Below are 71,166 nucleotides of genomic sequence, written 5' to 3' on the forward strand. Positions count from 1 at the left end.
GAATAAATATCTGTTTCTTGTACTGTGATTCATTTAATATATTGCACAGCACAGGACACCAAATTATCTCAACACATTCACAGAATCACAGAATCAATAAGGTTGGAAAAGACCTCAAGGATCATCAAGTCCAACCTGTCACCCAAGACCTAATGACTACTAAACCACGGCACCAAGTGCCACGTCCAATCCCCTCACGTACGCCTCCAGGGATGGTGACTCCACCACCTCCCTGGGCAGCACATTCCAACCTCTAACAACTCTTTCTGTGAAGAACTTTCTCCTCACCTCCAGCCTAAACCTCCCCTGGTGCAGCTTGAGACTGTGTCCTCTTGTTCTGGTGCTGGTTGCCTGGGAGAAGAGACCAAACCCCTCCTGGCTACAACCTCCCTTCAGGTAGTTGTAGAGAGCAATGAGGTCTCCCCTGAGCCTCCTCTTCTCCAGGCTAAACACCCCCAGCTCCCTCAGCCTCTCCTCATAGGGCTTGTGCTCAAGGCCTCTCCCCAGCCTCATTGCCCTTCTCTGGACACATTCAAGTATCTCAGCATCCTTCTGAAATTGAGGGGCCCAGAACTGGACACAGTAGTCGAGGTGCAGCCTAACCAGTACTGAGTACAGGGCACAATGAGTTCCCTGCTCCTGCTGGCCACACTGTTCTTGATGCAGGCCAGGATGCCATTGGCCACCTTGGCCACCTGGGCACACTGCTGGCTCATGTTCAGCCATTCAGGCTGAAAGGATTTCTCAGCAGTTGAGTGGGCCTCACTCACAATGGCAGTGACTTTGGGTGCGAACTGGGGCTTGTAAAATGTAACCTTTATATATATATATATTTACAAATAAATTTCAACTACATTTCAAACATTAATTAGAAACAAAATCCATGTCTGGTCCCTCACCAGCAATCCCAGATGCCAGAGACTCAGGTTAGTGTTGCTTGGAGGAGACATGCAACTAACCCAAGCCCTGGCAGGAGCTCACAGGGGAACTTTTGCTTGTCCCCTGAGCAGACAGGGAGAGGAGTGGGACCCAGCAGTGTTCCAGAAGGCAAAGACACCTGCTTCATTAGTTTTATTGCCAGAGTAGATAAGGAAACCTTGTGCAATAAAAACGTTTCCCAGGTGTTGGGCCAAAATACAGGCAGGTCACTGCACCCTGTTAATGTTTTTGCTTGTGAAAACTTTGAGAAAGAATGGCATCATATGAGCTGAATAAAAGTCTTTGTTGTGCAGTAAGCACCATTTTCATGTTTAAATATGGAATATATCCATAAATATATGCAGTTCATCAGGATATACTTCCTTAGCAGCGTGTAGTTTCACGCAAGCTGAATAAATAATCTCCCAAAGCACTTAACAGTGCACCAGTGACCACCATGGTCCCTTTTGCATGCATTAGATCTAGCTTCCCCCACCATTTTTCCTTCTAGAATAGACAAGGGAAAACTAAAGTCCTGGAAATGGCCACAAGGCTCACATTTCACTTGCAAACAGGCGAGTGCAGGTGAGCAGAGATGTGAGTGCATTTTGGTGTTGAAAGAGAGCCAGGCAGAGAACTTAGCAAACATTTCATTTTCATCCTTGTCGTTAAAGGTTTACAAGTGAAGTCCTAACATCTGGTATTTGACTGAAAAGAGCAGACGTGGAAGTACTCAGATATCTACCTGGCCTGCTGCTGCCTCCCTTTCCTTTCCAAATGCAGCTGCTGGGAACCACCCAACCATGATCAACTTCCAGTACTGGCTGGATAAATTGTCCTTCCGAGAAAAACTAAGATAAGATCTCAAGATAGGCTTGTTTCTTCTCTCCTTGCTATCATTTCCCCCAAACACGCCATTTGTTGTTGCCGTTTCTAGTTTCACTGTTTCCAAACATACAAAATTTATTTTAAACATGATCCGAAAGAACTCATGCCACATGTTTGAAACTTCCATTTAACTCAGAGCTGAGAGCTTAAAATACAAACAACTTTCTGTTACACCATTCTCAGGCCCTTGCCTTGGCACATTACAGCACTGTTGTTATATGCAACCAAAACACTGGCATTAATTGCTGTTAGGTAATTTTCTAGGGTGTAAATAGGAAGAAAAATGAGGTTAAAAATCCTTGCTGTCTCCCACATGGACTGAGCTGTGCCTCTGGGCTGGGAGGATGTGACCTTGTTGAGCCAGTAGAGAGGCATGAATGCAACCAAACTCATGGCAGGGCTTTTGGGAGTAAAACAACTTTCACGTAAAGGTTTGCAGGACAGCCCCTACAAAACGTGACCACAAGTGGTCAGTTATTGTCTGGGCAATCCCAGTGCTGTCAGGGCGAAAGAAGCTCTTCAGTCACATGTGCAACCTTGTAAAGGCGTGTTTTGGACCCATGTTGGACCTCCTGTGGGTCTCCCAAGATGTTTCATGGCTTAGAAGCAGTGCCAAGGCTGTGGCACTGTGAGACCATGGCCACAGGAGAGCCATGAGGTGCTGGTGACTCCAGATCCTGGGGTGGGAATGCAGGGCTGGAAGCCCTTTTCTCCTGTCCAGTGTCTAGATGTCCCAAGCTAGTAGGACATTGTGGCCTAAAATCCAGGTTCAGCATGAGCTGAGCTGTAGCATCCCCTGCCCACGGTAAGAGCTATAGATGCTCAGTCCCTTGATACAATTCATTCTTTCCTGTTGCTGTCTCCCACAGCATCTTGATTGTTACTTTCAGGGGAAAAGTAGTGTGTTGCAGTTGCAGACTGCTTACTGGATTGGCCTCCGGCACCACAGTCTCACCAAGGTGCCAGACAGCTCCCATTGTGAAAAAGCTGTGGGCTCGCAATAGGTGGGCAGGGGTCATGTCAGGAGTCTAAATTTCACAGGTGCCCAATAGGAGAAGGTCAATGAAATGAAAGTTACAACCACAATAAAGGTATCACGGATACAGGAGGGTTGATAAGATAAAAGGAGTTCTTTTACGGCTTATTTCCTGGTCTTGATCGCTTGATACAGATCAAGATTACAATGGAGCTAATGGCTGCGTCACTTAGTGGAGTTGGTCTCAGGCAATTTTGGTTGCTACTTGTCAGGCCTTTCTACCTTGCCCCTCTCTTTTGTGATCTGATGCAAACACAGCTTTATAAGAATATAAGAGATAGCACAATTAGGACAATTTAATTAAAGCAAGGTAGGTTGAAGTGCTGTCTTAAAATACCTTTCCCAACAGAACTTGCACCATTTTAGTTGAGATCAAACAGCCCCTGAGAAAGGACAGTTTCATCTAACCATTTCAGATTATATATCATAGACAGTGCTGCCTGATAAATTAATTATTAAAGCATTTTACATTATCTACATTGGCAAGTTCATTAAGGCCACTTCAAAGCTTCCTAGAGACCCAAAATGCCCAGGAAAGAAGTATAAAACATTTTGGCTTAACTGGAAAGCTCATTCCACTTTCTCTTATTTAACTTATTAGTCATGTATTATTCAAATGAAATAAATTGTGCTGCCTCCTCTGTTCATCTGGGCAAAGCCTTTAGCAGAAATCCATTGCCTTGTTCAGCCAGGGCACCCACCAGCTTCCACACACCCAGGCCATGTCTCCACACCAGTCCCCCATCCACCTCAGACTCCCCCCCAGGGCTCATCCATGGGCTTAACAATGGTCCTGCTGAGTCAGGCCATTGGTGGTAATGGGATGCACACAGTGTTAGATCTAGATCTCTGCAGACAGGCAGGACACCAGCCCATGTGGCACAGTCACGCCTCCACCTGTAAAATGTCTGTTTACTGCAGAGAACTTGTCACAAGCATAATCAGATGCCTGCAAAATGCTTTCTGGCCTGAATACATCTTTTTTTACAAGACTACACTTCTGAAATGAGGTTCTTATGCAGAATACTCATCAGTTTGTCATTATTAATTCAACCAGGAAGGGAAAGAAATTAGTCTAAATTGTGGTGCTCAATGAATCAGAACTAGTTAGGAGTCACCTTTGGGCACGGAAGGCTTCACAACATGGCTCTGCAATACCAGACATTCAGTAGAAACTAAAAAGATCTTGCAATGTTTTCCCTTCTATTTTCTGCTTCCTTTAGCACATTTTTATGAGATGGGAATGCAGACTTTTTTTTAAAGCGTTATTAAATCAAGATCTTCATCAGGAAGACAGAATGGGGACATATCTTGGTCACCAAACAATGCAGTAAGATGTTTTCAGTGGTGGCTTAAATTATTTCACTTTAAATTACAGAGAGACATCAATATAACGTTGATAGTCTGTCCACAGTGGCACTTGTTATTTCTGCCCTGAGCTGGGAACAAAGTAGAGAAAATTAATCAAATAAATTCTGCTAGTTTGCTCCCTTCTCACTCTGGGATTGTAGGGGAACTACAGGAGGCAGGACAGATCTGCTCTCATGTTGTACCTGCTGTCCTCAGACTGTTTGTGGACAGGCAGTCAGACGTGGAGGAGTTAAGGAGGCAGGTTCAAGGGAAATGCTGAGCTTTCCCTGATCTGTCCTTTTCCTGGTATCATGGGCTCTCTGAGCAGCCTGATTATTACATGCTGTGGACACTCCACTCCCTAAGTTGCACTCCCACATAGGAGATGTATTTTCTTTCCTAACTGTATTTGATTTCCACTGCTCCCACGGTCCGTTAGCTCGCCCAAACTGATTTAATAGTGATTCACTGGCAAAAAATACTCAAACAACTACACTGGCACAGGCGTTAAGATTACCTTGCATTTAGCCACTGTCCTGAATTCAGCCAAACCACCAAGTCTGCAAAGCAGGAAGGGAAGAGGCCAGACACCCTTAGCTCTGCCCGTGGGAAGTCAGTGTGGAGCATGTGGACCATTCCAAGGTCTCCTGTCCGCTTGGGTACAATGTGCACAAGCCAAGAAGCACAGGGGAGTAAAAGGCATCCCTGTGGTACAGCATGATTTTGTGAGCTGGAAAGACATGAGATGAACATTTGAATGTTTTGGACTGATCCATCCCTCCTTGGGCCAGTGCAGAGCTCCAGCAGGTGCAGCTCTCCACAAGCTTCTATTAAATACTGCAGCCAAATGCAAAATCTGACCCCAAAAATTATTACGAAAGGACCATTTTACAACCCTGATTGGATTCAGCTGCAGAGTTCACCATCAGCAAGCAATCCCCATGGTCATCATGCCAATGTTACGGTGCTTTTTAAAAGTCCTGGCATGTATGAGCCTTGCTGGATTCTGGCTAGTTTCCAAGAAATCCATCTTCTCAGCAAATATTCTGCAGTGTGAGCATAATGTGGTCTGTAATACAAATGCAAAACATGGCTGCAATTTACCCTGAGGGGGACAGTGATGTGATGACTTAAATGGACCTTTCTGTCCCACACTGCTGGGATTGTATAAATACTTTGTGAGCAAGGCTGGAAGATGGGGTAAGAATAATTGTGAAATGGCAATTAACTTCACCCAAAGAGATGAATGAGGAAGAAAAACTCTTCCTGCTCTAACAGTGGTGATCACTAGTGCTCCAGGCCTCTCCTACTGAGTGCCCATGATGCATGGAAGGCACTGATGGGTCCCATCGAGCACCACATTTTTTTCCTATCTTCATCCTCTGCAGTCATAGTTACACTGGGTACACTGATGAACCCCATAGAAGAGGGGTGGCTGCAGCATTGTCACAATGTGTGGGTTGGAGGGTCCCCAGGATACCAACTGCTGCAAAGTGAACCCCTTCAGCTGGACACAGTTGCAAAGCAGATTATTTGCTTTTGTTTCAACCTTTCTTGGCGGTGATATCCTGGTTTCTGTAACAGCCTCCTAGTTCTGTCAATGGGGCTGACTCATAGTCCACCTGTAAAAACGCTGCCAGGGGCAGAGGAGAGTAGCAGAAGGGATTTGTTTACCTCCGGAAGCACCCATTGCACATGGCCAGATTTCACAACAGTTGCACTCAGTCTTGTTACAAACATGACCCTTCTCCCTTACAGAGGTGGCAATTTATCTTGAAAAGCAGAAGGTACATTTTCTGCTGAGGCTTTAAGCAAAGTCATAGGAGGCCGACATTTTCCTGGAGCTGTGCTTGGCACCAGACAGCGAGCTGTGGGTTACCTCAAGTCCGTCAGTTTGGTGCCAGTGTGAGCCCCAGCACCTCCGGCCCTGCCCCGTCTCCTTCTCCCCCGTCTCACGCAGCTCCGAAACACCAGCAAGGCCGGAGGCCGGCCGAGCTGTGCGGGGTGAGAAGGGAGCAGAGCCGGAAGGCTCAAATCCCCGCTCCAGATGGTCTGTTTAGAAGTTTAAGAGGGAAGTGGATCAAAGAGACGAATGTACACCGAGGCTTTGGGACCCGGCGATTCGCTCCGCTCCGTTTTTTCCCGGGGGGAGGCACCGGCAGCCGTCAAACGCCTACGCTTCCCGGTCGGTTGCAACACACTCGGCATGCCCTACGTTTCACCCCGTCTTTGTCCCACTTCCCCCGGAAGACGGAGTCCTCCTCCCTTAGATCCTCGTCCGAGCTCGTCCGGCGGGGAGTGCGCCGAGCACCGGGCTGCGGGCGGCCGAGGCGGGAGAATGGGAAGGGACAGGGAGGGCGCCCCCGCTGGGCTCAGGAAAATCGACCGCGCTGGGCAGCGCGGCTGTAGCGGCGTGCCCGTGCACACCCGGCGGGAGCACTGCGGGCAGTGCCAGTCCGAAAGCCCGTCCGAATGCCAGGCCGGTCCCGGTCCCGGTGCTGCTGCACACCCCTCGCGCCGCCGGCTTCCCCGTGACGTCAGCCGCGACGTCAACGGCGGGTGGCTGCGCAAGCCCACGTGAGCGCTGACATCGCCGCGGCGGACGCGGGCGGGCCGGCGGCAGGTGAGGAGCGGCGGGGCGGGGGCAAGCCCCGGTGGGTGCTGCCGGGTTAGTGGTAGAGAAGGTTCAGTCTACGTGGGGGCGCGGCCGCGGGTGCCTCGGCACGACCTAGGCCCGGCCTTCCCTTCCGGCTCTGTCAGCTGGGTCCTGGCGGGGAGTCCAGGCCCAGTCGGGGTCTCCAGGCCCGAGTGGCTCTGTCACCCCGGGGCATTTGGCTGAGGGGGAGCAGGCTGGGCTGGAGGGTTTCGGTGAGTTTGAGATGCAGGTGGTACTGAGAGGCAAGCGGTGGGGCTCGTGATTCAATAGACGTTGCCAGCCTAGGCCAGAGAGGCCTGGCTGTGAGGTTCTTAAAATGGAAGCTTACGTGCTTATTGAACAAGTTCATTCATAAAAGAGAAAACGAAGAGGAAAGCAGCAAGAGAATGAGTGTGTGTGAAGCAAACAGGACACAAACGCGCAGGGTGGTCTAACACAGCAGCCAAAGGCAGACCCAGATGTAGCCTGACCTCCTGTCCTCGCTTCCCACCCCCGCCGTGGCACTGACGCACACACTGACACAAGGGGACTGGTGTCCCCCACCCTCGCCGTTGCTGGTGCCTGGGGTTGCAGCATCCCATCACTCTCTGTTCATGTGGGAGGCAGAAGGAGGTGTCTAGTTCCTCTGGCAGCGTTTTCGTGGTCACTCTTTGCCCCACGTGTGTGATGGAGATGCTATCAAGGCAGGATCTGACATGGGCTCTTGGAGGACTTACTCCTTAAGTCCGAATGAAGTATCGATAATACATGTGTAGAGGTTGACAGATTTTGGGGTCCAGTTGCCATCATGCTGCAGTGCACATTATTTCTGTTTTGCCTTAGTTTCCCCCATCTGTGAAATGGGGAGTGGCCTCTGGACAGAATGAAAACAAATGGGTGTAAAACAGCAGACCCTTGCAAGATTTAATCGTCAGTCTTGACAAGCAAATGACAAGCCCTTGTGACATTGCTTTCCCCCCTATGGTTCACCCTTAGTGCATCTCTAATCTTTCCAGTGGAATGCAGAGTCAATGCATTTTCAGCTCCTTGCTGGGGAGTGAGAATGTTTTATGGGGGACAAAGTTTGTTGTATCTTTTTTGCCCTTTGCTTTTTCAGGCACAGTACAGCTTTATGAAGGCCAAGCCAAGAGCTGAATGGTATCTTGTGTGAACCGAGGCAAGAGACATCCACACCTGGGGATCTACAGAGGCAGGTAACAAACCAGCAGTTTGATACCTTTGAAAAAACTAGGGCAGGTAATGGGACTGCTTAGTGCATTGCTAAAGCTACTGCCTTGATTTCAGCTGTGTTTGGTTTTAATCATTGGAGTGATTAAGTAATGATAGAGGAGCTGGTTTAACTTTATAGAGGCTTATAATTATGGCCAAGAAATGAAAGGTCACCTGTTAAAAATTATAGGGGGACCAGAGTAAATGACTACCAAAGATCTGTGAGAAAATAGCTCTATTTTTCTGGAAGCTGAAGAAGAATTTTATTGGAAAAATTGTGGAGGATTTTTTTAAACTGATTTCTTATGCTACAGGGGTTAACTAAAATAGATGTCTTCCTTAGTATGGGTTTTGTTGTTTATCTAGCTTAGGTGTGTTTGTAGTATCACAAGCAAATCTTTCAACAGTGAGAGTACATTTTAAATTTTTTTTTTTTGTCCTTGAAATTCTTGCTTACTAAGAAAACTGTAGCTTTTCAGCAAGGAGCTTTATTAAAAGGCAAAGCCTTGTCATTTCTTGCCTGTTTAAGTGAGTCTTCCAAGCTCCTGAAGACAAAGCACAGGTCAAGAAAGGAAGCTGTGTACTTCTGAGTTTGTAGAAGGAGATTCTTTTCTGCTGGCTAGTCACTATGTTGTTGCTCTCTCTCCTTTGTGCTTTTTTTCCTCTTTGAACATAAATCAGCATCAATGTTACAGAAGGTTACAGCAGAATGTTACCAAGGACAGACAGAAACAATCACCATATAATAAAGTTCAGTGTAGCCTGCAAGCACTGTATAAAACTATGAAATTTGTCATGGAAATGAATCTGAGGTGTAGTCTAATCCCAGCAAAGGCACTGCAGTCAAGATACCAATTCGAGGATATAGTGCGTGGTGGTTTTTGAGCTTGATTTGCTTCTTGTGGTCTGTGTTTTAAACAAGTGTACTTGTGGGCAGACAGTCACATGCAGGTCTGGATGTGTGAATGGTGATCTTGGGTTGAGTTGAGATATTTACACCCAAATTAATCAGATCTTGATTAATTTCTTGACTCAGTCATGGTGCTGCTGTTTGACCTGGGTCAAATCATGTCTTCCTATGGCTTGTGAAATGGAGACAGCTTTTCTGTCTTCCTATTTAGATGGCAAACATCACAGGGCAGGGACTGTGTCTTAATTGTGTTTTGGCATAAGACCGTAATGGCACTTGGGGCTCCTGGTAGTTACTAAGGTGTAAATCAAATAAGTGCCTGGATAAGCAAAATATGTTTGAGACTTGAGTGCAGTGTGCTTCTCCCATCTCTGATCTGTTTGTGAAATGAGCCATGAAATGAACTGGTCAAAATAAAATACTGCATAGCATGGCATACAAGCAGCACAGAGCCTATACACCTTGCCCTGGATAGTGGCAGCATTGAAATTGTGAGATCCCAGCATGTTCTTGAAAATGTGAAAGGGAAAGGTAGAAAGCTGGGAAGGGAATTACCCTGCTTTGGACACCCTTTGGAGATGTAAGTGAACTAAAAATGAGGAACCTTTGAAGAGGTTCAGGTTGCTTGATTTTCCTGGACTTTCATGCCTGACCTCCCTCACAGCTTGAACCTCCCCAGCAGTCAGTGCTTTCCACTGCAGCCTTCACTCTTGCCAGCACAGCAGCCTGGCCTGGTGCATCACTGTACACAGTGCTCACAGTGGGCCCTGGCTGTTGATGGTTTCTGAGTGGCAAATTGAGAGCCTGGTGTTCACTGCAATGCCAGAGACAAGTTCATTACAAAAACATAGCAAGGGAAGATGATTGGCCTGTGCCCTTATGTTCCCCTCTGATCTGCTGGCTTCCATTCACACTGTGCCCCACCACTGCCTGCCTGACATAGTTGAGATCTGCAGAGCATTTGCCAAAGGTCTTTAGAGAAGTCTCCCTTAAGCCTTCCTACCAGTGCCCTGCCAGTCACTTGAGAGCTCAGTGGGCTTTTCCTCCTGTTCTACTTTTGTGTAGGTGAACTAACATGGAGGTAAATATGGCCAGTGGGTGCATCACTGTGTATGTCCTTGACAGCAGATTTCTGTTGTCTGAGTTAATCTGGTCACCAATTCACTCTGAAACCCTGGGCTATACTGAAGCATCTAATTGCATTTCTCACTGTTCCATTTCTGAGTCACTGACATGCATGGCTTGCTGTCCCAGCAGCCTGTGTTCCTTTGCACACAAGCCACAGTATCTCTACCCCCAGAGTAATGAAGGTTTCTCTCTGTCCACGTGCTAGAGGGGGCTACATCTGATTTGTGGGTTCTTGGAACTATCAGCATCACATGCTGAGACCTTTCTTGGCTGTCAGAGAACAGGTCTGAGGTGGTCTGGTTCTGGTGTTCTCCACATGTAAGAAAGGTTGTCAAGTGTGTTAAGCTTGTGTGTGTGACCCCTGGGCATGCCAGTCCTTCACCAGTGGGAAAAGTCCTTTACTGAACAGACCACCTTTGACTTGCTGGCCTCAAGCTGATGTCTCATTCTCAAGGAACATAAGTGAAGTGACAAGACAGGAAGAATTCTGGGCTCAAAGGGATGGTGTTAACACAGTTGTCTGCAAGGGGAGTTTCCAGTGTTGATGTCCCCCAACTTGTGCATGTGAGTGGCCTGGGATGACTGGACAGTCTCTAGAGGTTTTATTTTGCTTTAGTTGCAGGTAGGAAGATGAGTCCAAAAATTACAACAGAGCTGCTGAAGCAACTGCGGCAGGTGATGAAGAGTCCCAAGTATGTCCAGGAGCCTATCCAAGCCTACATAGTGCCCTCTGGAGATGCCCACCAGGTATGTATGTATGTCTGGAGTATAGGAATGATTGTACTTTCCTTTCTTGCAAAAAAAAAAAAAAGAGAGGGATGACTAAAGTCATCCTTAATTCACTTGCTTTAATGGTTCTAGCATAAAAAGCTGGGTAACCTGAGAAGTATCAAGTTGGAAAAAGTTTCTGGAGTCTGTTCAGGAGACTGAGGTTTTTATATTCTTGTAACAAATCAGTGTGGATCTTCCACCAGCAGCTTCTCATCAGATTGTCTCCAGGGAGCTCATGCTGCAGAAAAGGAAGCTTGCCAGAGCACTTGCTGTCCCCATCCTGGCTGTTGGAAAGAATGGATTTACTGGGGGAGGAAAAGACATTATCTGGGTTTTAGTTTCCCCATTAGCACCTCCCGATCAACACATATTCTTTAGCTAGATGGTGAAAGAATCATTGCAGAGCTTCCCTTTGCTAGATCCAGTTCTTGCTGGAATTTTCTGCCTTATGCTAAAGCCCTTCAGATGCCATGCAGAGGGGCCTTTAGAGAAAGCAGGGAAGAAACAGGCCACAGCGGCGCTTCCCTTTCAAAGCTGCTGTGCATCAGCTTTTTCTGTGCAGTCAAGAGAGAAGTCTGGGTACGGGGTGGTAACCTGTGGTGGTAACTGTGTTGTGTGCTGCTGCTTCCACTGTTCAAACTTTTGTAGTCCATGACATTAATTTTAAATTGCTAAGCTGCCTTTTACCTCCCCTGCCTGCTCGTATGCTAGTTTCACTCTTCATTGTCTTAGGGGACCCAAGAACTGCCAAGGGTTTTTCCCTCCTCAGCCGTTTTTAGGAAACAAAAGACCTGAAGCTTTCCTGGCTCACATCCAAAGCTCCCTTTTACCTCAGGGTGCACTAGAGCAAAATGCAACTGAATCGGAACCTTTGCCCTTGACTTGGCACTGGGGTGAACCACGTCCAGGCTTGCCTGTGCCCTGGGACTGTATGTGCAGCATCATGTTTCCTCATAGGGAGATCCAAACTTGGGCAGGTAGAGGGAAGGCGTTTTCTGCAGCAGCTATTGTCTGCTGCATTCCTGCCTTGAGCTGCCTCTGTCCATATATAACTCTGGTTTCATTTCACTAGACATTAAATGCTGTCATGTGAGTTGAAGAATGTGACCCTCAGGACTTCTGGGTTTTTCTGTTGCTTTCTTTTCCTTGACAGAGTGCAGTTAAGCAGAGAACCCCATGTAGCTATTTCCTGCTGGGCAAGTCGGTCAGGTTTCTCTGCAGAGTGAATCTATCTGAATGGAAATGATTACTAAAAGCTGCTGGTTCTGGCGCCTCCTGACTAGCTAATGCAGGATTTTGTCTGTGAAATTTGGAAATTGGTGCAATTTTAGGGATTGGCAGAAACCTGTTGATCCCAGAACTGGATTACTGATTGCAGGTAAATTGTGATCAGCTGAGATTTGTTTGCAGCTTCCTCATGTTCCAAGCAAGGGTTTGTTTCCTCTATGCAAGTAAGAACTTTACTGCCCCACAGTCAGGTTTTGCTCCTGGGCAGCTCCCTCTGTGATTGTGGTTTATTGGTACCCAAGCTTTTGGTGACTCAAGCCATTTCCTCCCCACAACCCAAGCTACTTACTGCTGCTCTGCCTCTCAGCAATTCCTGAGGGCTGTCCTGGGATCCACATCAGAGAACTTGTCAACAAAGAGGGCTTTCCCTCTTGTGTTATTGACACAGGGTTTAGATTGGGGGAAATTTTATCATCTGGGTTGCAAAGGAGTGTCCCTGGATTGGTCTGATGCTGATACAGCCTCAATGCTGCAACTTACTGACTAATTTCTCTTTGTAACACTAGGAATGTTTGAGCTTTGAACTCTGTGATGCTTTTAATACTGGTTTTCCTGCCAAGGCTAGAAGGCTTAGGTTATAATACTGCCAGGAAGCTTGCCATCAGTTGTATCCCTTGCTTTCCATGTTTAGTTGTATAAGGAGCTGAAAGACTCACAGACTCTCAGACACAGCTGGCTCTGGCTTAACCAAGGCTGCTAATGCCTTGGATTTGTGGCTCTTGCAGCCAGGCCTGGATGTTTGCTGCTTTGATTTTTGAAACTTTTGATGCTGGTGATAACAAGTCAGAAGAAAAAGACCTTGGGGACCTGGGTGATCCAAAGGCTGGTGAGAAAGGAGGGCACTCCCAGCCAAAAGTGGGCTGAAAGCCATACAAAGAGCCTTACTTCTTTCAGGAGTTCTAGGCAGATCTTGGGCTGGAAGCGTCAAAGGATCATTGTGGGGTGAAATGCACCTAATTCCTTGTGGTTCAGCTGAAAACTCCTGTCTGAGCTTTTGGGATGTTGCAGTAGCAAATGCAGGATCCAGTTTTATGTTGTGTCACCCAGTTTACATTGATTCTGGAGTCTGCCCATATGGGAATGTTCAGAGACTGGAGAAGCTTTCTTCTTAATGGGAGGGAATGATGTTTGGATTAGAGCTTGGGTTTGGAACCAGTCACAGCTTAAGTGGGGCTGGCTTCCACCCCTAGGCCTTGACTCAGTGAAAACAAATTTGGTCAGATCTGGCTGGTCTTTCACATCAAGGAAGCACCTGCCCAGCTCAGGGCCCTGTGTTTGGGTTGGCAGGGATGCTGTTTCTGCTCAGGGCTGTCTTCTCTGACACATGCTTGTTCTGAGCTAGGAATCAGCAGAGTTATAAAGCAAGAGGCATCTTGTACACAGGTGGCACTGACCTGTTCCAGATCTTACCAATGTGGTTAGGTTTTTGGCAGTGAATACTGACCTCCTCCCAGTACACAGCAGTGTTTGTTCTTTAATGGCATCAGTGTCCTAGCTCTAAGGACAGTGAGCTGCACTTTTCATTGCTGATCTTGGTTGACATTACTGTAGAATAAGCTTTAACTTGTTAATGGCCCAACCATGCAGGCTCTGGTGAGAAGCACCACTGATTTTGGGGGGTTCATCCTGGTTTAGCTGAGGGTTTTTTGTGATGCAGGCCCCAGTTTTGTCTGTGTGTCAAGGACTGACAGGTGTGGTGGAAAGCAGACATGAAAAGCTGGGTTGAAGGCCATCAGAGCTGCGAGACAAGCCCCAGGGACATACCTTGTTCTGACTGTGCTGTGTCCTGTACTTTGTGTGGCGTACGCAGGTGTTTCCCTGTAATTTTAGCTCGTGCAGAGCACGGGCTCATCTTTGCACAGGGGGGGTTGCTGCATGGGACAGAACAGGTGGGTGTGCAAGAGTTCAGACTGACAGATGAATGAACTATCTTCCCCTTCAGATCCCGCATACTCCCTTTTAAATCTCATCTGTATCATGGTAAACTCTTAAAATACTGCCTGGATTTGTCTGTGAATGGGACAGCATGAGCTATTTCCCACATAATCAAGGTCTTAGTTAATTTAGGTCAGCCCTTTTACCAGATCTAGAACTGATAGGCTTCTTTTCTTCCTTTTAGATTAAAAAAATAAAATAATTTGTTTTAATCCATTTCTTTGTTCTGTGCTGTAAATGCAGTAGCTCAGTGCTAACCCTTCCTATAAACTGCCAGTCTGCATGAGCAGATTAGGCTACAGTCTCTGCTGTGTTGGTCAAGGAAAGGGAAGCAAAACCATTGGTCTGATTTGAGGTGTGCTTAGTGACACCCATACTGGGAAATTTCCAACATCTCCTTTAGGTGTTGGACCCTCGGAGGTCATGTCCCAGCTTTGAGCTGAGAAGTGTAGGATATGGGGAGCAGTAGCAGTCAACAGGCTGAAGAGTTGTTTGGAGATGTGGAAATAGGGAAGGTTTGGCATCACTCTGCCTTTACTGTTCTCTCTTGCTGCTTTGAGATGGGCAGCCAGGGAAATGGGCGCTTGATTCTGTTCCCCAAAACAACTTTGTCCTCTCTATCTGCTAATGTCACTCTCATTATTTTAAAGGAAATTAGAGGTGATGGCAGTGCTGTGGTGGGCCAAGGCAGATCCACCCCAGCAGCTAGAGATGTGCAGAGGACTCCTAAGGTCTCCTGACCTTTCTCCTCCCCACAGCTGCTGAGCATATGCCACAGTCCTGTCAGGTCTGTGGGGCTGGACAGGAAGAGGCACGGGGAACTGGACTGGCTGAGCTAAAGGCACCCATAATCTCAGTATCCACTCTATTTCTGCCAACTTACATTAGTGTTTGGATAAAATAGGGGATTTCTTGGAAGCATATCCCAGGAATCTTCCCCTGGCAATCAGGAGAAAAGCTACTTAGCCAAATCCTCTCTTTGACCATGGGTTTTACTGTCCCAAGGCTCACTTTCAGAATGTTAGTGCTGAGTGGTTGGTAGTTGCTGCTTAGGGTGGCTCCCCAGGAGGGGAGAGACATACCTGTTCTGGAGGGGTTTTGACTATGGGGTGATTGGAAATAGAGTTGTTCCTAGGTGCTGCAATTTGTACTTCTCATTCACTCCATTGCTTTCAGTCCTCTGCCTTCTTTAGAGCAGTGAAGAGTAACAGATTTGAAGGGAGTGTTTTCTAACAGTCAGATGATTTAAAAATAGCCTTGACCAAAGACAAGAAAATGCAGTGTGTATCACAGTAAGAACTAAAACTGACCAAGAACTGGGCTGTGATTTCTCAGCTCAGTCCATAAAATGTTTCTTTTGCCATAGCACAGCTTGATGCAGCAAAACTTTATGGGCAGAAAAAGAGACTTTGGCTTCAGATCATTCGAAGGTACAAATCCAGGGGATCAAACATCAACACTGTCAGCCTGGATTAAGCTGATTTGCTGAGTTGTACTAATTAATCAACAGGCCTACTGAGCAGTTCTGACCTCTGAACTTGCCAGGATGGAATCCCATAAAAATGTTGTGTGGGCCATTTCAAGGTACAGTTTTTCTTTTTAGTTTTGGCAGCTCCCATGGATGTCAGATATCTGTGCATTCCCAGGCTCTTCTGTAATGCTGCCAGCAGTTGTGTCCATGAACACAAGTTGTGATGGGTTTGGGTTGAGGATGGACTAGTGGTCTTTGATTCCCTATCACCCATCAAAACATGGTCTGGTGGTTTCTGGGGTAGTTGGGTTTTGAGTAGACAGGGAAGAAGTGAGAGGATCAGCACCTAATTAAGCATGATCCTAAGAGTCAAAGTTCTAACAGTTTTACCAGCTTGATGATTTCCTTATAATGTCATTGTTGTGGGAAAGAAGGTCTTAAAGGAATTCTTACAACAGCCAGTGAATGGACTCCACTGGAGATAGTGAGTTTTACAGATTTTATGCACTGATTACTCTCCTCTCCGAGATCAAGGGGTGCTTCTAGTTTCTCTTCCTTTCACATTGCAGCTTCAAAGGCAGCATTTGTTTGTTGCCCAAAGGGGAGGCTGAGTGTGAAATAAACATCTGCAAACTCTGAAGCACTTCACTGTTTACAGACGTTTGTGGGAGAAAAGTGCTGCAGCTTAAAGAAAAAAAAAAAAAGAACCCAGTTGGACATAAATGCAATATAATCACAGATGATTAAATGTTCCAGCGAAGTAGAGCTTAGGATTTTTTAACTCATTTTGTTCTCTCTGTGGTGTCCTTTAGGAGAAAAAGCTTATCTCATCAAGTATTTCTCATCAGCTGATCTTTTTTTTTTTTTCCCCTGCTGATATAAATAATTGCTGCCTTTTGTTTTCTAGAGTGAGTACATGGCACCCTGTGATTGCAGACGGGCGTTCATCTCTGGATTTGATGGCTCTGCAGGTACCTTTCCAGAACTTGGGTTCTTGCTAATGTATTAATTCCCCAGTAGAGAAACAGTCTTATTCATGGTGTAGAAGCAAAAAGGAAAAGGAGCCCTATCCAGCCTGTTTGAACTGTTTTCTTCCCATTTCAGTGTCTGCAGTATTCTGTCTTGGCTACCCACTGGAATTATGTAATGACAGAGCAACAACAAGTTTTCAGAAAATGTATGACCCCTGAATGAACCTCTCATAAAGTAAAATCCTGTTAACTCTTTACTGTGGTGCTTGTAATCTGTGGTACTGCCATTTCATGTGCAGCCAGTAGGAACAGATCTTTACATTGCCTGTTTGGGCTGGGTGAAGAGTAGGTGGACTTCAGCTAGCCTTTCTGTTTAAACAGAGCCAGGGCCAGAAACGCTCCATTTGGAAACTGAACACTGTGGAAAAGTTTGCTTATCTTGCCGAGACAGGATGTTTTCTTGGCTGTAGGATAGGTCTGTGTTTCAGGAGACCTAGTTTTTACCCTAACTGTGCCCTAAGCTCTGCAACTTACTCTGCTATGTGATTACTGGAGAGTCACTTTAGTCTTCTGAGGTCTTTCCCCTCGCCCCAGTTGTAAACTGGTTTAATAAATACTGCTACCTATGTGTTTGGAGGGTCCATTCATCAGTTCCTATGAACTACTCTGGGACCTCATGTGGAAGGTGATAAATCCAGGGCTGTGGGCTGCTGTTAATGGGTAACATGAATCCTATATTAATTTCACACCTTCTGCATGACCTCTTCATAACCTTCCTCTCTATTTTGAGCCCTGTGCTCCCAGCCTAGCGCTCAGCGAATCAGTGATGTTTCACGTAGGGGCTCACCTTGTGGTCTTGTTTCATCTTTAGAAGTTGAAGCAGCTTAAAATGGGCCTCATTTTGGGGGGAGTTTGGTAGAAGACAGTTCATATTTGGAAACTGCTCTGCTAATCTGGAGGCAGAGGGTATAGTCAAGGTGCACAGACTCAGAAAAGTTGGATTCAGTTTCTGTTTGTGCTATGGTTGGTATTTTTTTCCTCTCACCAAGGGCTAGGCAGCTATAGCACCCTGCTGAGATATCATTGCCCCTCAGCTGTCTGCTTGTGTCCCTCCATCTGGAATCAGGAACAGGACAGATACTGAAACCAGCAGGAGTTCTATGTTCATATTTCATGTTCAGCCATATCTACTAGAGCTGTAATATTTGGGAAAGGGGTGCAGCTGACAGCAATGCCTACCTCTGCTAGCCTAGTAACAGCTGGTTTTGTGGATGGCTAGAGCCCAGGCTTCCTTCCCTTAAGAGGATGTGATTGAAACTGGGGATGTACAATATGTATTGCTGTGACAACAGCCAAGTGAAGACTACAGTCTCTGGCACGGGGGTTTGGAAAGCCCTGGTTCCACGGACTGGCTGAGGTATGCTTAAGTTCATTCACCTGAGGCAGTTCATTAGGCTGCATCCTTGTGCATACTGTCTCTGATCTGGAAGGTCAGAATGCAGGGGAAACTGAGTATCTCTGCTGAAACTGGACTGACTTCTGAGCAGTGAGCAGAGCTGCCTTTTAGGGTATTGGAGCACATTCCAAACAGGCCTTCTGCTGTCTGTGTCTCTGTGTGGTGGCTCCCCACCTCTAAGTCACCTCATCTTTCTGCCTCCCTGCCTAGGTACTGCCATAGTAACTGACCAGCATGCAGCCATGTGGACAGATGGACGCTACTTCCTGCAAGCTGCACATCAAATGGATAACAACTGGACACTCATGAGAATGGGTATGCAGGAGGCTGGGATACTGCTCCACTGATAAACAGAGAATAACCACAGGCTACTTGGTGCCTTTGCACACATTGCAGCTTGGGCTGTAGGTATACCTCATCATGTGGGGGCTTAGGGACTTCTTTGATACATTGCTACTTCTGCTTTAGTGTCCTGTGACTCTTCTTGGGTCAGGTAGATGCATCTGATGTGTTAGCTTGGACTTTTTGGGTAATGTGGGAATGCTTCAGTTTGACTGCTTCTTTGAACTTCTTTTGTTTCTCAAAATTTGTGTAGGTCTGAAAGATACACCAACTCAGGAGGACTGGCTAGTGAGTGTCCTCCCAGAAGGCTCGAAGGTGGGAGTGGACCCATTCATTATTCCAGCTGGTTGGTTTTATTTTATTTTATAATTGTAGATTGGACAACTAGATTTTACTTCTCTGGCTAATCTGTTGTGTGTTGCTATGTAGCTTACTATGTTGCAGTCCAGATGAGGTGGTGGATTTAAACGTTGATGAAAAACAGGTTGGGGTTTGAATTTTAGGCATGCGTCATGAGAGCTCCACTGCATTGTGTTGACTCTGAAACACAAGGGATGAGGAATATTCTCTGGGCTTGCAGTGACCTTACCTGAAAAGCAGAGCCTTGATCCAGCAGAGATTCCAAGATCTTTTGTTTGTGCCTGTGGCTTGTCATGGACACTTTGGTACAAAGTTGCTGCATGCCATGTCCAGTGTGTGAGCCAGAAGACCCAGGCAAAACTCACACCATTACTCTCGCTCAGTGGTCTTGGCCTCTCTGCAGCTTCCTCTGTAAGAAGCACCTTCCTGGAGATTTACCATTTATATCAGATGAATGAGTATCCATCTACTCATGATTCAGAACATGGTGCCCAGACCAAAGGTCACTGGGGAAACATTTGCTTGATTCAGATGAGCTAAAGATCAGTTTTGTGGCTGTGTGGAAGCCTGTCTCATCTAGCTTAGATCTAGCATATAGTTCTGCACTAGGGTAGAGGACATGCTTACAGCGGTCTCATGTGGCTTCTTCTGGTGACTTCTGTCTCTTATCTGAAGCACTTCTTCTGCTCAAACATGAGACTGGGGCTGGGAGGTGTTGTATCTGCTGCTGGCTGTAGTGGCTGCGTTTGTGGAACTGTAATTGCAATAGGTTTTGCTTTGTTTTTTAAGGAAATGGGAAGAAGGAGAGGATGGAAAGAAATGCAGTGACTCAGATTCTTGAGTTTGCCCTCTTCGAATGGGAACATTGTTGAAGCAGTGTGTGTCCTTTAAAGCCATCACTCTTGACTCTTTTCCCTTTGGCAGACCAGTGGAAGAATATGTCCAAAGCCTTGAGAAGTGCTGGCCACAACCTTGTGCCTGTCAAAGAGAACCTGATTGATACAATCTGGACAGACTGTCCTCAGCGCCCCTGCAAGCCTCTCATCCCACTCGACCTGAGTTACACAGGTGAGAAGCTAACTCCCAACAGACAGGAACTGTTTCTACTGCCCTATCCCTCTTTGCTTTCCTCTTACAAAGCAGTGAAAGAAACATTGCTGCAGTGCAATGTGATCCACTATGAAAAGGTCAAGAAGGTGAGTGGATTTCAGCTAATGACCCCATCTTCCTCAAAACTCCAAGTAACCATTTGCTAGAGGTTAGATAGCTTCCAAACAAATCCATGGATGTCTGGAAGGCAGTTCATTTATATAGTTCCTATCAGTTACTAGAAAGGAGTGAAGAGCATAAGCACAGTGTGCTTTGGGTACCTCCAAAGTCCAGTGTGTTGATTTGTTTCATCATCCCCAGTAAAGTTTGTGACTGTATCTTTTCATATTATGTTTTTCAGGGGTCAGCTGGAGAGACAAAATTGTAGCCCTCCGTGCAAAAATGGCTGAGAGGAAAGTCCTGTGGTTTGTGGTAACAGCCTTGGATGAAGTAGCATGTAAGTCTTCACATCTCCTTTCTCCTTTCTTCTTACAAAATCAGTGTTCTTCCTGCCTTGGAAAGGAAGAACCTTGCCAGGGTGAGAGGTGCTTAAAACATTGTTTTTTAGAGGTCCTTTAACTTGTGATACCAGCGGTGATACCACATCGCAAACAGCAGGGCTGTGTTTCTGCACAGTGCCTTATTACACCAGCACAGCTCCTGAGTACATTTTTGGTAGGGGAAATGCAGCAAACCACCACCTTTGAAAAACAACCCAGGCAAAGGGAAACAAAGGTTATATATAAAGCTTGAGGCAGTTTGAAAGACAAAAAAAAAACTTGTGCAATTTTCTGGCTGTAAAATACCCTGATGCTGCCTCATCCCATGGGAAGATGGAGACTGTTTTCTGCTGTGGAGGCTGGGTTGTAAACAAAGCAATGCAACATGTGGCTTTGTATACATAAGGCAAGGGTGGGGTACACAGCATTCACAGTAATCTTCCTAATCATGACTTTGTAAGTCACTTTATCTCTTCAGTGTTTGGCAAATGCTTTGGTTAAAACAAGTCGGTCAGGGTTCAACTTGTATTTCCAGATCATTTCAACCCAGGGTCCCACTAGAGAGTGTCCTCCATGTTTTGGGCCTCAGAATGACTAGATCTCCACATCCTGGCCCTCAGCCCAGTGTGTAGGAAGGGAGAATGGCCAGAAACAGCAATGGTTTCCCTGGGACTGTTGTTATTAGTGCTTTGTACCCTTTGTGCAGAAATCACTGGTGTGCAGCCTGGTGCAGTAGGAACACAGCACTGGCAGAGTGTGAGTGCTGCTAATGTCTGTGTCCCATGTCTGGTTTAGAAAGGCAGATGTGAAGGTGGTGTGTTCTCAGCTCCAGCACTGCCAGGGCAACATCTCTGGCTTTGGGTGAAGCCAGCTTGCTGAGGTCTGTGGGCTGTCTTGGATCTGGGACACTGAGCAATGAGCTTGTTTCATTAAAGGAGTGCTTCTGAGAGTGGTGAATATGACTCTTCCCTGGGGAGGGCTGTGTGAGCAGAGATTGTTTGTCTCACCTTTTCAGGCGCATCTCCAATTAAATTAATGATAAATTGGTGTCCTGAGCTGGTTTCAGATTAAATGTCTCCAGCAAAGCCAAGCTTGGTTATAAATCAAGGGTTTTAAGATGGACCACAGGAGATCATGAGAGAAGCTGACTGCTGTATACCTAGCTGATTTCCTGTTCTAAAGGCTGAAGAGGGAGAACTTGTCTTTAATTTTATCCAATTCATTTCACTGTATTAAACTCCAGACAAGTGTTTGGTGACAGAAAGAGAGCCACAGAGAAGGCTGTTGCCTCCTTACTGCATTGGAAGTCGGCTGAGCAAGGAAGTTTGTACCCATGCAGTAAAGAGTTCTTTGTGGCTCTTTCCTGCTTTCAAGTGACCTACTCCTTCCCTGGGGAGAATCAAACTATTTTCAATTTGTGTCAGAATTTGCACAGCTCAATGAATAAAGTGCTGGGTGGGTTGTGATTTAGGACATGTCGGTTCTTTTCCCAGCTGTCCTGCTGGCTGACCTTAATGCCTTGGGTACCCTGGGGTTTTTATTTGACCCTAACATGAGGAATTTGGAGATGCTGGACATCTCTTTCCCCTCTTGACTTTTCCTGGAGTTGTGTGGGATAAAAGCTTTGTTTAAAAACAAACAAACAAACAAACAAAACAAAACAACACAACAACTAAGAGTGTGCAGTCTTACTCTGAGATTTTGAGGCACCTAAATGAGAGGCCTTTTTGGAGCATTTTAGTCTTACCCATTGTGTCTTACTGTTCCCTCAAGTATGGAAAAAGAAGGATTGGAAGGAAATGATAACTTGTAATTCTGAAGTTTTCTGGCTGTTGAGAAGTGAACTTTTGTTTCGTGGAAGAGAATAGACATGGCAAATGCTACGTTTTTTTCATATGTCCTTGTCTTTTTTATCTATATCTGCTTTCTTCCAAGCCAACCCACTGCAGAACCCCAAATGTCTTTGCCCGATGGGTGTTTGAACTGCAATTCTGGTGCCATCTGCTGGCCACAACTTAGAATTGCTGGAGAAGCAGCAGGACGTGGGACGGCTGGCTGGGAGCTGGACCCACAGCCTGCACCCGTGACGACTCATCGCTTGACTGTGTTTTGCTGAGATTAGTTTTGGCTTTCTCTAGTGTTGCAGAAGATGGACCAGGACCGTGATTCTTGGCATTCTTATTTTCCAGGGCTTTTCAACCTCCGAGGCTCTGATGTGGAGTACAACCCTGTGTTTTTTGCATACGCCGTCATAGGAATGAACACAATCAGGTGCTTGTATTCCCCTCTTCTGTCCCCCAAGATGCATTTTTTGTGGGAAAGCTGTTCTAACAAAGCATGTGTCTTTTCAAAATGCCTACACTCAGACACTTTCATGTCCTTTCTGAGCACTTTTGTCTTGTACATTAATTACTCTCCTCCCCCGATCAGAGGTAGAGAGGCAGCCAAGAGCTCTGCTGTGCTTCTCAGTACCTTGGCTGACTTGCTGGGTGACCTTGGGCATGATGGCTGACCCTTCTGTCTGTCACTATGAGATAACACAGGGGGCCCTTGGAGCCCTGAGTGAAATGGGCAAGAGCCAACTCTGGCCTGGATATTGGAAAACTTGTCGTGTCATTAATGAGTCACTGCAAAACTACAGAGGCTATGGTGACTGCCCTGTATAAGGAACCTCAGCAAGTACAAATTTTTAGAGGCATCTCCAAGCTCCTAGATAGATGCATCTGAGGTAAAAAGTAGATGGGTAAGTACAGGTTGTGTGAGAAAGTTGAGCCAAACTGTTCAGTGAAAGCAAGAACAATATGATGCTTAGAAGAACAGTAGCTTTTCCATTTCCAGATGTTGCCCTTAACATTAGAGAGTGGCCATTTTTTACCTCTGTTACTCTCATCTGCTTGAAGCACAGTGATGAGATGCAGCTGTGTTCAATGGATTATACAAGAGAAAAATGCTGTCAGCTCTTTTCAGCTGGGTGCTACATCTCCATTTCAAAGCAGGATTTAAGCTGTGTGGTTGAAACAATATAGGACGAGGTATAGCATATAATTAATGAACACCTTTCTCCCTGAAGTGACACCAGAATGGTTTCTCCCTCACTCCTTTACTCTAGCTGTTGTCAGATGTGGTCCCACTTATCTGCTCTGTCTGATGTGTTTCTCAGGCTCTTCATTGATGGTGACCGGATGATGGACCCAGCTGTGAGGGAGCACTTACAGCTTGACTCCACCCTGGAGCCTGAGTTGAAAATCCATGTGATGCCCTATGGATCTATCCTGTCAGAGCTGCAGGCCATTGGTGCAGGCCTTTCACCCAAGGAGAAAGTGTGGCTCAGTGACAAAGCCAGCTATGCTCTGACTGAGGCCATTCCCAAGGTTAGTGCAAGGGAAAATAATTTTCTTCTCTCTGCTCAGCTTGGTCAGGAATGGTATTGAGGGCAACGGGCCTCAGCAAACCATGGTGCTGGCTGGAGCTTCTGCAGAAGGGATCCAGCCATGCTGAAGTGTTGAAGGGTGGTTAATCCTGGGGTTGCTCTCGCTGGAGCTGCCCTTCCAGCTTGCTAAGCCGATTTACCCAAAGAATTGTCAGCTTAGGACAAGTGCAGTGGGAGAGGGGAGGGAGAGAGGCAGCAGGGTGAACTTGGGTCATTCTGCCCATGGCTGGAGCATCAGCCTTATGTGGACCAGCAGTAAGAGCTGGGAAACTTGGAGAAAATGAATCGGGAAAGTTGAGCACGACTTTTGTGAGGGGTCATTGGTCTTGATCTGAGTGTCTGAAGATAATTCCCCCCCTTATTTATTTCAGTGGCTTGAGGATATCAGGCAATATGCAACGTCTTGTACCGAAGACAGGAGGGACAGGGCAACAGAGTTGTTGCAGCAGGGAACCTTGTGAGGACACAGATCACCTGCAGGCACTGGTTGTCCATGCAGTGAGTCTATCTGCTCAGGGACAGCTGTAGCATCAGAATAATTTCTGTAGAGCTTTACTTGCTGTGTCTTACCCTTGTACTTCACTGTGACTGTCCAGGAGTCCTGCAGTCTGCCTAACATTCCAGCAGTCATGAAAGGATATACCTGAGGAAGGACACAGCAGCAGCTACAGACAAATAGGGCAATTTCCATGCTTCTGGTGTGCAGCTCTTGTTTGCTAGAGATCACGTTCACTGGAATGCCATCCAGTGTACAGAGATATCTAGTACCTAACAGATACTTTGAGTAAATATGGTTGAAAGTCAGGGACTGGTGAGTATTTTCCAAATGCTGCCTTGGAAGCCCAGACCCTCTGAACAGAATCTGTGCTTGTACTGGGATGCTAAACAGTTTGGGCTTCTCACCTGAGAATTACAGGTCTCGGATGAAGGGGTTGCTGGAAGAAAAACTAAGTTGTAAAAAGTATTTGGCTACAAGTCTGTGTTCACCCATCACAAGGTTTCTGCCACCACCAGACAAGCAAATATCTCCTGCCTGTTTTATGTACTGCACAGCTGTGTTGCAGGTGTGTGTAAGATACAGCCATACCCACGACAACAGGGCTAACTCATGGGGCCTGAGGGCTTTTCTGTTTACAGGCATTTTAAGAGAGGTCTCAGCTTTGTGTCTTCCAAAAGACAAAAGCCCAAGAGCAGGGTCTGTTTGTGTATTGCCAGGCTGCCAGTTTCATTCTAGCACAAATCTCATCTTAAACTCTCCAGCTTACATAGAATAAACAGCAGAAACCATGCATTATTTTTCTCCAGTGCTGACACTCACTTGCATACTTTTAATACCTTCATTGCACTTGGTGCATCAGGGGAGGTGGTAAAAACAAAACAGGTCTGGAAAGATCTGCTGCTTTGAGTGAACCCCTTTAGTGTAGGATGTGTCTCTCAGTGCCTTTGCACTGGCTTGAGGGAAACGTGCAATTTACCTTGTGTAGGTTGTCTTTTTGCTTTAAAACCCAACAAGACATCTACATAAACAAGACAGACAGATTTTTGGCCCTGCTCAGGATTAAATCTTCTGACACCATCGATCTATTTCTAGGTGCACATGGCCTCAATACAGAATACTGACATTTTACCTACTCTCATTTTGGTCAGGGTATCAGAAAGCATAGAGTCTATGAACTATTGAGAATAAATTGTTGCTCTTTTGCCTTCAGAGTAGGGTACCCCTTGCTGTAGTTGGAGTCAGCGGTCTAACACCAGTTTGGGTGTCCACCACCAGTCTACCACTACCACAAATTATTCAGTTGAGCTGTAGATGATTTACACAGAGCGTATGGTAGGTCTGGCCTAGATCAAGGAATGTAGTGAGTTGTAGTGACATTATTTATCATGTTAGCACTGGAAATTTTAGTAATTACAGTGCTGCATACCCTCTATATGCAATGGGGGAGTCCCTGCCTCAAAGAGCTCTGTGCAGTAGAAAGCAGGAGAGGAAGGACTGAAACATCTTGATTAGAAAACACTGAGAGAGTCACCAAAAGAGCCAAAGGTTTTCATATTCCTCATGCTGGATGCTTTTCTCCAGCTCTATACCACTGTACACCAGCTGAGCAACTGGCCTGGGATGCTTTGAAGAGCCCCAGTGCTGGAAGTCCATCTATTGTCTGTCTTCATCAGAGCCAGATATTGACACTGGCAAAAGTCCAGTCCATTATTAAATGCAGATCTGCAAACCCTTTATAGGTTTGCCTGCAGTTGCATGTAAGTAGGCTTTTTCACAGAAGATTAATAGGAACAATCAGTAAAAGGCAGGTCAATCTAGGAATCTGACTGTTGAGAAGATTTGTCCTGACTCTGAAACAAGGGCTTTCCTGACTTTCTTGTGGCTTCTTCAGTACTTCATTTTCTGCATAATGTAGTGTAATTGTCTTGTTGGTTTTAAGAATTTGAAAACTAGAAGCCTGTAGGATTTGTGTGCAATTGATCTGAGGATCTAGCAGACCTTTCCCATGAGTTTGAGTGCTGTTTATTGAGAATAGGAAAACAGTGTGTTGCTTGGGCTGTGCTTATGGGTAGAGCAGAGGACTGTGGTATATAAGATTTCATTTTTGATCCTTCTCTGATGCCAAGTGTGACACAATTTGTGCAAGTCACCTGTGCTGGTTTGGGGCCAGACAGATCCTCTCTTGCCCCGAAAGGGACAAAAGAATGAGACTCACACAAACGGATTGGAGAGTGATGGAAAGTTTAAATGGAAAAGCAATTGGTGAAGCTACAGAGAACTACAAACCACAAAGCATAGTGACAAAGAGTATCCCAAAGCGTACAGAACCCCTCACAGAATTCCCAAAGCTTCCCAATCCTTCCCTTCTTCCCACCTGAGGGTAAACCCAAACCCCCCAGGGCTCTTTCTGCCCCCTCCCGCTGCTAGGCAAGTCTCAGGCTGGCCAGGTCTGAGACTGCCCCCCCTCCATTCTCCTCCTGGCATTAGGCCTAGACAGGCCTAAGAGGCCTTGAGGATACTCCCCCGGCATTACCCGATAAGAGAGGACATCTCCCGTGGGAGCAGAGAGGGAAGAAAGAGGAAGAGAATGACTTTGCAGATGGCCTTATAGGGTGCAGGATTTATGGGTAGAAATACGTCGTTTCCTGTGTCCACCCCTGTGGGTGGGCACCCAGGACACCAGAGGTGTATCTCATGCGGCAGTGGCAGGGGGCACCCAGCCTAAACTGCCACATTCCACCCCTTATTTCATACCCATAATTCCTGCACCCAAAACATATCATCAAATTAGAAACAACTTTCAGATGACATGTCTGGCAAAGTCCAAGTCTCCATCTGGGCGTCCTTCCGAAAGGTCTCTCCCTCGGGCTCAGGTAACAGTTCAGTCCAGCTCTTCTCCCTCATCCTATGGAACCTCCCAGCGACGCAGAGTTCATTCTTCTGCACGGTGAACTCTTCATGGATCCGATGGAGCATCCTGGCCACCTGGAAACAACCTCATAACTTCTCAACCAAACATTTCTCCATCCACTCAAGCGGCATGTTTCCACCCCTCGGGGCAATCGAGTCTGAGCAATCAGGCTCCTCAACTCGACTCCTTCCACCCCTTGCAGGCAACAGCACGCTGAGACTTTCCAAAGCTGCACGGACCTTTCCCAAGCCCAGTGCTGACCGCTTCCAGCCGCGGCCCGAGGCTAATACGGATGCACACCACGCACAGGCACACCGCTCCCCCTGAGCGTAAGCATGCTGAGGCGTGGAGGCATCCGGCTACACAGCCCTCCCCCGGAGAGGGAGTGGCTGCACTGCAACCCACCGAGAAGAGAGGCGGAGCCAGGTGCTAGGCGCCATTTTCGGAGCGCGTCCGAAAATCAGGGGAGAGATAACAGCGAGAGCCGCCGTCACCTCTGCAGCCGCGGTACAGATCAAAACCGCCGCCACCCCTCGGGCCACAAGAGCGGCTTTTCCAGCCAAAGCTATACTCGCTCCCTGGGTCCTCGGAAGCAGCTTTTGAACTGGAGCCACCGCCCGCCTTCTTGAGTTGCGGGAGCCACCGCTCACCGCCCCGCTGCGGCTAGCCCCCACCGCCGCGGGACAAGCCGACCCTGGTCTGCTTCCGACTGTCCCTCCCCCTTCCTCGGCTCCGCGCCGCTCTACTCGCCGCTGGCGCCGCGGGGAACAAAAGGGAAAGGGACAGGCACCGCATTCTTAAGCTTTTCCCCAGTGCCTGAAGCTATAGAATCGCCGCTGCCGCTTCGGAACAGCAGGAGGGATTCCACGCCACGGCTACGCACCAGGGTGTCCCCTCGGAACCCATAAAACGCCCACACGGTCGCCCCAGCACAAAACCTTGAGCCCAGCCACCAAAAACCAACAACGCCCAGATACCATTTTAACTTTTCCACCCCTGCTCTTCTCCAATCCAATTTGCAGAGTTCAGCACAGGAACCATCCTCTGCTACCAAAAATCTGTGCTGGTTTGGGGCCAGACAGATCCTCTCTTGCCCCGAAAGGGACAAAAGAATGAGACTCACACAAACGGATTGGAGAGTGATGGAAAGTTTAAATGGAAAAGCAATTGGTGAAGCTACAGAGAACTACAAACCACAAAGCATAGTGACAAAGAGTATCCCAAAGCGTACAGAACCCCTCACAGAATTCCCAAAGCTTCCCAATCCTTCCCTTCTTCCCACCTGAGGGTAAACCCAAACCCCCCAGGGCTCTTTCTTCCCCCTCCCGCTGCTAGGCAAGTCTCAGGCTGGCCAGGTCTGAGACTGCCCCCCCTCCATTCTCCTCCTGGCATTAGGCCTAGACAGGCCTAAGAGGCCTTGAGGATACTCCCCCGGCATTACCCGATAAGAGAGGACATCTCCCGTGGGAGCAGAGAGGGAAGAAAGAGGAAGAGAATGACTTTGCAGATGGCCTTATAGGGTGCAGGATTTATGGGTAGAAATACGTCGTTTCCTGTGTCCACCCCTGTGGGTGGGCACCCAGGACACCAGAGGTGTATCTCATGCGGCAGTGGCAGGGGGCACCCAGCCTAAACTGCCACATCACCTCAGTGAATTTTTGAAGGCATGCTCAGAACCAGCTAAACATTCCTGCTAATCTAAGGACAGCAGATGACTGGGGAAGTGCACAGTGGTACAGGATCAGTTACAAGCTCCTAATGCAGGGACATCTTGTCCAGGCACAGGAAGCTTTGTCTCAAACGGCTGATGTAAGCTCTTTTCAGAAGTGGGCAGTATGCAAAGCTCAGCTTTGCAAAGACCTTTCATGATTTGTGGGGCTTTGATGTGTTGGAGCTGCTGATCATTAAGAAGTGATGATGGTCAGTGCAGGAGGAGCTAGAACCTTGAGAGCCTGCCAGGTTCAACTCCAATGCTTGGTACCTGGACTGGGTACCCTTTGTTCCCTGCTGCTTGAGAGTGACATGTAACAAGTCAAGGTGACTTTTTTAGATCTGTTTATATAACCTAAATTCCATCTTAGTCCCTGAAATTGGTGTGTCTTACTGGCCATCTCTGGGCCTTTAGTGTGCATCCACAACATGAAACTTGTTGATATATAGTATTTAGGATACCCAAACTTTCACCTTGCTTCATAACAAGCTGCTGACCCTTTAGTTCCTTGGATTTCCCTGTGGCTGTTCTTCCTTCAGTCATGGACTGTTTCTTCTCCTTTTTTCCCCCAGTGCACTTAGCTGTCTACTGGCAACCAGTATCTCACAGTGCTGAAGGTTGAGAGAGACTGCCAAAGTAAAAACTGTGGCCAGGCTGAGTTATTAAACCTGTTGGATTATGTAGTCTGGCTAATCCACAAGTAATCCCTGTCCTTCTGCTGCAGGCTTACCGGTACCTCACCCTATATACCCCCATCTGCATTGCAAAAGCTGTGAAGAACGTGGCAGAAACAGAAGGCATGAGAAGAGCACATGTAAGTGAAGCCTTCAGAGCCTCCTTGCACAGGACAAGAAGTTTGCTTTACATTTAGACAAAGAAATACTTCCCATTCAGTTTCAGTGTTGTTTTGGATTAAAAAACAGCTATGAATTTGGATGGCAGGATAAAAATGGTTTTCTGTCAGGCGTGTGCTGCTGCTGAAGCAGGGTTTTTTGCTTATTTAGCATTCCCTTGGAGTAAAGAACAACATTTACAATAATGTGAGGATGCAACCCTGCTCTGCTGGGAGACTGTGCAGACTTGAGAAGTGTTGTTTAGGGTATGGGCCCTCAAGGAGATGTCGCTTCCCCTTTGCTAGTTCTGTTGTCTTTCTCAGTTGAGTTTTCCAATTGTTATCACTTGAATAAACACAGAAATTCTTCAACACATGGTGCAAAACACAGGCCAAGATGTTCAGTGTCCTCAAAGCACTCTGTTTATCTGTCATTATCATGACACTGGAAATGGGGCTGATTTCACAGAAAGCTTTGTATTTTCCATCAAAGAAGCTGCCTGTGAAATAGGCGCATGGTGGGGCTGAAGTTTTCTTTATTTGCTGTTAATTTTCAGGCAGCAGTTTTCATAACAGAAAAAAAGTGTGCCAGCTAAGGCAGGGCTGGCAATTCAAGACTTGTCTCATATTTTCTGCTGGCTTCTTGGGATCTGCTGCATTCTATTTCAATGCTTTTCTCACCCTGCTATTTAAGGATAAATACAAATACTTGTACCGAGCAGAGGCGCTTTTTTACCTGCCTTCTGAGGACAAAATTGTGCCTTACCCTGTATGCTTGTCTCCTGCTTCTTGGCCTTGCTGCAAGCATGTAGAAAAAAGGAAGCAAAAGGGGAGTCAGCAGGCAAGAGGGAAGCCAGAAGCTGTATGACAGAGACTTGGTGCTCGTATGTCCAAACTTGTCACCAGATGTGTTCTGTGGTTACTTTCAACAATCTGTAGTGCAAGATCTTGTGTATTGAAGCCAAAGAGACTTGAAAGTCATGGGTGGGGTAAAGCCAGTGTTTGCTGAGTACTTAGTAATTCTTCACAGTAAGATACTTCCCAGCAGCAAATCTTTATCAATGTTTATTTAATTTTCCAGATACATTTCCGATACTTTTATTAATTACAGGATGCAGAACCTGGAAAGGCCTCTTAGATCATCCATTTGTGTTTCTGAGCCTTGCAGGTTGAATTCTTTTGCTTCAAACCCAGTTTTTACTAGACTTGATAAATCTATTCTCTTTTCTTTTAACATAGATTAAAGATGCTGTTGCCCTGTGTGAACTCTTTAACTGGCTGGAGAAAGAGGTATTGTATTTTTTTTTAACTGGAGATGTTATTGCTGTGTGCAATTCTTCATCAGTATAAACTTTCTGATAGTCTTTATAGTGCTTTTGCTAAAAGTGGGGAAACAGTTGTGATTTTATCTGTTTTTTGAGGCAGATTTCAATCCTCCTTTCATCCAAGGCTGAATGAATGTTTTGGAAAACATACTCCCATTAATTTTACACAGACCAAAGCCAAAGCAGGTGAGAAATGACCTGAACAGGCTTAATATGGTGTTAGTACTGTCTTGTTCTGGTTTTGTAGTGTAAATCATGAATTAATAACCACTTCGGTGCAATACTTTGGAATTACTCTCATGATAATCAGTTTTGTCTGCCAGTATGGACAAATTTGGCATTTAGGAATGAAGAGCTGCAGTCATGCTCATGTGCAGTGGAAACAGGATAGAGACAAATTGCTCATGTTTTCTCTGGCTTAGGAGTACACAGTGAAGGTGCAGAATGCCAGGGAGCATCTGTGCCACTGCATTTGCCTATGGAGATGGCTTGATGACTTCCAGAAGATGCCTTTTTACATGTCTGAGTACTTCAAGAAGTCTGCTGCAGGGGTTATGAAACCTAGCTCTTGCTCCCCTTTGCCTGTTGTCCAGTCCTGGGGAAGTTGTGTTTTAATTTATCAAGTGCCTAAAGTAAAATTTAGCATCCTTTGTTTTTCCTGCAACTGCTTCCATTTCTGATTTAAAAGCATAAAAATTCTGCTAATTCCATGGGCTGTTGGAGAGAACTCTTGAAGCTTGGTGTAACCTGTCTGTGAAGAGATGTTGCCTTGTGAGATGTTAGCTCTGTACATAACTCAGTGAAGCAAATACTGCCCTAAGTACTCCCTAGTCAGGGTTGCTGTGACTGTTTCTGCTCCCTGCTTTTCACATGCCCTACACAGTATTGCTAGGTTTTGTGTTTGTCATCCCTGAAGAATGAGAACAGAAAACCTGGAAAGAGCCCATTTCAGGACGAGGTTTAATAATGCACAGATGAGGCCCAGTGCTTAAGCATATAGCATTTTCTTTGCTTGCTGGTGTACTAATTCAACTACATCTTTGTCCACTAGGTTCCAAAGGGAACAGTGACAGAAATAATTGCTGCAGACAAAGCAGAGGAGTTTCGCAGGTAATAAGTAAATCCTCTCTGAGGATGTTTTTATCTTTTGTTTCAATTTTGTCTTTTAGAACTCCAGCTCACTTGCAGGTATATTTCACCTGAGCACAAACCATTGCTAAAAGATTTTTGGGAACACTTGAAAGAATTGGGAAAGAATTTGGTCTCTCAGGAGATAGAAGTCCCAGCCCACTGGATCGTGTCTGCTTTCCTATTGAGGTAGCCAAGAAGAGTGCTTCAGGTTAGGACACTTAAATATGAGATAGTTACTTTCTTAGGAGTTGATGTAAGAATTAGATTTTCTCCTTTTCTGATGTACATTTGTACATCAGCAGGACCTCTAAAAATGCCTTTGAGTAAATAAGTAACAAAGAACAAATTATTCAGGACATCTCTTCTGGGTGGCCTGGGTGGTGGATTTTCTGCTTGTAAGGAAAGGATAGAGAAGGAAAGCAGATTTTCACATGGCTGGGAGGAGAGCACTTTGATCTGTAGGATTCTCCTACCTGAGAGTGCTTGCCCAAATGGCTTTGAAGGCTAAGAGGAAGGATGAGATGATGTGAAATTGAGTATGGGACACTCCAGGTGCCTGGTGTGCACCTCTTCCTTGTGCTGTAGTGATCACATTTTTTCTTTCAGCCAACAGAAAGACTTTGTTGAATTGAGTTTTGCTACCATCTCAAGCACAGGTCCAAATGGAGCCATCATTCACTACACGTAAGAGAAACAACTTCTCCTTTTGTCCTTCAGCAGACACACTTGGAATGAGCTGTCTAGCTTCTTTCTGGAGTCACAACAGACTACTCCAGGGAGGCATAGTCACTGTTGTTTGCTATCTCACTTTATTCCACCTGAACTTCCATGCTTACTAAATGAAGGTCTCTCCCTGCTGTCAGCATGCATGTATTATGATGCTGATCTGCCCAGGGGCCATAGAAGAGGGCTGTTTTGGGGGTAGAAGTCTGGGAAGGACAAGTATGAAGTGCAAACTGCTCTGAAATATGTCCAGGAACAGATGTTGAGAGTTTTGCTGGAGGCAACAAAGCTATTCTCTGTACTGTAGCACTATTTACTGTAGACAAACACACTCCTCAGTGTTACCCCTGGCTCAGCATGTGTGGGATTTCCATTGCTGCCATGAGAAATCAGAGCTGACACATCCAAGCTTGCACTTAATATGTTTTCTGGACTGCAGACATGAGATGGAGTCCTTAAAACTGTGGAACAAAAAACTTTGTGTTTAATTGAACAGACCAGTTCCTGAGACCAACAGAACCTTGTCTGTGAATGAGATCTACCTCCTGGACTCAGGAGCACAGTACAAGTAAGTGAAATGAATGGTGCTGAACCTCTGCATTTTCTGCTTCCAGTGACCACCTGCAGGGTCAGCTCAGTTGCTGTAGCAAGCATGGCAGCATGTAGTTTTGAGTGCAGTGCCATTTCATGGAGAGCCTGCTCGTTGTATCTCCTCTGCATTGGTCAATGGATGAGTGATCTGTGACAGGAGGTGCCAAGCTAGGCTCAAGACAACAGCTAGGCTGCTCACAAGCCTTGTCTTGGCTAGAAGATCAGAGCTAAAAGTGTAGTTCCCGTCTGAGTCTCATTAGCAGTGTGATGGCAGCAGTACTGTATCTGGTGGGGGGTGTTTCTGTCTGTTGCAGCTCTCTCTACCTGCTGCATTGTTGTTAGAGCTGCAGGGAACAGGGATCAGGGCTGACTGCCCTGATTTTACCTTTGGCTGCCTACACAGCAGCCTGCACAGCTGAGTAAGGCACCTACCCTGCCAAGATCTGTCTGCCCCGTGGGCAGACTTGACTGATACTAAAGTCAGAACAAGGTGGGGCAAAGGAGCAGGACAGCACTGCCCTGTGGTGTGCTCTGCCTTTCCAGAGGCAGAGTTTCTTGTCCCAGTGGCCACTTGGTTCTCAGGTATGATTTTGGGAAGGTGTCAGGTCTGTTGACTCTCTTAGTGCTGTTTGGACAGTGCCATTCAATGGCCTCAATCTCTGTAGCTGTTTACTGTGTAACTCTGACTCCATGGAGAATGAAAGAAGTGATGTTTTTAACCAATGTAAATAGATGAGAAGTGGCTTGTTCAGAAAGATGCAGGACAGGCCTGGCTGCTCTTTTGAGACAAGCTTTGTCTTTAGAGCTATGCCTTTTTGTTCTTTCAGTCAGGAAGAGCTTTGAAAAGAACCATACAGACATCCTTTGATAAGATTTTTACAAGGAGATCTTTTTCCCTCTCTTCTGATGGCCTAATTAACAATTTCCTTAGTGCCACTCTGAAAAGCAGCCCTTTGAATACAGTATAAGCTGGACATCAATGGCACTTAACACAGCATTGTGACAGGGATGCTCCGCTTGTCCCTGCTGAGAAGTTAAACCCTGAGTTCTTTGTGACCATGGCCTCTGTGTGCTGGGGAAAAGCGTAGGCACAGGAGTAAGAGTTTCAAAGGGAAGTCATTACTTCAAGAGCCTCTGTGTTTTTGACAACAGGCTCAAAATTATGTTTGTAGAAGGAGGGTTGAGCCAGCTTCTAACGTCTCAGACTAACCCCTATCCAAGTACTGGATAACTTCTAGAAATCCTAACAAAAAACATCCTGAGGATGAAAGGGACGCTGCACCTCCTTACACTTCCCCTTCCTGAGCTAGTAGCTTTAGTTTGTGCATTAGTATATATCTTTAGGCTGCTCATAGGTCAGCACAGGAAATTTCACTTCAACTTGAGAAAAACATTTTTTACTACGAGAGTGACGAAGCACTGGAACAGGCTGCCCAGAGAGGTGGTGGAGTCTTCTTCTCTGGAGATCTTCAAAACCTGCCTGCATGCGTTCCTGTGTGACCTGCCCTAAGTGGTCCTGCTTTGAAGGGGGGTTGGACTCAATGATCTCTGGAGGTCCCTTCCAACCCCTAGCATTCTATGATCTTCCATACAAGGAGACTAAATTTGACCTTCTCTGTTCTCTTCTCAATGTGCAGGTAGCAGCTGGTAAACCTCAAATTAGAATTTTTTTTATGAACAGTTCAGATTCTAAAGTTGCAGAGAGCTTTGGGATGGAGATGGATGAAAGCTAACATTTTGATTATATCATTATTGCTACATCTGGGACGTGTGTTCAGGAATTTGTGAGATTAGGAACTGTTACATCATCAGTTCTGTGTCACACAGAGCAGATGACTTTACCCAACTCTGCTTTTGCTTAGATTGCTGCAGTATGGCTGGGTTTTCTGTGTATTCTCACTTTGCTCTTTCATCTTCCCCCATCCCTTTGCTTCCTGCATCTTTGTCTCTGAAGAGATGGTACAACAGATGTGACCAGGACAATGCATTTTGGCACACCGTCAGCCTATGAAAAGGTAGGTTTGGGATCTCAGTGTACTTTGCAATCTGACCCTTATTATTACAGATACTTAAACAAATTAGTAATGTGCCCTGTTGCTATATAATCAAGTATAATTTATTTAATAAGATGTGACAGCATCTTGATAAAGACTGAAAAGGAGGCTGTCAGACTTCCAAAATATAAAGTAAGTGATTCAGAGAATGACACCTTTGTCTTCAAATGCACAGCTTTCATCTGCAACGTGACATGTCTCCTCTAAGAAATAATAAAATCAGCAGTACTGGCTTTGTCCAACATTGCAGCTGAGGGGTGCTTAATTTACTGCAAGGATGGGTGTCTAATGCAAGGCTGCACTGGTGGTTTGTGTCTAGTGTACCATATCAAAACCCAGTCTCAGACTTACTTGAGAAGGTCTATGTTGGAAATTCATCAGTGTGATTTTGATAATTTCAAATTGCTTCTTCAATTAAAACTAATTTCCTCATTATAATTCACTCAGTGATGGAAATCTGCTGTAGGGTGTGCTCTGGAAGTAAAACCACAGCCATGAAGAGAATGAGTCATGTAGGTCAGGTGAATACTGCTGCTAAACCTGCAGTCTGAGTTTATGACACACTCTCCAGAAGATTATCTTAGAGTAATTTAAACTCCTTCTCTTCATGGTTGGCTTTGGCGTTGCCAGCCATAGGAGAACAGGAGCAAGTCTGTCCAGATACTCTGCAGTTTGCTACAAGATGCACTCTTTCTTTCCATTTCCTGATCTAGTTGAGGATGCCCCTGCTTACTGCAGAGGGCGTTGGGCTAGATGACCTTTGGAGGTCTCTTCCAACCCAGACCATTCAATGATTTCTGAAAAGACAAAATTTTCCCTCTCTATGCTCACTTGTGGCACATTTCTTTGGCAGGAGTGCTTCACCTATGTCCTGAAGGGACATATAGCTGTGAGCGCAGCCATCTTCCCAAATGGAACCAAAGGTAGGTTGGTGAATTGGAGTATTTTGATCACAGCAGGGACCTCTGAGGAACATTAATGGTCTGAGATCAATGTTTGGTTGACAGGTCCACTTGTGTTAGGCAGATGTTGCTGTAACTATGTCTGTTTCCATCCCAACATTTTGGATTCTGGGATATTGATGCCTTCTCTCTCAGCACTGACCAGTGCTGAAAATTCTGAGGAGGGAAGTCTGAAGGGTGTTCAAAGTGCTCTGGTTTTAGAGTCATAATCAGCCAATACCATTTAGTCAGTCAATGGTATTCTGACATTCCTGTGGCCCTTCTGTTGTCTTTATGATTTCAATTATCAAAGCGAGAGGTCACTTCCTACCTTCAAAAAGACTGGCCAATTCTCTTCCAGTTAATATGGAATCTCTTTTATTGTTGAGCAGCATGGCAAAATGGGCACACAAAGGAGCTGTTTTGATTTTGTGCAGGAGAAGCTGTGACATACATTCACCTCTGGTGAATTTGTTGCAGAGCTGCTCTCTTCCTGCTCAGACGCCTTGCATAAAGGTGCCTCTTTTTAGTGTTTTCTTCAGTTTGCATTCTTGGGTAGGTGAGGGAAAAACAGCTGTGTAGTGGTATGGAAAACCTTGAATTAAATTGGAGGGTGTCTGAACTTGAGCATATGGGCTTGGTGTTCATAGAAGCATAGAATTATTCTAGTTGGAAAAGACCTCTAAGATCAGTGATTCCAACCATCAACCTAAGACCACCATGGCTGTTAAACCATGTCCCAAAGTGCCATTTTCTGCATTCTGGTGGAAATAAGCTGAAATGACTCCATCCAGGCAAGACATGGGGCTGATTAGTTCACTGAATACTAGTACTGAATTCTCTGGGGGACATTTAACCACTGGATTCTTTCCTGAAAACCCCAGTGGACCCAGCAGCTGTGCAATGTTTCTGTTACAGACCAACTTCTAGAAAGCTGTTTCTAACAGGACAGAGAGAGAAAATCCTGAGTTGAGTGAGGGCTTGAATGTCAGACTTGCCAAATCAGCCCTGTAACTTCTAACAGTCTAATGACTTCCTTTCTTTGGTTGGAGGGGGGTGTTGAGAGGGTGTTGGTGATGGGTTTTTTTGTTTGTTTTCTTGTGTGTTTTCCAGGTTTGAGCTTTTGTTGTAATTGTCAGCAGCTCTGAGGGGTCTTGAATTGATCACATTCTCTTTCCATTCCTGTGTCTTCCCTTTGGCCTGCAGGTCACCTTCTAGATTCCTTTGCCCGTTCTGCCCTGTGGGACTGTGGTTTGGATTACCTGCATGGGACAGGACATGGAGTTGGCTCTTTCCTAAATGTACATGAGGGTCCTTGTGGCATTAGCTACAAAACTTTTGCAGATGAGCCCTTGGAAGCTGGCATGATCGTCTCTGATGGTATTTGGCACTGGTGATTCTCTCTGGTTACTGGGGGAGGGACCAAGCTCTTTGAAATAAAGAAGGGCATAAATCTGACAATGTGTGAATGAAAAGTGGGATCATAGGCTCTAGTCCTGCCTCTTCAGTTTGTTGTTTTAATTGTTAGTTAAACTCTCTAGGCAAAGACTCTTATTTTAGCTCTTTCCCCTTCCATAAACCGTCACTGCAGTTGGGTGCTGGAGGCCTGCTTCCTGCTCTCTACAGTGCAAACCTTAGCAGAGCTGTGCTGCTGACAAGCCCAGTTCTGGCATGCTGCCTCTCATTCTGCAGTGGAGGAGCTGGCTACGGTACAGGGTGGACACTAAGCTTTCAGGAGCTAATCCTGTCTTTGCTATGGCCTATTTGAGGCAGCTGTTAAATCTTTACATGCCTTATTCTTCCAGTAGTGAATTAACAGCCTGCTGGAGTTTGCTGAGAGACTTGCATTCTTTCAGGACTGCAAAGTCCTCCCAGGGAGTCAGGAGAGCACTCTCTGAAATAAGTGTTTTGGAGGAGGGGGTTACCCACCTGCCTTTCATAAAGACATTAATATTTTCAGAGTTTCTGGTATTTGGAACACATGTACCCTGTACTTTCTCTTGACTTGCAAGGAGACTCTCTTGAGCTGAAGGGCTGTCTGTCTTTTTTCTCCTTGCTCGGGGGGGCTTCTGTGCAGATTAAATAAAGTCAGAAATCTGGTGCCTCTGTGGATGCCTGATGTCAAGATTGCTTAGTGACTTCAGAGGACTAAAGCCATGGAGGGGAATTTTGGCCACCCACAGTGCAGCTGTGTGGCTTTGTTAATTACTGCCTGTCTTTGCAGAGCCTGGCTATTACGAAGATGGGTCTTTTGGGATCCGAATAGAGAACGTTGTCCTTGTGATCCCTGCTGAAACCAAGGTGAATGACCTCCTCAAGATGCACCCTTCTCCATCACTCACTGCTTGTAAAACTTATTGAGGTGGGACCATATTACAGACAGTTGAATCCTACTCAAGACTCCTGGTCATCAAAACCCCGCTTTGGTGAAAACTAATCCTACGTCTCCCTTGCTGATGGGAGCACAGAAGACAGCTCTGCTTCTGCAGAGTTTCCAGTGGCTGAAATGCTTATGGGAGAGTCCTTTTGAAATATTTTTTGTTTGGATGTCAAAGACCAGATGCATCTTTGATTCGGCTGCTTGGAGTTACTGCTGTAGAGTTGGTTGATCTTCTCAAGTCAGGATTTTATTCTCTGATGGAATCCTCAGTGGTAGAAGAAACAGAAGTACAGACAGATTTTGACATTACAATTGCCAGTCTGGGTTGTGCTTTTAGAAATGCCAAACTGAAAATAGCCATATAGTCTTCAAGGGCAGTCCTGTCCAGTTGTGACCTGGGACATGACCTTTAAAAAGCAGCCATTGAAAGATATAACTAAGGTTTATATTGAGACTCTTTGCTTGAGCTATAAGGGAAATGTTATTGTAAGCAACTGTTCTCTCATCTGACTGTTAGGTGTGTTGTTCTGCAGTGATGACAGGAACTAAGGAGTGAACATGATCTCGTTAGAGCTGTTTCTAGAAATTTACCATCCCTTTTGTCTTTCTAATGCAGTACAATTTCAAAAACAGAGGGAGCCTGACTTTTGAACCCTTAACCCTGGTTCCAATCCAGACAAAAATGATTGATGTTAACTTGCTGACACAAAAAGAGGTAAGTGAACCAGTAGGTTTACATTGCTTGCTTTGTGCTAGAACCAGCCTGTTCTGTTCTGTTTATAGAAGCCACTGGTCCCTGTTCCTTTTCACAGATCCAAAGAGCAATCCTGAGCAGTCTGACTTTATTTTAAACCTTGAGTGGCTGGGTGAACTAGACAAGCTCTCCACAGGTCCTTCCAGTCTTTATTAGTCTATGATGAAGGCAGTGATGACCTCTCTCATGATGCTGTTTTGGTAGTTCCCTTGGTATGGTATTTGCCACTATCCTACTCCTGCCTTAATTTGCTTCTGTGAGACTATCATGCTGTCTCCACAGAGACAGACACTGGTGACCCACGTTGTTTGTATCCACTCATGACCGATCCCACTCAGCCATACACATACAGACTCTGAGCAGGCATTAATGATATCTGCTCAGCACCTCAGGTATCACCAAATACCTTTGCACTCTAAACTTTCTGTTCATGTCTCACACCACCTTCACTGTGACCTGTTTCATCCTGTTATTCTACCATACTCCTTGTTTTGCCTCAACCCATCCTAATTTCTGGATGATAATCCTATTTGCATTTCTTCTTTCTGAAGAGGACTGTGAAGAGTACCAAGATCTGCCATAAGGTTATCTATTCAGATCAGTAGGGCAACTTGTGTCTCAGGACTGCATTCTTCTGTTGCAGATTTGCAAAGCTGTTTACCAGACTGTACTGTTTTGACTTCCTGGAGGCAGTCATTTGCAGAGACTTTAAATACTCATCAACTCAAATGAACCTTGCCTCCCCTCAAAACCTAAGACAAACTGTTTCAGATCCCTAACCCTCATCAAATTTGCAAATCACTTCCATAGACCTGGGGCTTTTTAGTCTGGAGAAGAGAAGATTTGAGAGGGACTTTAATAAATGTTTGTAAATACCTGAGGGCTGGATGTCAAGAGGCAACAGGCTCTGCTCAGTTGCACCCTGTGATAGGAGAAGGGGTAATGGATAGAAACTACAGCACAGGAGGTTCCACCTCAACATGAGGAGGAACTTCTTCACTGTGAGGGTCACAGAGCACTGGAAGAGGCTCCCCAGAGAGATTGTGGAGTCTCCTTCTCTGGAGACTTTCAAGACCCATTTGGATGTGTTCCTGTGCTGGATTCTACAGTCCTGCTCTGGCAGGGCTGTTGGGCTGGATGATCTTCAGAGGTCCCTTCCAACCCCTAACATCCTGTGATCCTGTGATATGTTAGAGGTCTGGCTCTTTGTGACAGGATCTCATACCAGCCTAACAGCTCAGTGCCAAGGAGCACAAGGGCTTAAAAGTGTCCTGACTTCTACGTTTGTGCTGAATGTCATACCCTTCCCTTTCTCTAGTGTAACTGGGTGAACAGCTACCATCAGAAGTGCAGGGAAGTAATTGGAGCAGAACTGGAGAGGCAAGGCCGACACGAAGCTCTTCGGTGGCTCATCCGGGAGACAGAGCCTCTCATCAAAGTTCAGTAGCACCACAGTGGTGTGCAGAACAGTTTGGTGTCACAGTAATCTATGTCTTCTTGACCCTTGATTGTCACTGGGAGAATGCTCTTCAATAAACCTTTGGAAATCAGGAGGGGATTTCATGGAACGTTTCTCTCCCCGTAACGTGTGTGGGTAAGGTAGGGGTAAGGAGGGTTACTGTCTCAACAATTGTTTTTTTTGTGGGGGGAGGGGTTGAGAATAGAAAGCAAGCATGTTGCCTTTGAGTCAGGGGTCTTATTGAAGTAATGGTTCTAAGAGACAATACTGGAATATTTTATACTGTCTGTTTTTTCACTGTGAAAACTCAGTATTTTTGCATACTTGGGTTCCAGTTGCTAAGATGCTACCCACACAGCAGGACTGATTACTGAATAAAAGATTCCAACCCGCTGTTTGCTCTGTCTGCCTTTTCTTGCAGTCACTGGTGCATTGGCTTTGACCAGATAATTCCCCCCTTATGTGGGCATCGAGTTCAGATGGTGAAGAAATATGTATAGGGCTGCCCTGTGCTAGGCTCTGAGCAGATGTTATGGAGAGGCCTGGCAGGAGCTGTCAGTTCTGCCTGTGCTTTGTGAAAGACTGTGGAAGGGATGTGGTGTCAGTCAGCAGAGGTTTATGTGTGCAGGGTGCCCAGGCCAGTACTTCTGTCTATTGCTATGACTTACTGAGTACTTGTATAACCCTTGGCAATGCAGGATGTGTGGGCAGAATAATGGAATTACAGCTCTTCCTGGTCACAAAGCAATTACCAAGTTTAAAAAAAAAAAAAAAAAGGCAAGCATACAGTGGACAAAAGAAGACCTCTGAAACGTTGCTTCAAAATCAGCCTGGCCTTGCCCGTGCGCTGGGTTGCCGGCAGTGCACAGCGACATCTAGTGGTTTTGCGAGCTACTGCCAGTCAAAGAGGGAGGAGCTCCTGTTCTCCCCTCTGCCGGCTCTTGAAAATCAAAGCGCATCAAAGCACTGTCCATAGCGGTATACGAAGGGGTAAAAATACACTTGCTAAAGGAAGCAGGCATTGTTAGCATTTACACTGAAAAACTCAAGTTCTGTCACATCTGAAAAGAGCAATTGGGTAACAGCAGCTGAAATTCTTGATATTAAAGAAATATTCTGTGCAAATGGTAATACTGATATGCCTTTCTTACCAACTTTCTTACCCCTTTGCCTCACAAGAAGTTCTGAGAGGGAAACACTAATCCCTCTTAAATAATGTGTATTTGGTTTGAGAGTTCTGGAGGGAAGCAGTATCATGAAGCCAGAGAAGTACTGGGAAGGGAAACAAAGTTGCTGGTTTCCTGGCTCTGTTATCCAAGGTGGTGATAAAACAAAAGTGCAAAAAATGCTTTAAAAAGTAATTTTCCCGCCCCAGGCTCTGCAGATTGGGGTATGTATTTAAACAGCTGAGTGCTATCCCACCACCACCTGGTCAGCTTTCATCTCAGCTGTGTTGTGGAAAACTCAACTTGCACATCAGGCTGTCCACAGTGTCTCAAGACTATGTGCTATTGACTGAAACAGATTGGGGAAAACATTTCTACCCCAGGTGTCTGTTGCCTCTGTAGGTACTGACTATGCCACAGGATCAAAATACAAGTGGGGTATCTCTGAGCAGGTGCCAAATCATGAGTTTCCCAGCAACATCAATTGCATGCAGTGAGGCTGAATGACTGGGGAGCCGTCAGCCAAACGCTGCAGTCTCCCCCTGGCTGGGTGAGAGACCTCTGCAGCTGGGAGGTGGCTGCTCTCCAGGGTGATGGTGGAAGTTCAAGCATATGAATCTCCTAGTCTGCTAGACCCATGGGGAGATGTACTGCTGACCACAGATGTTCCCAAGAACAGTGTCCTGGCAAAGATCCAGACAGGGTAGGTCTCTCCTCAAACTCAAGGGCAAGTGTTTCCCACGGGAAGGCAGAAGAAAAACATTTCTACCAAATGTTGAAATGCAGCAGCCAGGGAAGCTTCTGTCCTCTTGACCCAAAGCCACTGTGGTTGTCTCCAGCACCTCAGTGAGGAGGGAGGACATGACATGGAAAGCAATTTGCTAGGTTGAACACGAGCAAGCAATGTGCCCAGGTGGCCAAGAAGGCCAACAGCATCCTGGCCTGCATCAGGAATAGAGTGGGCAGCAGGATTAGAGGGGTGATTGTCCCAGTGTGGGCAGCAGGATTAGAGGGCTGATTGTTCCACCGTGCTCAGTGCTGATGCAGCTGCACCTTGAGTACTGTGTTCAGGTTTGGGTGCTGCAGTATAAGAAGAGAGATTGAGCTGCTGGAAGGTGTCCAGAGAAGGGCAATGAAACTGGTGGAAGGTCTTGGGACAGGGCTTCAGCAACTACAAACTGTATTAAAGGCCTGTGTGGCCACCCTGATTTATGTCACCAGAGCACTTCCCTCACTGTCCCTTGCCTAGCTGCTTGTCAGCCTTTGTGCTAGAAGTCTCCAGCTCTGCTATTATTGTGGCTGAAATTCTTTGTTTCCCTTGGAATAAAAACGTTAGAGCAGGAGATAGATCCTATTTTTCAGTGAGGAAAATCCACATTGGCTTTGTCGCTCAATCACAAATCAGGCCGTGTGCACTGGCGACGTGCCTGTTGGTGTACAAGGCTTCTGAGGCAAGCAGACCATTTCTTCTTGAGCAGAAGGATTCCTGTTCATTCATCACTGGCCACAAGTGCCCCTTCCCTCCATAAGCCTAGTGACTGCTTTACTTCTCCACAATCACTCCTTCTGCAGTCTGAGGGTACTACCTCACCTGTGCCTGGCAGCAGTAGAACCCAGTTGGTTTTTTGGCAGACATGGCTCATAACTCACCTCCAAAGGAAACCTCCCTCTTGTTCACAGGACTATTGAATCCATCACTTTCCACAACAGCTATTGCTGGAAGGTGTCCAGAGAAGGGCCACCAGGATGAGCAGAGGGCTGGAGCACCTCTCCTATGAGGACAGACTGAAAGAGTTGGGGCTGTTGAGTCTGGAGAAAAGAAGGCTCCAAGGTGACCTTCTTGTGGCCTTCCAGTATCTGAAGTGGGCTACAAGAAAGCTGGGGAGGGACTTTTTAGGCTATCAGGTAGTGACAGGACTAGGGGGAATGGAATAAAGCTGGAAGTGGGGAGATTCAGACTGGAGGTGAGGAAGAAGTTCTTCCCCATGAGAGTGGTGAGAGCCTGGAATGGGTTGTCCAGGGAGGTGGTTGAGGCCCCATCCCTGGAGGTGTTTAAGGCCAGGCTGGATGAGGCTCTGGCCAGCCTGATCTAGTGTGAGGTGTCCCTGCCCATGGCAGAGGGGTTGGAACTGGATGATCCTTGTGGTCCCTTCCAACCCTGACTGATTCTATGATTCTATTGGAGCAAGTTTTGATTTGCTCTACCCCAGCCTTGGAAAGAAAAAGGAAACTTCTGAGAGTACTGTCTCTGAGGACCTCCTCAGCAAACCCATCAGACCAGGCTGGTGTTCAGGTGCACACAGTCAGTTAGTTGCCCAGTAGCAGTGAGGGGCTGGAGTATCTTGTGGGGCATAGATGCTTACTCCTCAGGTTCCTGCAGCAGATAGTGACAGTGAGAGCCAGGTAGTTGAAACAGTCAAATATTAAAGCTCTTCTGAGGATCAGGAGGTGACATGTTCTTTCCTTCGATAGTGCTGCCCTGTCATGAGGTGCTCCAAGGTGTCTCCTCTGGGTGGAGTATGGAAGACACCTTTTGAAGAATGCTCATGAAAGGCTGAATGAAGCTCTTCAGTCATTCAGGAGACTGCCTGTAACATGCCTCTGTGCTGGCTCCTGATGTCTGTGCCAACACTATCTTCTTTTTGCACTCAGTGGGGGTGAGTTGACTGCTGGTGTGAAGGGTCGTTGCTGTTTATTTTTTTCTGACTTGTAGTATTTCACACCTCATTTCCAGAGTTCTCCATCTTCTTTTTGGGGGGAAGATATTGCAGGTCTGGGCATCTGGTAGAGATGTCTGGAGATCAGGAGTTAAATAAGTTGCTTCATATTACTGCCCTCAGCTTGTTTTACATGATTAGGACAAAACTCCCCATGGCCTTGCATGTAATAAGAAAAAAAAAAATTAAACAAGAGCCTCTGGAGAGTACAAATGTGAACTAGGTTAGTGATTAATTAAGTTGCCTATTAACAGTTGTGTAGTGGCCTGGAAGAATTTTAATGTACCAATTAAAACAAGGAGCTATCTCCTCGCCTTTCCACCACCTCTGGGGATGCTGTCAAGAGCAGGGACCTTACAGATCAAGTGCTGTTTGTTTTGCTCCTTCCAGCTTGTTAAAAACTGTTCTAAATTTGGCATATGGTGGATGCCCACAGACATGTTTGCTTCTACCAGGCAGTGAAGTGATGTCTGTCTGATGAAGAATACCATGGGAAAGAAGTAGGACTGTAGTGCTGCCTGACTGTGTCAAACCTCCTGCTCTCTCAGGGTCTCTGTGCTACTGTGTGAAGAAGAGAGGGTTGGTGAGTGCAGGGCAGCTCTGTGCTGACCGTGGGTGTGTTGGTTTGGCACATATGGCCTGGACAGACAGTGTGGGCTCACAGCATGTGTTTGGAAGGGACATGCTGGGTTATCTGGCCCATTGGCTGGCTGCCCTGTCCCCATGTTGTGCTTCAGGATTTTGCCCAGCTCCATTGTAAGCTGCAAGGGTGGTGGATCCCCTCCAAATGTGCCTTCTGTGAGGTGGTCAGAGAGCGTGGCTGCTGTCATGGCTAGGAATCCTCTGATTTACAGAAGATACTTAAGGCCATTTTAGTGCCATTTGCTCAAATTGCTCTTTCTCTCTAGTTGTTCACCCTCCTAAATGTACTGTTGAGGAGCAGCTGTACCTTCTGCCTCTAATCAGCCCAAACAAACTCACACTGTGCCACTGCTGTGCCCCAGCTCCCACTCATCCTTCCCACTCCAGGAGGGACTTGTGAGAGGACTTATTAGCAAAATCATAAAGACTTTAACCATCACATTCCTTGAGAGATGGATTTTTGGAAGAGGAGGAAGAAATTTAATGGCAGGCTTGGCATGCCATGTTGTATTCTCAGATGCATATAATGTATCTTGATTTTGGACAAGCCAAGCTCAGCCACATTGCCCTAAAAAGAAAGGACTGAGCAGAAAGGGTAGATGAAACCTCACTGCCTGGTGGAGAAGGTGCTCATGGAGAACAGGAACCATCAGCCTTCTCTTGTCCAAACATCACATGATGTCTTTTAGAGAAGGGGAAGGCTGCAGGACAAAACAGCTCAGCTTGGAGAGGAGGAGAAGAAGGGCAGCCAGATGACTTCAGCCCTCAGAAAGACAGCAGGGTGGTGGTGCCTCAGCATACACCCTGGCACTTTGTATGAGAGGAAAGCAGCTTTCCAGCCACAGCCCTTTGTGGTGGGCTTGGCCAGGGAAAGAGGGACACTGGCAAAAGGGTCTAAAGGAGATTCACATTGAACAGTCCTACTGATGGAAAGTCAGCCCATGGCAGCAGTTCTCTTCTGCTGGCCACTCAGGCAAAAGAAGCAGGCAAGGGGTAGGAGAGGCAATAGCAAGGATTAGAAAGTGGGCTCAGAAAAATGTGAAGATAAAGGTCCAAACTCCTCTAACAAGCCATTAGCCTGATGAAGAGAGGACCCTGTGACTCCCCACTCACAGTCCAGGCCTTGATCAGGGGTGAATGTAGGTACATATAACACTGACAGTGATCCTGCCCACAAACACACAGGAGCCTGCAGAGCCAGCAGAGAGCAGCCTCTAGGTTTCAGAGAGAAAATCTTATTTATTTATTTTTAAAAAATTATTTATTTATTGAGTTGCCTGTATTTTACTGATCTAAGGGCTGGCAAAGACTTGGGTGGGGTTTGGTTCCTCAGGTCTGCCCATCTGCAGTTCCCCTGGGAGCACAGGCTCCTTGGTGCATGATGCTGCCCCACTCCTGTGATGCACTGTCTGCAGAGCAATTTTGGTGCTCAGACCGCATTTGAAGAAAAAAAATCCAATCCCATCCATTTTTCATGCACCTGCCAGTGGCTTGCTCTGGCTCCTGTCCTCATGGGAGCATTTTTCCTGCAGAGTCTGAAGGTAGGTGGCCTCCCATGTGCATGCTCAGCTGTGAGCCCTTTCTTGCAGCAGTCTCTGGGGCAGTTTCTATGGGCTAGCAAGGAGATGAACACAGCCAGGTCCCTGTGACTGCCACACACCAGTGTGGGGCTAGTATGTTGCAAACATCTCTCCCAACTGGAAGGGTTCTACCATGAGCCTTCAATACACTACACATCACCCCAGCACCACGTCAAGCAGCCCTGGCCTGACATCTCCAGAGCTGGAGCAAGCCCTCACTTGCTGTGTCCCAACCATCTGTGCATCTCTCTCCTGTGCAGATGTTGTTGTCCCTAGTGAGACGGCAGGGGACACAGTGAGTCTCCTTTGTTCCCATTTGGTTTTGGAGTACATCTTCTGATGAACACCATCACCTTCCTCTTGAGATCTGAATGCAAAATGAGCTGAGGGTAGCATTAGTTCACAGTGCCACAATCTTCTAGGAGGGGGTTTAAGAAGCTTGGAGTGATTGTGAGAATATCTCTGCTCAAATCCAAACAGGCAGCTCAGTAAGTGCAAAGTTAAGGAAAGTGTCCTCATCTCCTTGGAGCCTATTAATATTTAGGCTGGGCTTCAATTATTCATTCCTTCAGGGTGTGCTTTTTTCATCTAAGTGCAACAGGATTAGCTTGTGCACCTTCTCTAGGCACTCAGAAAAGACCATTTAATAATATTTGTGAACTTTCATAGCCAAGTGGCCTTTGCAAACAGAATGCCTGCCATGCCTTTAGCCAGGAAATGCCAATCTGCCCCATCCCCACCCACAGCTTCTTTAAGACCACAGAGAGCTGAGTCTTAGTAGATGCACAGGATCTGGCCTTGGCTGGAGATGGGCTAAGCCAGCAAGACTTGGTTAGAAGCTTGATCCATTATTTCTGTGATAAAAATGAATCTTTCCCTATATTTTATGATTAATATCTAGGGTTGTGGTATCTTCAAACACCACTGCAAGTTTTGTTTACAAAAGAGGTAATCACAGGTTCAAGTATTCGGCTGTGGGTTTTACACTCCACGTATAAAGACAGTCAAATGATTGAAGCACAGCTCTAACCTTTCCCATACAGCAATTCAGACTGGACATACAGGTGCTGTGATCTGTGGTCCCACAAATGGGATTCCATGGCAGATTGGCTGGGGACTCAAGACTTGTCCCTCTGTCTGGTACCTTCCCAGATGCTGTGGCTATAATTTGAGCAGTCCTTGGCTCAGAGAGGGCTGGGGGGCCTCTCTCTTGTTGTGCCCAGTCACTGGGCTGTAGCCTCTTCTGGGATTCAGTTCCCTGGGAGCTTTTCCCCTTTCTCCCTTGGTCCAGGTCTGCTAGAGCAGATTCTTCAGCTGCTACTCGGGCAGCATTTGGCTCTTGTCTTTTTGTGGTAAGCAGCCCTCAGCTGCTACTCCAGCAGCACTTGGCTCTTGTGGCTGTCTGGGTGAGCACAAGGCAAGCTGCCTGACTTCTTGGCTGGTTTAAAAACTGTCCCAAGACAACTGATGCCCTTTGGTAACACAGACCCCTGATAACTGGACCTATGGGATGGGGCATATCCAAACACGGCCGGGGCACACACAGCTCCCAGCTGTGTTACAAAGTTAATTACAGGTGGTCCATGTTTATCTGGACCCCAGGAAGTGCCCAGGTTGGCACATTCAGGGGTGCTGACACTGTTAATCACACATGCTGTACATTTACCTTGGCCATCAGGAACTGCCCAGGTAAGCACATTTGCAGGTCCTTAGCCTTGTCTGGGCTGGGACATGTTTGGGGGTTTGACCCTTCAGGACAATTTCTTCCTTTTTAATTTTTTTTTTGTGCAAGGGTGAGGAGATAGCTGATGATATTAGCCAGACCCAGACCATCTCCCTGTGCATCCATGACCCTAGGCACGGACAGCTCCTTTGTCAGGGCTGTGTACAAATCGAAGCACACTGTGATTAAACACCCCAAATTATTGACATCTGGGCTGTAAATACCTGACTTGTTAATAGTCTGTCTTCCTGCTTGCTCACAAAGCCTGACAGACAGTTTGCTGAAATGAGGATAATCAGATTGGATGTTTCTGAGCACAGCTTGATCAGGGTAGGGTCTAGGAAAGAATTCTATTTTATTTGTCCAAATATTCCTTTCATTTAATTAAGTAAAACCAACCATAGAATTAGAATTCTTTTTCTCTCCTTAGGAGACCTGTGGGAGCTTAGCACTCTCTGTGTTTTCAGGGTTGGTCAAAAAGAAGGGACACACAGAACACCTTTTTTGGTTTTTTGTATTTTGAAAACATTTTGTATCACAGTACTTTAGAGGTTGGAAGGGACCTCCAGAGATCATTGACTCCAACCCCCCTGCCAGAGCAGGATCACTTAGGGGAGTCTGCACAGGAATGCATCCAGGTGGGTTTGGAAAGTCTCCACAGAAGGAGACTCCACAACCTCTCTGGGCAGCCTGTTCCAGTGCTTCATCACTCTCACTGTAAAGAAGTTTCTCCTCATGTGGATGTGAAATCTTCTATGTTCAGGTTTGAACCCATTGTTCCTTGTCTTATCACTGTGAACCACCAAAAAGAGCCTGGCCCCCTCCACTTGACACCCACCCCTCAGATATTTATAGACATTGATCAGATCCCCTCTCAGTCTTCTCTTCTCCAGACTAAACAGCCCCAGGGCTCTCAGTCTCTCTTCATAGGGGAGATGCTCAAGTCCCCTAAGCATCCTTGTGGCTCTCTGTTGGATTCTCTCCAGCAGGTCTCTGTCTCTCTTGAACTGGGGAGCCCAAAACCGGACACAGTACTCCAGGTGTGGTCTCCCCAGGGCAGAGTAGAGAGGTAGAAGAACTTCCCTAGCCCTGCTGGACACAACTTTCTTGATGCACCCCAGGTGCAGGGTTATTGTGTTCTGGGGTGAGGGGATAAGGTCATGACAAGACCACAAAAGGTTTTGCTAACTAAAAGTCTGAAAACATTATTGAGCTGGAGGAGTGATATCCATCAAATCATTTAAGTTTTCTTTGTTTTAGAAGATGGTTTGTAAGTACTGGCCAGTCTAATTAAACTTAAAAAAAAAATGGGTTAATTTTAACAGAAAAAAAAAAAAGTAAAAATTGGGAGTTTTCCTTTTAGAACTTGTTGGAACAAGGCAGTCTGGCAATTTTTGAAAAGGTATTAAAATATTTTTCTGACATAAACCTGATGAAACCTGGTCCTAATTCCCTGTGCAGGTTGAATGTTGAAGAACTTGAATTTTTTCGAGATAAGAAACAAAAAACCCAAAACCCCAAACCCTTGAAGTCAAACATTTTGCTGAAAAATTCCTGCTGTAGTGATTGCAGTGCTCCTGAGAAATAGGAGTAGCAGCTAAGGTACATCAAAGGGTAGGTTCATCCTATCAAACAGAGCTAATACCTTATGTTTGCTTTCTGCAGTCTCTGTAGAGAGATAGGTAACCCCAGAAAGGGTGTAGGCTACTTGTGAGCTGAAGCATCCTTTTGGGGTTATGGACTGTATCAGTGTGAGAGCTGAAATCCCTGTCCCACACCAAGAATAACCAGGCTGGCTCAGTCTGGAAAGCAAATGCAAGCTGTGTTTACAAGCAAATCTACAATCTATGATGAAATGCAATGAATATATACAAATGTACACAATTCACAACATTTACAAATATATACAATCAACAGAAAAGCACAACCAAGCTCCCTTTGCTTCCTCCCAAAGGGGACCTCCCAAGGGGCCTCCCCCCAGACCTCCCTGGCAGAAAGCAGAGAAGTTAAGAAGCAGAGAGGCTGTTAACTTAGCTTGCCAAGGTCAGTGTTATCTTCAGCTAGAAGAAAAGAAGCAGCAGCAGCCAGACAGCCCAGCAAGCAAGCCCAGAGCTCAGACCCTGACTGCCCCTACTTTGTTTTGAGTAGTGGTTCTTAAGCATTTCTATCTATCCAATGGAAGTGCTTAGAACAATCATTATTTTGCTTTCTTACACCCAACAGTGACTTATTTACACTCTTTGGCTTTCTCTGCTTGAACTTTGCACAGAAAAATTAAAAAGGCAGTTTTAAACCATCACATGGATTTTTCCACCGACCTGACAAGCAGACAAAGCCTTTCTCAGCCATCTCAGGCACCTGGTTACAGCTAGGTGGACTAAATGAACCTGTGTGTAAATGACAAGACTTGGGACTGACATGCAAACCTCTCCTTTGCTTCTCACTTAGGACCTTCACTGACACCCCTTTGGCTGCAGTGCTGTGTTATCACTTCTTGAAGTGCTTGCATCATTTACAAAGTTCTCAACTACTCAGATTTTAAAACTGTTTCAGTTCCAGATGAATGGCACCAGACACCTCTAAATCAATCAGATTTTGAACACAGCTGGGTGAGGAATGCTGAACCAGATGAGCAGCTTGGTGGCCCACACTTGTAGCCAGTGGCTGACTGGTCATCACTGCCGGTGCTGAGACCTGCTGTGGCATCCTGGGGCAGGCAACACTACATGCCAGTGCAGTCTAGTGAGCAAACCTCATCCCACCTCTGCTACCCACAGCCAAGCTATGGCAGCATGTGTTTCTTCTAACCTCTTGTCTAGACTATGGCAAGGGAGTTTAAAAGGGCTTGTCACCCAGGACAGAGATGTCAGGTGCTGTTAAGGTCTTTGGGTTTCCCACAGGGCAAAGAGAGCAAGTGTTTCCACTTGGCAAAGCAAATAACCCCAGGCATTGAAGCTCCTGAATTTGCTTTGCTGGAGGCCATGGGTAATGGTACCTGCCTGCCATGCAGCAGGGGATGTGATAGAAGTGTCTCTTGGAGTTAAGTGCTGCTTGCTGCTCTTTAGTCAGATGGCATTGCCCTGCTTCTGCTGCAGAGCAGAGGGGACAGGAGGCAGGTGTCTAAGCTGTTGCTTAAAATATATCCCCTCTCCACAAGACCATAGTTTAAAGGTTCCTTTTATTAATACCACCAGAGCAAAGTTAGCTGATTCTGTAATGCACCATCATGCATCTTCCCCATAGCAACCAACAAGTCAGCAACACAACCTGCTTCCTGAGCAGAAAGCAACAGGTAAGACTGTTGCTACACTGGTATAAACAGCCTGTTATGACGTCCAGGCTGAGACATGGAATCCTGGCCTGCTTCAGAAACAGTGTGGCCAGCAGGAGCAGGGAAGTCATTGTGCCCCTATACTCAGCACTGGTTAGACCATATCTTGAGTATTGTGTCCGGTTCTGGGCTCCTCAATTTAAGAAGGTCACTGAACTTGTCCAGAGAAGGGCAAGGAGGCTGGGGAGAGGTCTCGAGCACAAGCCCTATGAGGAGAGGCTGAGGGAGCTGGGGGTGTTTAGCCTGGAGAAGAGGAGGCTCAGGGGAGACCTCATTGCTGTCTACGACTACCTCAAGGAAGGTTGTAGCCAGGTGGGGGTTGGTCTCTTCTCCCAGGCAACCAGCACCAGAACAAGAGGACACAGTCTCAAGCTGCACCAGGGGAAGTTTAGGCTGGAGGTGAGGAGAAAGTTCTTCACAGAAAGAGTAATTGGCCATTGGAATGTGCTGCCCAGGAGGTGGTGGAGTCACCCTCCCTGGAGGTGTTAAAAAAAAAGATTGGATGTGGCACTTGGAGCCATGGATTAGTTGCTGTGAGGTGTTAGGTATTAGGTAACAGGTTGGACTTGATGATCTCTGAGGTCTTTTCTAACCTGGTTGGTTCTGTGATTCTATGATCTCCTGCAAAACCTCCATGGAAAGCACTGTTAGCTGTGAGCAGCCTGATGGAGAGATAACGAGCTCACTTACCCTTCCTCACAAGGTCTTTCCACCAAAAGCTGCAAACCCATTTTATATTAAAGCCTCAGCATGGCTACAAGGAGGCTTAGCAGGACTCAATTTTTAATTGTGAAATGTCAGCAGAGGTACAGAGACAGCTTTTCTTTTTTTTTTTTTTTGGTATGTTCTCTCTTTTTCCTGCAGCATTGGTTGTAATTTCTTATCAACTCTAATTCTGTGAGCAACCTCAGCTGAGTGCCAAGGAGGTTCCAGCATGAAAGAGGGGGCACCTCAGGCCCTGAGACAGGGGTGGAGAGCTGCAATGGGAACTGGCAGTAAAAGCTGACAACCAGAAATGAATGTTGCTTTTAACTGTCAATGCTCAGTAAAAGTAAACCTTGAATCTTCCCAGGCCTAGCTGTAAAATCACACTTATCTTGCTTTAATAACTGGCTGAGCAAAATGCATCTGTCTCAAAGAGGATGGCATAATGCCTGTCTGGCTCATTAAACATGATGTGGGCTGAAAGATGGAGGTTATGTGAATCTAACACTAGTGAGGGGTGCTGGCACTATCCAAGTGTGGGTGGTCTCCAAAAGCCTTGTCCAGGAGCTGCCCCACTCATATCAACATGGTCCTACCACTCCTGTCCTGGAGCTGGAAACAGGGTCCAGGGCATGGCTCACTCACCTGTAGTCCTCCTAAATGGTGTGAGGAAGGAAAAAAAAGATGAGGGACATCCATCTTTTTCTGGGCCTGAAGATACAAAGTTATCTTGCAACACATGATCACAGGCTGTTATGCATGATCTGGATAAATGGGAAAGCCCTTGAAAAAGTGGGAAGCTATGCTGCAAGGATAGAAAGGCATCAATAACAGTACAGAGGAAGGGCTCTAGAATACCACATTCTGTCCCCATTTATTCACTTCTCTGTGTACAGAGGGACATCATAGAGTCATAGAATTGTTAGGATTGGAAGGGACCTCAAGGATCATCTAGTTCCAACCCCCCTGCCGTGGGCAGGGACACCTCACACTAGATCAGGTTGCTCAGAGCCACATCCAGCCTGGCCTTAAAAACCTCCAGGGATGAGGCTTCTACCACCTCCCTGGGCAACCTGTGCCAGTGTCTCACCACCCTCATGGTGAAAAACTTCTTCCTAACACCCAATCTGAATCTACCCATTTCCATTTTTTTCCCCATTCCCCCTAGTCCTATCACTACCTGACACCCTAAAAAGTCCCCCCCCAGCTTTCTTGTAGGCCTCCTTAAGATACTGGAAGACCACAATAAGGTCTCCTCAGAACCTTCTCTTCTCCAGACTGAATAGCCCCAACTCTTTCAGTCTGTCCTCATAGGAGAGCTGCTCCAGCCCTCTGATCATTCTCATACATTGCTCAACCACAGGCAGATGTTCTGTGTAGGTTGAAGTATCTGGGACACAGACCTGCAGCAGTAGAAGAGGGGGAGTTCCCAATGCAGGTGGAAGAATCATAAAAATCCAGAAAAGGTTCAGGTGCTGAATCAAGAGATGACATGCAATGGCACCAGGAAAACATCTGACTCACAACTAACCTGGTAAGGACCCTACAGTAGAGCAGATTCCTATTGCCTTCAAACAACCAAGCAAGTGAGCTTTCTGCTGCTACAATCAAATGTTTACAAGTAAACACATAATTATTCCATCATTAACAACAGTCTGCCTGGCATTAAAAATTCTACCCTGGATGCATGATTTTGCCAGTTTTGAAGTGTCAGCAAATTTAGGTTTTAGAGCTAGAAGGATGTCACTGTAAGGATGATATTGTTTTGAGTTCAGTGCATTTCTTGACATGAGATAAGCAGCAAGAATTAAAGTGACTAGTTCAGGAACAGGCAAATGTGAAGACTCTATGGAATTGCATAGCCCACATGTTGCAGAAACAGAGGTTTGTTTCTTGGTTTGCCTGGGTTCACCAGCTCACAAAAAAAGCCTTTTGTACACAGGGAAAGAGCACAGAGTCCAAAGCAGAAGTGCTGGTACCAATAAAGGATCCAAGATGGGTATTGGGCTGGCACTAAGCTACTTAGGTGGCAGAAAATCATCAGGAAGGGAGACCTACAGGTGGTAGTAGGCAGTGAGTCAGAAATGAGATCCTGGCCAGATGGGTTAATGTGGTCCAGAGACTTCACCCTCAAGAGCTCTGAAACAAATCCTCCCCAAAGAGAGTGAAGGGTAGCAGCCTGGACGAGCAAGGTGGTGTGACCTGTCCCTGTCCTGTACACTGAATATTTAACAAGACTCTCAGCTATTCATGACATTTTCACACCACTTGACAGTGTTAAAGTGCTTATGAAAGATAGGAAACAGCCCAGGGAGAAGAGCATTTCCACAGCCCCCCTCATTTGCTGGAGAATGGTCAAGGGACCTGTGTGAGCTCTGCCCCAGTGAACGAAGCAGGGTCACATTCAAGCGTGGCACAAATTGCTCTCAATTAGCACTTCTCCCCAGGCTGAGGATGACTTTTAGGAAGATGACAGCCACAAGGCTCCTCCATCTCACTGGGGAGCACCCACAGCCCTGCAATAAAGAGACCACTGTAGTGATTTGGTCTCCCCTTTTTGAGAGTCAAACATTGACTTAGTTTGTAAAGCACACATTCCAGCTGGCAGAGACCAACTAGATGATTAAAACCCTGTACAGAAACAGTGAGTGTAGAGAGAAATAAGTAAAAATTACTCTGAGATGTGTTCACGTTTCATGCATTTACTGGGATAAAATCTCAAGTCTGTGATATTAAATCAGAACGTCAGAGATGATAGCTTATGCTAATTTAATTAAAAGCAGCATCCTGATGCACATGGATAAGGAGCTGAATTAATACCATGCATCACCCACTAATTTTGTCTGACATGGCTGTGCTTAGTCTAGGACACCCTGATCTGTTAATGGCTGTTTTCCTGGTCAGGATGAGTATCCCACCACTAATGTACCAAAATTAAGCAGGGTGAAATGTTATGCTTTGCAATCCCCAACTTGGCAAATCATGTATAAATGCCCTCTTTGGGCACCTGGGCATCAGTTCATCTGTCTCTGCTGGGGAGGTGGAAGTCCTTATCTGCCTTTGCTTCCTGAGGAGGGTGAGAGAAGTTTCTCAAGGTAGCCTGAAGGTAAGTACTATATAAACACACACACACACACACTTTCTCTAAGTGTGAAACAAGATCAGACTTTTCCAGAAAGCAAATCAAGGTGTTAATGGACTTAGAGACACCACAAAGGTGTTATATTTGTATCTTAACTGTGTTTTGAATGTATTCTCTTCCTACACATATGTGTGTGTGAAAATCACCCTCCAAGAGCTATAGGATGTGATTTTGAAAAGCTTGACCTTTACAAAGGAGCTTCACTAACTGACTGGCAGGGCTAGTGAGTGGTGAGATCTGTCTGCTGGTTGGGTTGGAGAGGCAGCCAGACTCTTCTCCCTTTCAGTCATGTTCTCTCACTCTCAGGAGTTAGAAATGACAGGAAGGCATGACCCTGTTATTTAGACAACTATAACATCTTAAATCCTCCAGGGAGAAACAAATGTTTTGCCTCATATACTGGACCTTGGCAAAAGCTAGGAATACACTGAAAATAATTATTATGGAGCCAAAGTATCCAGCCCCACACAAGGTGGCAAGATTGAACTCTTAGAGAGTCCAAGTGTGAGTGAGGAGGGAGCATTGCTGCCATCCAGGATATTTAGACAGGACCTTTCTGCAGTGTGTGAGAGCTGAAACACAAGCAGCTCCTCTTGTGTGGTCTGTATAAGAGGTGCTTCAACAGAGATGCTGAGCCACCACTGTCCTCATTGGTTTATAAAGCACCTCCCTGCTGCCTCGTAGCACTGCCAGAAAGCTGGCACATTGCCCTCTGAAAGGCTGAAGCCTCAAACATCTGTATTCTGCAAGCAGGACGGCTCAGAGGCAGATCTTTCTTTCTGCATTAAAGCTGAACTCTTCAGAAGATAAACACCTGCTTATGGGAGGTGGAAAAAACAAAGACACCAAACTAGGCATGAAGTTGGCGATAGCAAGACTTGGGTTTGCACTTAGTTCTGCTCCCCACTAAAGGGGGCGTGAGTGAAGCAAGTGAATAACTTACCTACCTGAGGAGTATGTAATGTCAGACTCCCAGAGGAGTTGGAAGGGCTGCTCTTATCCCTTGAAATTTTCCTCTGGTTACCAGGTACTCTTTTATCATCACACTGTAAAGTGAATACGCTCTACGTTGTTCTCTGTGACTGTATTGCAGGACATGACTTGAGAATGACCTGAACAGGAAGGTTTGATAGATTGCTTTCTTAAAAGGCTCTTTAGGAAAAAAAAAAAAAAGCAGACACAACCCTCTGCTAAATTACAGCCATGTTTAACTAATGCATTCCCACTGCTATTGACAGCATCATACCTGGATAAATGAGTGTTAAAGGAGGACTGGGATCAGCATCACGTTATTTTCCACTTAGCAAAGCTGCCACAGTCTCCCCTAAACCCATGGAGACCCAAGAAAACCTCCTTGGATCTGACCCCTTTCCCCCAAGTTTGGCAGGTCGTTCCAGGTGGTGAATCAGCCATATCTTCAATCTAGTAATTTGGGACTATTGGAATGTCAATAGTGACTGGATTTCAATTTCTGAAGAAGATTTCATTATTTTTGGACTGCAGCAGTGTGAATGTGCTGTAGGTGATATGTGAGAAAGGTATTTTAAGCCAGTTTGCTGGGTATGAGCTGCTGAACTGCAGTGATCAGAACATCACTTTTGGCCCATTCTCTGAATACTGCATTAACATCATCCATCCTTTCTCCATTTTGCCTTTTCTCCCCAAAATACTGTGTGTAGGAGTTGGGCTGTGTGACTGTGTCCTTGCTTTCCATGATGAGGGTAGTGACTATCGATCCATATGCTTAAGCTCAGTTGTATTTCTTGCTCATGAAAGTTCTGACTCTGCTAACAGCCAGACCACCTTGCAGCCTGAAAACCCTGAGGGCAGGCAGAGCCTCATTTTGCCGTTGAGATGTGATCTGCTGACCTCCTGCATGCTCTGAGGTGGAGGAGAGGGGAGGATGCTGTGGGTCTTCGGCACAACCAGGAGCACTGTAGGGGCAGTGATCCTTCTTTCCCTGACATGGCCCTGCTGTGATGCTGCCCAATGAGCTGTGCCCAACTATGGGATCCCATAAACTCATGCTGCTGGGATGGTATCAGAACGTCCTTGGGAGGGTGTGTGGCCCGTCTGGGCCATCCAGGACAACCAGGTGATCAGGCTCAGTCAGCACAGGTTTGTGAAAGGCAGCTCCTGCTTGATGAACCTGCTCTCCTCCTATGACAAAGTGACACGGGGCATTGCCTAGTGCGGCTCAGTGATGTGGTTTTGTGATGGACCTGTCGGTGCTGGGTTTGATCTTGATCTGCCTTTAACGATTCTGCGACTCTGTCAGCGAAGGTGGACAGGGACCTGCGGGGATGAGCACTCCCTGGGCTCTCTGGGTTTCTCCGTAATTCCCGGAGCATCCCCGGCTCCACTCCCGTTTCCTAGCACCAGAGGGACCCCTCGGACCGGCCACGGGATCCCCAGCACGGCTCGGCTGGGGAACCGGCGGCAAGTAGAGGAAAAAGCTCTGCGTGGGTTCGAGGCTCGGCTGTGTGTCCCAGGAAGTTCTGTGAGCTCGGGCTGGACAGCAATAAAAGGCAGGATGACAGAAGCAATGGGAAGCAGCAGGCGTGGCACGGCGATGTCAAACAAGCTGGATTCTCCTTCATCCCTCTGGTGCTGGCTGGTGTGTGTCCATTGGGAAAATCTGCTGCCTGTGACACGGTGATGCAATGTGTCCGAGAGCTTTGGAGAGACCCGGCATAAATCACCTGGTCCTTACCGTGGTGATTCAGAGTGGGAAAAAAATATGGATGAAGGGGAAAAAGAAAAAAAAAAAGGAAAAAATGGGGGGGGAAAGGAAGAAAGGAATAATTATGGCATTCTGGTCACTGGTGGTTTGCTTGGCACTTTGTTACTGCTGGCAAGTATTTGAAATTATGCAGGTAGAGGAACCTGCACAAAGTTAAGGCCTGTTGCTACCAAACTTGGTCTGTAATAGTGTTGTTCAAGACTTTGTGGGCACCAAGACACAAATAGAGGATGATTATATGTGGGTTTAGGTGACAGCAGGAGTTTGGTCTCTATTTTTGAGTCATGTGCCTCTACATATGCTGGCAGCTCAGCGTTAGAGGGTGAGTGTTGTCCCTCTCACCATTCTCCCCATCCAAAAAGATAGAAATGCCCCATAGATTTTTCTTGACAAAGTCATGAGGGTAATAAATTAGCAACAGGGTAAAAAAAGGAGCAACCAAAGGGCATCTGCTACATCTTATGAAACCACTGTGCTTCACTGTGCTGTAAGCTGCAATTATTAATGTACCAGACAACAGGATTGATTGGAAAACTCAGTGAAGTCAGCTGTAGTGGGTTTTGTCAGCCCTTATTAGGGCTAAAGATTGGATTAAGGCCTTACAGAGAGCAGTTTTTCCAAGGCGAGTTCAGCTCCAGGATTTGAGGGTGGACACAAACTCCCCTAGCTCAGCTCACTTGAAGGGAGTGGCCCTTTGGAGAGGAATCTGCTGAGTGTGGACGCTTGCAGTGCAGCCTGATGGCTCCATGCTCAGGCCGCACCAAAAACTCCCTGGGTACCCCTATGAACTCTGCAACTGAAAACGTTTCAGAAAGTTCCTGTCTTTCTGCTGTCCTTCAGAAACTGCCAGATGGAAATGAAGACTTTTTAGTGCATTGATCAATGTTTTTGTTTGGAAACCAAACAGTTTTTCAGTCGGTCACTTCTTTCATTTCGCAAAGGGTTCCCTTCCTTTCATAATTACCGAATGCAGTGCTGTGGGAGCATATAGGAGATGCCAAATATGGGCAAGCCAGAAGCTTTATACCCAGCTGTGGTAGAAAGACAGGTCCTTGATTTGGGTGCTTCAGTCATCTGTATTCATCTTTGCTGCAGTAATCCTTCTTGCAAAGCCAGCCATATGCCTTCAGTACAGCTGCGTGACTAATCCTTAAGTAATCGTTTATTTGGGGAATGTCACCTCCGAGTGTGCTATTTGTTGGACCATAACAGTACATTTTGAAGGGAGCAGGTTGAGATAATCCAATCAGCGTTTCCTGAAGGGGGATATGACCCCTTCCCTTTTTCTTTATGTCCCCAGCAGCATACAAGAAACACAAGGTATGCAAGTGAAGAGATTGGAATGCGAGTCTCAAGGAGTTCAGTGTTACCTGAAGGCCAGCTGCAGTGTGAAGGGTAGACTCAGGAGGACATACAGGGTAAAACAATGTGGGAAAAGTTACTTTGCCTGGCTGTTGCAGCTGCCTGCTGTAAGACAATAGAGTCCCAGAATGTTCTGTCAAGACATGGTGGCAGTCATAACATTGTGCCTCACAGGGGGATGCTTTGTGGCTGCAGAACATCTGAACTTCCGTGTCTGAGGCCACGTTATGGCCACAGTGTGCTGCATGGGTTACAAGCAGCACAAGTGTTCCTATTATTCCTGGAATGTCAAGGTCATGCTGCTTCTGGGTCGAGAATTCTCTTGCGCTAGTGTCTCATGAGCTTTGGTGGACTGGAGGAATATGGTTAAGGCCAGATGTGTCTCTCCTGCTACAAGCTGATGCATTGTGAAGGTCATAGCACAGCCAGCTATTTCTCAAAGATGCTGGCAACACTGACAGCTAGGAAGAGTATCATGTCTGGAGCTCATCACATCCCAGCAACTCCCATGGAGTAGAGAACCTGCCTTGTCAGTGGTTGTATCTTGCATGTAATGCTTCAGCTTTCATAGAATCATAGAATCATAGAATCAAGAAGGCTGGAAGAGACCTCAAAGATCATCATGTACTGCTTAACTCCAGTAGAAAGAACATCTTCAGTCCAAATTCCTCATGGTTTTTCACTTTATGTCCTTTTTTTCCTCATGTAAGTCAGCCAAGGATCTTGGTAGCTTGAAGAAGAGGATGCTGTCAGTCCTGGGGCTGGTTACTTACTCTGGCCTGCATCCCAAGACATGGTCTGAGTTGTTGGCATCACTCAGGGAAAATTCAGCCCATTGGAAGACTGGTTGCTGTGATACTTTGCAGACCACCATATCAAGAACTATTGGTACAAGACCAGCCCACATTCTGCCCTGTGTCTGACTGAAGTCTTTCAGACAGGAACTCTCTGTGTTTGGATGGTTTGGGCTTCGGAAACCAGAAAAAATCTCTATTCATGCAGTGGTGCTAGAGGATAATTCTTATGGGACAGCTCTGGTGTGGTCATACCTTTTAAAGGATAAGTTAAAAATAAAGCTCTTTTTTATTCATTTGTTGCTTCCTTTGGGGATAATGCTCATCAATTGCATTTTGGAACAGCAATGAAGAATTTCTAGGTGGCAATTTGATTTAGAAAGTCAGAGGAAACACTTCTAAATAAATTGATTCCAAGAAAATGAATAAGTGTAATTGTAAGTATAAGTTATTCCAGAGGGCATTATATGTAACCCAATTTTTCTAACTTTCATCAACATCCTTAATGCTGCTGCAGTGAAGGCAAAAAACAAACTAGTTCAAATGAGGACCAGAATATGGATGTCTGGATCCAGGAGCATTGTTAAAGCAATGCAAATGCTTCTTAAGGCTATTCTTTTGCATTCTAGTTCAGAATTCTGTCTAATGCTGTCTAGCATCTGGTGTCTCAAAGAAAGGAAAGGACTAATGAAATGAAACCTCCCTGTAGACCCAGAAAATTCAAGTAAACTGCAGTTTTTCTAATCTTAAACAAGATCAGCAATCATTAAAAAGAAAAACCACAGAAGAATAGTGCTGGCTTATGGTTATTTCTGTGAAGCTGCCAATATGCCCTTAGACATGAAGTCGTTATTAAACACCACTGCAACAGGGTCATCATGGGGTCACCGATGTCGTGTGAGCTGGTTTCTTTTCCCAGCTGATACCCTTTGGCTTGGCTTTGCACTTGAACTCCATTAACCACTAGCAATATTTATCAGTGCACACACTGACACTCATGCAGTTACTCAGACAAGCTGGAGATGTGCCAAATAAATAATCAAAGCTACTAATGAGCCTGCGTAATGCTGGGGGCTTGCAGGGAACTTTCTTGAAATATGGTGTCACAGTTGTTTGAGAAGAGGGAAAAAAGCATGTTTGTTACAGCAGAGAAGAAATCCAGCTAAGAATATTTTAAGTGAGGAGCAACTACAGTGTTGTTTAGATTTTCTTGCCACATGCTTGAGTATGTTCATTATTTATGATGGCATTGTTGGAGCTGCTGTGGTATGAGGAGGGCAAAATGATTTCTGTAGGGAAAAGTAATAGCTTTTAGTTGTAACAAAAGCTATTGCTGCTATATGAAAAAAAACCTCTTTTCATTGTTTCTACACAGGTGTCCACATCTAGGGAGTGATCATGCAAGTTGCAAGCAGGTAATCTGCTCTCTTGGTTAGGACCTAAACCTTTTGGTTTGTACATTACAGTGTTTGCAAGCCATAGGCTTATCTCCTCTGGGAAATTCCAGTGTTAAACCATTGATTATTGGTTGGGACTTGTGGCAACCTACTGACAACCAGGTCTACAAAGGAAACTGCTGTCTCTCTGCTTCAGATTTACCAGGAGAGAGGAAAGAAAGAAGATGCAGAGCTCAAATGCAGCATGGGGAACAAACTGTAGTAATCCACAGCAGCCCTCGCCAGTGGAACTTGCTGTCCATCTCTTCAGATGAGATGGCACACCTTATGTAGGGCAAGCATCATCAAATCTTGCTATCACAAACTATCACTAAGCACACCTTTCCTCACCTGGTCAATCAGCTAAACTCTGCCTGTCTTTGGTTTTGTACAGTCTTGATGTAGGTCATGGCCAAGGAGTAGTAGTGAGTAGGAAGCTTGCCCTTTTCTGGCCTGCACTGTAACATATGTTTTCATAGCCTTGGTCTCTTTTTCTCCCAGAATTAAATGAGAGGGTGGCAAATCTGATCAGAGGTAGCTGAAGCAATTTGTCATGTAAAAGCCTGAGAGAATCTTATGGGAGAATAGCAGCATTTCACCAGTTCTCTGCAGGAACTTATTATGAGTATTTCTGAGAATCCTTTCCTCCCCCCTCTAAATGTTCTCTTTCTGAAGAACTAAAGAAAGTCCCTTTCTAAATGCTGAATATGGAATTTTTAGCCTCTGCTCAAAAACAAAAAAACAAAACCAGAACCAAAAAAACAAACCCAAACCCAAAACCAAAACTAAAACCAAAACCAAAAACCAACCCGAAGGTGTGCAATACTGTCCCTTCCCTCAACATCTTTTGTGTTGCAAAATTTTCCTTCTGTTACAAGGGTCATTGTCCCTCTTTGCCTATGCTGCTGGGAGCCTGAGGCAGTGCTGTGACTGCTAAATCCACCTTGGCATCTCCATGTGTTGGCAGGGAGTGGAGGACATGGCACACAGGGCAGCACCCTTGGTTCCTTGCAGTCCTGCTCTCAGAGGACTTGGATACCATTTGGTCTGGCTGACCTAGGACATGTTGCCTTTGGGAACATCTTGCATAGCCCAGAAATATGAGGCAGAGCTACCTACCACTTTAAAATACTCAGGCATCTGATGCATAACTCAATTCATTATGCCCCAGCATCCAAAATCGTTAGTCAGCAGAGGACATTTTTTTTTTTTTCATTTATGGGGCTTAAGGGATTATTGTGAGTCATTACCCTGAGGTATTAGTACCTGCATGGCTTCTGAAACGGTTCAGGTAAGGAGGTGGTACAGCAGCTGCACCCAGGACAGCTGAGAGCTGGGAGCACGACCCTTTCTTTCAGTCTTCAGAGCAGAACTGAAAGGAAAACGTGCTCTTGTGTTACAAATTCAGCTCATTCCACAAGCCTCTCACTTTGTCTCTCGAGGGGTCAATTAAAGCTACATGGTCTTTCCTGCCACACTGGCAAAAAAAAGATCTTCATCTCCCCTTCCTTTGATTAACTGTGTTGTTATAAACAGACGATGCAGCACAAGCAAGGGAAACTAATATGCTTTCCCCCGTAGCCAAGGTCCTTGTAAACAAATCAATTCATTTTAACCAGTGCACCCCTGTGCTTGAAAAGGTTCAAAGCTGACACACAGCTAAAATCCTGCTGAAGTCTCAGTGTCGTGGGGGGTGAGTGGCCTCAGTTATTGGAAGCCCCCCCTTGCACACATGGACCTCACATACGTGCTTGGGCATGGGCTTGCTGAAGCTGTTTACTACTGCAGATCCCTCCCCCTCTTTATGAGATTCTCTTGGTCTCTTAGTTCCATGAAAAAGATGCTTGTAGCAGGCATTTAAATTTTTATGAAGTGCTCACTTTATTATCTTAATAAATCCTTGTTTGGTTTGCAGAATGCATCCCCATTGAAGGTAAGAGTTTATATGAAAATTAAAATGGCACTCTATCTTCTTAATTAGACAAATGTATAGATAAAAAGAAACAAATGTCAGCTGGCAGAGGAATTTAGCTTTGCTGCGAGGGCTCTTTTAAATTTCTCTCTCAAGACACTTGCAGAGGTTAATGCTGGTGCTGCAGGCATTCAAAGGGACAGCAAACCCATCCCTTATCAGTAGGCAAAACACAAGCACAGCCCATTCTTCTGTGCTGTGCATCTCATCCTCGCTGAATTATTTACTTCCAAAAATAAGTTACATAATTATTATCACATAAAAATGTAGCAGATTTTATTTTTTTCACAGGTGAACAGCCTCGGCTGAGCCCATGAAGTCTTTGCTCTGGTAAATTTGTTTTTAAGATACATTAACTTACAGGCTTAACTGGCAAAAGATGGTGGGAGAATATTGATCAATGAATTTTTTATTCAGATTGGTTTTGGCTGTTAAAAGCAAGACATTTCAGAAGCAGGTCATTGTTATTTCTTACATCTCCTAAACATTGTAGCTGTAAATCAAGGAGAGTCATTCAACATGCTCTACAACATAAGTAATTTTCATTTAAAGGACAAACCTCAAATTTTAGTTAATTATGGGAACAGTTTTGTTACAGCTCTTAGGTGGCTGTGGGGTGGACCTCAGGCTGTGTTTGCTTTCTCAGCTACATATGGCAATTTCTGGGTCTCATTGTGAAATATAGTGGGAGAAACTACTGTGTTTCAAAGGGAACTCTTGCAGTTGTTGCATGTCTAGGGTTTTGTTATTGGTTTTGTTTTTTCCCCCCCAGATAATAGATTTGGATAACTGTTGCTCTGCAGCAGGTCCAGTGCAGTAGAGATGGTCCAGGCTATAGAGCTCATAATCTTTCATAAGTTGAGGTGGCATCAGCAACAAGCACTGTGAATCTCTGGGTACATCTCATTAATCTTCCAGTGTCTGGGTGCTCCTTGCTTTGCTGATGAGCTCAGTTGCTGCCAGATGGGTGAGCAGGTGCCTGTTACTGCTGTGCATTGGCACAATGCTTCTGCAGGGCTTGCTGCTGAGCTTGGGTGTGCATTTGGGTGACAGCACCAATGTGCTTGGGGAAGTTTTTTGCAGGAGAGCAGTCCAGCTCAAATTTTGGAGCACTGAACAGTGACTGCCTGAGCTCACAAGGAACTGCTGGATGCAGTTGTTGCCTGGGTTGTCTGACCTTCATCTTCCCTGGGACCAGTAGGCTTTCTAGTGATAACAGCCTTTTAGGGGCAAACTCCTCTCCCAGGCAGACAGCAGCAGCCATCCTTAGTTATGCTGTGAGTGTAACTTCCAAATGCAGAAATCAATTCTGAATATTTTATGGCTTTAATTACATCACCCTGCATGTGATGCAGAGAATGGATTATTAGGCTGCCAGATGATGATTTCCTTCTAGGATGAGGTCTTTTTTTTTTTTTTTTTTTTTTTTCTCATGTTTTTCCTGCTTTGGATAGGAAAATATTGCATGCAAGAAAGCAAAAGTTCATGGCAGTACTGAACTAGCAGTTAGGCTAGAAACAAGAGCTGGCAGAACAAAAATTCCCCACTCTTTTCCAATACAACTCAATAGCTGAGCTATCAGCAGCATGTGTATTTCAACAGGCAGGGAGGGAATATTTATCAGCAAGTCATCCCTGTTGGCTGCCAGATAGACTTTCCTGCTCTTTGATCAAAAAGTCCTTGGGGTCACTGGGTTTTGGTTTAACACCCAGGACACATGGAAGCACGTTCAAGAGTGGGTAGTTCAGGCCAGGGATTTTGCCTGGCTCTTCCATGGCTGGTTCAAACAGAGACCAAACTTATTGCTGTGATGTGCCATGAGACTCACTTGTAGCAAGCACAGTCAAAGCCTGGATGCTGGAATTAAATGTAGGGCTTAGTTTCTACCAGTGAAACATCAGCATTGGTATTACACCTCTCACAAACAGGATCTGGACTAGTTCTTTGTGCTTTCTAGCCTCACCTACAGGCAGGTCTGTCTATGCAGGCAGGTCTGTGAGTCCTTGAAAAGGCAGCTCTAAAGAAACAACTAAGACATGAGGAGCAGAAATCAGAGTCTTGATGAAGAGTTTGTCTTTTCCGGTGCATGCCATCTGTCTGCCTCTCTCCTGGTAACTTTTACCGGTATTGATCCTTCCAAGTAATTTAATTTGACAGCCTGCATGATGACATGATATAACTGATGCTGTCTGCTCCAGCAAGTAATGAGTTCAGTTATTTTGCTTCATATATGGAGGACATTGCCCTCAGGTTGTAAGGCCTTGGCCTGTCAACTCATCAAATCTCATAAATGAAGCATGACTGAGCTGACTTCGTTTTAGCATCTTCCAAAGGAGTGGATCCGGTGACTGAAGGATCCATATAGTCTCTGATGAGACTGAATTCCAGGTCCTTGGCAGCCTGAGTGAGGCTATACAAGCACTTATATTTGTTGTGAAATTTCTGGATGTTAAAACACTTCCATGAATCTTTGGGTAAGCTTGGGTCACATCCTCTTCACCAATATATGAATGCTTGAGCTGCTCTCATCTCTAAAGCAAGTTATATTGCTATTTAAAGGATCCATGTATTGCCCTGGCAGGAGCTGTCTTTCCAAGGGTGTTGCTTTCAGTCATGAGTTGCACTTGGCTGAATTCACAGAAACTGGTTATGGCTGGAAAATATCTCTCATTAGTTCCATTATTTATCGATGACAAAAAGTACAGATACTGCACTTACCTTCTTTGAGACTGGAATGATGATCTGCTAAAGTCAATAGCAGCTTCTTCATGGACCTAAGAGATTCTTGTGTTAGTTTCTCAGTTACCACCTGGTACAGTGAAAGTGCTTTTGCAAGCCAAGAAAAAAAATCCATATTACGCAAAATTTTACTCTCCTAAGTGGTCTGCATTCCTTTTATGTACAGTTTCCAATAACTGTGCTGTCTAAGGAAATCTGTTATGTTATGGTACAGAAGAGATATTTCTCCAAATAACTTCCAAACACACCTTTCAATTGCATTTTTGGCCCTTCTTTCAGTGCAGCTGAAGGTGTAATGCATGTTGGCCTTTAGCATATCTGCCTTTTTAAGACCTGTCTAGCTTCACTAGTGAGTATTCTTTGTGGGGCAAGGAAATGACACTTTTCTTGCACCACCTCCCACAGCAGGAATTCCTCTGAAGTGTGGATTCCCTTTCCCTTTCAATTAAACTCATGTGTCTTCACAGATGCCTGTGGACACAGAAATTCTGTGTGTAAATCAGGCATTTCTTCATTCAGTACTTAAAAATCCTTAGTCTTTTTCTTTTTCCAAGTAGTCTTTTTTTGGGAGTTGTTGACACTTGTGTGAATTTGTTGTGCATTTGGAAGGTAAATCGAAAAGCTTTTAGTGAATAAATCTCTCACTACTCCCAGTGTCTCATCATGGTTACAGTGTTGGTGGAGGGGGGGGGATTACTAAAAGTGTTAGCAGAAATCAAGAAAGTTTTCTAAGAAGGAACTTGAAGCAATTTCTTCCTTCCAACCTTCATCTTGCCTCCGTAGGGTTTGCTACTTTTGTGTCCATGGGTAAGCCCTGTTTACTGTTTCTTACAAACAGGGAACCAAAGCAAGAGGGTGTTCCGGCAGTGTTCCTCATTCCCAGAATCATGTAAGTTCTCTTGTATGTAAAAGGTGAGATTATCTCTCTATATAACTCTTCCCTCTTGTTCATAGATCTCCTGTTGGGGTGCAACCAGAGGAGAGGAACAGCTGCATTTGCATTGCTGCAGATCATCTTCTCATCTTGAAGGTTTTTCCAGCCCTGCAGAAGACACGATCTCCATCTATGTTTATCTTTAATCTCATTCCATTGCCTACACTTCCCTATGTGATTTCACTAAGTGTCCCTTATGCTTATCTTGGAGAAATTTAGAAAAGCACAGGAAGATCTGGGTGATGAGAAGATGATGAGAAATTGTTCTCTCAAAGGCACATTGCAGGTAGGAAAAAAATGCTATTGCTATGGGGGTCAGAGTTAAGGTTAATTAAATGTCTTCATTGTGCATTGTCTTCCCCTTAAGGTGTTGAGAGGCTTCTAAGAGAGCCATTAACTCTGAACAGTCAAGGTTTTAATGAATATTTTTATTGATTTTACTTGCAACAGGTTTGCTTTTAACTTAGCTACAGGTACTCTTCATGTATTTTGCTTCGAAATCATGTTCAAATTTTCCCAATCAAGAATTACTAACTGGTAAATTTTTAATCAGATATGGCAAGCAAATATTCCTAATTCTTAAGACAAAACCATTGAAGTGCATATAATCAATCCCCCCCTCCCTCCCAGTCTTTCTACAAGCCTGATATGAATAAAATAGCCTGAAAATTACATGCAGCTAACTAATGTGGCTCCTTATGAATCAGGCAATTAAACCATCTGAATATGAATGGCTTGGTTATATGTGAAATCACATATTTTAGCATTTCATACATTATACAGGATTTAAAATGAAAAAGAACATTTTTACATCTAGATAAAGATCTGAAAGTTGTTAGGTCTCTTGTTTATAATCTGCATAAAAGTGCAAGCAGATTTAAACGGATATTAAGGATGAGCATTTGTGATTCATTTCTTCTTCTGTATGTGTGAGCATTTCCTTTCAACATGCCTGCTTCTCAGCTTGCAGGAAAACTACTGTTTTGATGCCATGGAAATGAGAAAGTGGGAGAGTTAATGGAATGATGAATCTCCATTGCTTGAAGATTTTCAATCAAGGCTGGCTGTCTTGGAGAGTTATTGTTCTCACTGTAGGAGGATCTAGAGGAGGTAGTGACCTATGTATTCTTTAAAGGCCCTTTTCTGGCCTTAATGTGATGTCTCTGATGCAAATTGCTTTTTTTAAAACTGAGACTAGCCAGGTCTTCTGGAGGTCTCAGCTCCTGCCAACAGTGCTGAATGTATTTTTGAAAGTGCTCTTCACCTGACATTTATCTGGTTAGAGTTCACTTGGGGCAATGCTATAGCTCTCCATGATATTTGGGTTTCTCAGTTTTTGCAGATCTTCAAGTAATTGTAGTCTGTAAGGCAGGCAATCTACACAGAGGTCTCCACAGTGCTCCAAACTGGGGTTCACAGAATCAAGCAGGTTGGAAAAGACCTCAAAGATCAAGTCCAACCTATTACCTAATACCTAACACCTCACAGCAACTAATCCATGACTCCAAGTGCCACATCCAAGCTTTTTTTTTCTCTGGGGATCGAGAATCCACCACCTCCCTGGGCAGCCCATTCCACTCGCCAATTACTCTTTCTGTAAAGAACTTTCTCCTCACCTCCAGCCTAAACCTCCCCTGGCACAGCCTGAGACTGTGTCCCCTCGTTCTGCCACTGGTAGCCTGGGAGAAGAGACCAACTCCCACCTGTCTACAACCTCCTTTCAGGTAGCTGTAGAGAGCAATAAGGTCTCCCCTGAGCCTCCTCTTCTCCAGGCTAAACACCCCCAGCTCCCTCAACCTCTCCTCATAGGGCTTGTGCTCGAGACCTCTCCCCAGCCTCGTTGCCCTTCTCTGGACATGTGCAAGTATCTCAATATCCTTCTTAAATTGAGGAGCCCAGAACTGGACACAGTACTTAAGGTGTGCTCTAACCAGTGCTGAGTACAGGGCAGAATGACTTCCCTGCTCCTGCTGGCCACACTGTTTCTGAAGCAGGCCAGGATGCCATTGGCCTTCTTGGCCACCTGGGCACACTGCTGGCTCATGTTCAGCTGTTGTCAACCAGTACCCCCAGGTCCCTTTCTGCCTGGCTGCTCTCCAGCCCCTCTGACCCCAGCCTGAGTGCACTGCATGGGGTTGTTGTAGCCAATGCGCAGAACCTGGTACTTGGACTCGTTGAATGCCATCCTGTCTGCAGGTGTTGTCTGCAAACTTACTAATGGTGGACTCTATCTCCTCATCCAGATCATCAATAAAGATATTAAACAGTATTGGGCCCAGCACTGATCCCTGGGGGACACCAGGAGTGACAGGCTGCCAGCTGGCAGTGGCACCATTCACCACCACTCTCTGGGCCCAGCCAGTTCCTCACCCAGCACAGAGTGCTCCTGTGCAGGCCACAGGCTGACAGCTTGGCCAGGAGTTTGCCATGGGGGACGGTGTCAAAGGCCTTGCTGAGGTCCAGACAGACTACATCCACAGCCTGCCCCACAGCCTGCCCCACAGCCACCAGGTGGTCACCTGGTCATAAAAGGAGATCAGGTTGGTCAGGCAGGACCTGCCCCTCCTGAATCCATGCTGGCTGGGCCTGATCCCTTGGCCATCCTGCAGGTGCAGTGTGATTGCCCCCTAGATGATCTGCTCCATAATCCTGCCTGGCACTGAGGTCAGGCTGACAGGCCTGGAGTTTCCAGGATCCTCCATCCGGCCCTTCTTGTGGACGGGCATCGCACTGGCCAGCTTCCAGTCCTCTGGGACCTCACCAGTGAGCCAGGACTGGTGGTAATGATGGACAGGGGCTTGTCCAGCTCATCTGCCAGCTCTCCCAGTACCCCAGGATGGATCCCATGGACTTGTGATGCTCCCAGGAGCATCCCTTCTGCTCTGTGTGCCTATTCAAAAGATAGCTGGGCTGTGGTACAGGAAGAGGAAGGCGCTGTCTGCTGACACTGGATTGGGGCCTAGACTGAGAGGCTGTCCTGAGAGCTCCAGGTGAGTAACAATTACACCTTGAATGTACTGGCAACCCCTTGTCCCTGCAGTGGCAACGCCTCCATGGGATTCAGGGTGATGTGGGGCAACTGCATATGTGTGTGGAGTACATCCCATGATGGGATGCTTCAGGTGCACAGGTGTGCACATATGGATTCACATGAATGTGACA

General features: G+C 45.8%; 1 protein-coding gene across 1 annotated transcript; it reads left to right on the forward strand.

The window, feature by feature from the left end:
• Positions 1–8,016: 8,016 nt before the first annotated feature.
• XPNPEP1 (X-prolyl aminopeptidase 1) lies at positions 8,017–41,301 on the forward strand. The gene is made up of 20 exons (XM_054382645.1): positions 8,017–8,041; positions 10,712–10,842; positions 16,467–16,530; positions 18,197–18,301; positions 18,582–18,674; positions 19,613–19,756; positions 20,139–20,234; positions 22,467–22,548; positions 23,438–23,648; positions 29,553–29,642; positions 30,900–30,950; positions 32,037–32,095; positions 32,723–32,800; positions 33,336–33,407; positions 35,385–35,445; positions 36,338–36,407; positions 37,632–37,805; positions 38,650–38,726; positions 39,422–39,520; positions 40,878–41,301. The coding sequence occupies exons 2-20, from the start codon at positions 10,726–10,728 to the stop codon at positions 41,004–41,006; spliced, it is 1,872 nt and encodes a 623-aa protein (XP_054238620.1). The 5' UTR covers positions 8,017–8,041; positions 10,712–10,725; the 3' UTR covers positions 41,007–41,301.
• Positions 41,302–71,166: the final 29,865 nt, after the last annotated feature.

This window comes from Indicator indicator, chromosome 7, assembly GCF_027791375.1.
Source record: "Indicator indicator isolate 239-I01 chromosome 7, UM_Iind_1.1, whole genome shotgun sequence".
NCBI lineage: Eukaryota > Metazoa > Chordata > Aves > Piciformes > Indicatoridae > Indicator > Indicator indicator.

Excerpts from the sequence above, each read along its gene's own strand:
- XPNPEP1 (XM_054382645.1), top strand. The coding sequence starts at position 10,726 with ATGAGTCCAAAAATTACAACAGAGCTGCTGAAGCAACTGCGGCAGGTG. Across the intron at positions 37,806-38,649 it reads TGGCATGATCGTCTCTGATG|AGCCTGGCTATTACGAAGAT; the intron begins GTATTTGGCACT and ends CTGTCTTTGCAG. Across the intron at positions 38,727-39,421 it reads TGATCCCTGCTGAAACCAAG|TACAATTTCAAAAACAGAGG; the intron begins GTGAATGACCTC and ends TTTCTAATGCAG.